This window comes from Typha latifolia, chromosome 4, assembly GCF_019914945.1.
Source record: "Typha latifolia isolate L0001 chromosome 4, TyphaL0001v2, whole genome shotgun sequence".
Classification (NCBI taxonomy): Eukaryota; Viridiplantae; Streptophyta; class Magnoliopsida; order Poales; family Typhaceae; genus Typha; species Typha latifolia.
In genome coordinates, this window is record NC_133089.1 from 9,446,289 (window position 1) to 9,510,121 (window position 63,833).

At 36.8% G+C, this 63,833-nt stretch overlaps 1 protein-coding gene and 1 pseudogene across 1 annotated transcript; one reads left to right on the top strand and one right to left on the bottom strand.

Annotated features, from left to right (window-relative positions):
- Positions 1–5,326: 5,326 nt before the first annotated feature.
- Positions 5,327–40,605, top strand: LOC140785465 (uncharacterized). Its single transcript, XM_073133290.1, has 3 exons — positions 5,327–5,731; positions 16,702–16,843; positions 40,172–40,605. The coding sequence occupies exons 1-3, from the start codon at positions 5,469–5,471 to the stop codon at positions 40,253–40,255; spliced, it is 489 nt and encodes a 162-aa protein (XP_072989391.1). The 5' UTR covers positions 5,327–5,468; the 3' UTR covers positions 40,256–40,605.
- On the bottom strand, positions 19,626–20,475 carry LOC140787522 (uncharacterized; annotated as a pseudogene).
- Positions 40,606–63,833: the final 23,228 nt, after the last annotated feature.

Below are 63,833 nucleotides of genomic sequence, written 5' to 3' on the forward strand. Positions count from 1 at the left end.
CGTCAGTCTCGGGTGTGGCACGTTCGGGGTGGGTTCGGCTAAACCTCAATTGGCCACCCCCAGCACGGACAACCCCTGACCCTAGGGGACAGCCACGGATGAGGGGACGATGCCTCACACCAGCGAAGATTGATGATCGGTGCTCGAAGGGCCTATACTTCTATTGTGACGAGCGCTTCACATCGGGTCACAAATGCTCCAAACAGCCCACGGCCATCATGCTCACGGAGGAGATGATCGAGGATGATCCTATTGAAGATCTTGAAGAGCAGTAAGAGGAAGAAGGTGGCCGCACCGAAGAGGACAACCTACTTGAAGTCCAAGCCAAAATCTCCCTTCACTCTTTTGCCGGCGAGTCGACTCCGAAAACTCTTTGGATCGATAGCTATGATCAAGAAGAATAAAGTCCTAATTCTTATTGATTCAGGAAGCACTCATAATTTTGTGGATTCTTAGATTGTGAGGCGTTTGGGATTGGAGTTGGAGCCTTCCAACGGCTTTGATGTGGTTATCGATGATGGCACCATGTTGAGAACAAAGGGCATATGCCGCAAGGTCCAGCTGCAAATTTAGGGCCATGTCTTCCGAATTGATCTTTATCTGTTGGTTCTACGAGAAGCCAACTTGGTGCTGGGGTGCAATAGCTTCGGAATCTTGAACCGGTCACCTTCAACTTCACTACCATGGCAATGGAGTTCAGTCATGAAGGCCAAGCGATCTAGCTACTAGTTGCATCAAGCATGGAAGCCAAGGGGGCACTGCAGTCGCTAGAGGGGTTGCCGAACCCGAGTGTCGTGGATTCCTCATGCAACTCATCGAACGGGCCAAGGACGTAGACGATCCAGCGCACTTACTCGTTGACTTAAAGGCTGTTTTGTAGGAAATTAAAGATGTATTCCAGCAACCACATGGATTGCCTCCACTTAGGGCGCAAGACCATCACATCGAGATCATGCTCAGGGCGGGTCCAGCAAATGTGAGGCCATACTGTTATCCCTTCATCCAAAAGGAGGCTATAACAAAGATGGTCCAAGAGATGTTGTCCAGCAGGGTGATAAGATCAAGTCGAAGCACCTATTCTTCACCGGTCTTGCTCGTGCGGAGGGACGGATCATGGCAGTTTCATGTGGACTATTGAGCTCTCAATTCTATCATCGTCAAAGACCAGTATCCCATACTAGTGATCGAAGAGTTGCCGGATGAATTGGCGGGTGCATGTTACTTCTCAAAGCTGGATTTGAGGGCGAGATACCATCAAATTAGAGTTGAACCATCCAATGTGCACAAGACGACGTTTAAAACTCATGATGAGCACTACGAGTTCCTCGTTATGCCTTTTGGTCTTACTAATGCTCCCGCCACCTTTCAGAGCTTAATGAATGATATCTTTAGGCCTCATTTGAGGCAATATGTGCTGATATTCTTTGATGTATATTGTTATACAGCCAGTCATGCATGGGAGGAGCACTTGCAACATTTTCAGATGGTACTTGACCTATTGCAACAAAGGGTCAACTACCTAGGCCACATCATATCTAAAGATGGCATGGAAGTTGAGCCGAAGAAGATCCGAAGTATGGTAGAATGGCCGTTGCCCAAGATACTAAGAAGCTATGCGGTTTCCTCGGCTTAACGGGCTACTGTCGTCAGTTTGTGGCGAACTAAGGCAAGGTTGCAGCTCCCCTCACGGCTTTGATGCGGAAAGGTGCATTCATATGGACGGATAAAGCAAGGGAAGCATTTGAAGCCTTGAAGAAGGCGATGATCTCAGCCCCGGTCCTTGCTTTAGCTAATTTTACCAAACCGTTCACCATTAAAATGTATATCATAAGAATATTAGAATAGAAATCTAATAATTATAATTTACAAATCTATCTATTATTCTAATATACATATAAATAAATAAATAAATATAAGTATTACCTATATTTATACCTAATTAATCATTAATTATAAAAATTATCATTTATAAAATTATATTGAAGAATATATAATATTATTAAAATAGTTAATGTCTAAATAATCTATTTGCATTAATTAAGAAGAAAATTACCTAAATAAATAGCATAAATAAATTAATTAATTAATTAATTAATTCTGCCATTAGTGCTGGGCTCGGCCCAACATTGCCTACTACAGTGCTGGGCCGAGCCCAGCACTATGTAGAAAGAAGGAGAAGAAGCCGAGGAAGAAGGAGAAAAAGAAAGAAAGAAAGAAGAAGAAGAAGAAGAAGAAGAAGAAGAAGAAGAAGAAGAAGAAGAAGAAGAAGGGGAGAAGAGGAAGAGAAGAAAGAGAGAAGGTGAGGGAGGGGGTTACGGACCCGGGCTAGCGGGGAGGGCATCGGTCGGTTGGCTGGCCTCTCGGCGCGGCTCGGCTCCGACGAGCCCGAGCTCGGGCAAGAGAGAGAGAGAGAGAGAGAGAGAGAGAGGAAGAAAAGGAAAGAGATAGGGAATGAGGGATCTCATTGGCGGCGGCGGCGGCTTCGGGGAGGTGGTGGCGAGCTAACGTCGGCAACGAGGAGAGGAAGGAGTGCGAGAGAGAGTAGAGTGAGAGAGTGGTCGAGAGAGAGATAGAGAGAGAGATATTTAAAGAGAGAGGGAAGGCGGTGGAGGAGGGGTAGTGGCGGCACTGGGGCCCGCCACGGCCAGCTGGTCGTAGCCGGTTGGCTGCGGCAACAACAATGGACGCGTGGCGCCCCACCACGCAAGCTGCATAAGCAGCTTACATGGGCACAAGGCTGGCCACGTCGTGCCCAAAATTAATTAATTAATTAATATTTTTAAGGTTGGATTGTTACATGAATAATATGTGGTATCTATAATAGTCATTTGCGGGCTTAAATATAATTTTCAAATTATTCGTGGGATTAAGTATAATTTGCAAGCTTAAATGAATGAGAGATATATTTGCAGGCTTAAGTGTAATTTGTAAGCTTAAATAAATATGAGAGATATATTTGCATGCTTAAAATGAATATATAGTGTCTATAATAGTTATTTGCGGGCTTAAGTATAATTTTCAAATTATTTGCATGATTATATGGTGTCTATAATAACAATTTGCTAGCTTAAATGAATATATGAGATATATTTGCTGCCTTGCGTCTTATATAAGCTGGCAAATCAAGTCTGCAAACTAACCACAGAAGTGATTAAGTCCGCAAACTGAACACACTAGAAGTGATTAAGCCCGCAAAACAACATTTGATGGCTTCTTTTGCACGCCAGCTAACTAGCCTTTGCTGTCTTGTAAGCCCACAAATTAGCCAATTTAGTTAACTTTAACCCCGCGAATTTATTTTTAAGCCTGCAAAACAACGTTTTACACTCTTTTTAATAACCGACGAGTTACTTTTATTTTATATATTTTTTTATTAAACCTAGATTAAATGATATTATTAGTAAAAATATTTTAAAAATAATTATATTTTATTTGCTCAAATTATTTACACTATTTTTCTGTAATTTTTTTTTTAGGGTTTTCATTACATGAGGACATAATATTTACAATATAAATATTTGAGTATTTTGAAAGAGAGAAGATATAAGGTTGACAAAACATTAAACTGATAGATGTAAGTCATGTTAAGGGTAAAATTAAATAAAATTAAAATAATAATAAAATTTATATATTATTATTTAATTATTTATTGAGGACTAAACTTGATTAAAGAAAATAAAGTTATTTTAGTGTTCGGTAGTTTAGGGGTCCTTCCCTAAACCCAAAACTCCTATTTGCTTATTAGTGTTAGTTGGACCTATGCTCATCAAGCTAAGCCGATTGTAGTCTAATTAGGTAGTCATTATATAAACTTGTGGTGTGCAGCTAATTAACTTATCTTGGATTAATTAATTATTGAGATCATCTCCTTCTTCCTCTTGTTTGTCTAGACTAAGCTTGGCCCAACCGTAGCACCACCCAAGGTCGACCATTGCTGCCTACTCCTACATTTGGTCGGCACCACTCGACTCGAAGAGACAACTTTACTCCGTTCTATCACCTTCTGTACTATCAAGCCCTAATTTTCCATTGCTGCCACCTCCACCATCATTGTTGCACAACCAAGGTCAACCACCACCACCATCTCAGCCTCCACTCTACCATCCACTCCGATAGATCTGTACCTTCACCCATGACATACCAACCTTCAAAATCCTAAGTCGTTCTAACTCTCGGATCTTAAGACCTCGCTATCTCAAGTATTTGCAGTAATCCCAAGTTTCGCCATGGACATTGGAACTCAAATCCGAAAGTATATTTAGACTGCTCTCAATCTTGGGAATTAAAATATATTTTTTGATCACTAAATTGAATGAGCCCTAACACGAGCCTGAGCCTGAGCCCAAGCCTAAGAGAAATAGAGAGAGAAGAGAAAAGAGAATAAAAGAGAGGAAGGAGAGGACTTACTGCGAGGGATGCTAGGTAGGGGTGAAAATTTATCAGATACAGATCAGATAGTGCTTAAATCCACACTTTGATACATATTTTTGGTATGGATCTAGATCCGGGTTTAGATCCGGATATAGATATTAGATATATAGCAAAATTGAAAATTATATCCTAACTAAATAGATACAGATAATTTTTAAACGAATTATGACATTTCTTTTGGAGATAATTAACAAACAATTTTAAGAGTTAATTTTTTTGTATATAAAATACATATAAGTTTAGCAAAATCATTTTCTCCAAGCAGTATAGAATACATTAATAGTAATAATATCAATATTTACTATTTAAATAAGCAAACTAAAAACTGTAAATCATTCAAAAAAATATGCAGGTAAACAAATATCTGATATCCGTTTTCATATCCAAGTTTTTTTTATCTTTATTCTAATCCGCATCCCTATTTGTCTTAAAAATCTTACTCGTATCCAAATTTGTATCATGGTCGAATAGAAAAATTTTACTTGAATCCGTTAGAATCGGGTTGGATAGTAGGTCGGGTCTAAGTTACGTACTAGGATAAATCATCAAACTCCAAGTCCATTTCTGAATAAGAACTTTGTTTCATTTTTCTATTTGCCTTTCTAACACCACTAATCCTGTCCGAACAAGGTTTTGAAATCTAAATGCTGAAAGTGTTTTTCTTCAAATTTTAACTTGACTTTTTTTTTTTGCATAATCTAATTTTTCATAAGCTATTTGATTTGATCATACATGATTCTTAGATTGCATGTCATAAATATGTAGTATTTTATGTCCACTAATTATTCTAAACTATATAAATTTAGCACTAACAAATCTAATTATTCTAAACTATATAAATTTTCGAACCTTATCAAAACTGCCTACTTAAATAAGTTTAACTTGAAATTAGTTTCCAGCCTAAATTACTAACGAAGTTCTAGTGCTCGATTCATTTACAAACGAGCCGAACTGTATCGAGCTTTGTCAGCCGAGAAAGAGCCGGATTTGATTATTTTGACAACCCTTAGATAGGTTTCCGAGCAGATAAAGAAACAATGACGGCGCTTTTTCTCCTTCCCCTCTCGCTCCCGTTTACCCCTCATTCACGGCTAAGCTTTTCCGGGAAATTCCGCTCTTCCATTCCGTCAGAAATCTCCCGCCGTCTTTCGCGCCGATTACTTGCTATACGCGGCAGCAAGGGTGACAAGAGCAACGAGTCTCTCTTCTTAGACGAAGATGGAGTCGTGGACGACATGGACGGCTACCTTGACTACCTCTCCCTTGAATATGACTCCGTATGGGATACCAAACCCTCATGGTGAGTTTCTAACAATTCTGTGAGACTTTGAAGGAACCGAATGAATCATGGAAGCGATTGAGTTCAATAATGATGATAGTTCAGGGATTAAACTTATATAATATAACTTTTGACCCCATAATCTGTGTCTCATTTCTTGATTTCGTGCTAATTACAGGAAATTGTCTAACCATTTGCTTCTTGATGGACAATCTTCTTTCGTGTTACATGAATTTATAGCTTTCGGTTGTCCTTCTTTTCCTGTAGAACTATATCGTGGTTTTTGTACTTTCTGGAATTGCACACACATGTATATATATATTTCTGGAATTTAACTAATTCTTTTTCAATTTAACATCTATAACATCTATTACATCTTCCTCTTGTGTTTTTCCTTTTCAGTTTCTAATGCAACTCAAAAATTTGAACAAATGTTGGAGAACATGTTATTAAATGTAAGACAAATGAATTTAGCAATACAGATAACAAAAGCAGTAATTCAGGAAATGATCATAAGGTTTTTTTATTGAGATATAAGTAAGATTAAATTCAGTTCAGCTTAAACTAAACAATTCAGCAAGTCTGAAATTTATAATAAAAGATATGACTGGTAGGAATAATATTACTAGGCTTAGGATAATCAAGAGTGCGCTAAAGATGGGTTGGAATCACCCAATGTGAAGGATAGTGTGTTGCCCTGACCCTTGCCTTTGACTTCACATCAGGCAACAATAATTCTCGTTATATTGCTGGAAATCCCTTAAGACAACCACAAATAGATGGAAAGAAAGCAAAGTGATAAGCTATATTAACAAGAAACCCACAATGATTATGAGGGGGCATATAGCGAGGTGGTAAAGCATGGAAACCTGCAATAGCTGTGGGAGGGAGTAGAGTAGAATAAAGAGTAGATGAGAGGTTTATGTGAAGAGGACAAGTATTTAATACCTTCCAAAGATGATCCTCCAGTAGGGGCTGTATGGGGTTTATAAAAGAGGAGGGGAGGCCAAATGTCTGTTTTGGGAGGTTTAAAGGTTAAAAAGTTAATGATACGATTCAGACTTCACCGATGTCGTCTCGAGCATGGATTCACTTTAGGAGTGTCTTTGTTTCTTGTTTTAATGTTTAATTTCCAAGAAAATAAGTTTTTTGTAAGTCGCGTTCGAACGCAGGTGAAGTGAGTTTGAACGCAGTTGTGAATGCGGTTGTGAACGGGTTATAAGAGTGTGCATTCCCGTTTGAACGCACTGTGAACGCCTGCATCGCGTTCGCAAATCCAAAGAAGGGAAACAAGCGTATTCGATCGCGCGTTCGAACGCTTGCATCGCGTTTGCAAATCTAAAGAAGAGCAAACTCGGTGCGTTCGAAAGTGATTGGGCGCGTTCGAACGCGGTTGGCGAAATTGTATTGTTTAGGGTTAATTTTGAGTTATTGGTTAGCCTTTAAAATGATGTGGATGGCAACCAGAGGTCATTATTGATTATTAAAGAATTGAGTTTTGCCTTGCCTTCTTCGTCTTCTTCGCTCTCATTCTCTCAATCCCCGGCGTCGCCGCTTCTAACCTCCTTCGATCGGCCAATCACCATAGAACCTTAGGCGCGACCCTCTCCTTCCCCTTCTTCCAATCTATCCAACACTTGCCCTAACACTTCCATCAACCATAACTTTTCCATCACCACTTTTCACCGGTGCCACCCCACAAATGCCGGTCCACCTCCAACCACCATTATCCTAGGATCTCGTGCCTCCATCCATGGATCCTAAATAGACCACCTTGACGTTCGTCCACTAATCGGATGACATCTCGAGATTCCCACATCCGATTTGTCTGAAACTTGATTTGTTGGAAAACTCTTTTTTGGGGCTACAACTTATCCAAATTTCACATCGATCCGACGACGACATCTTTTGGGATCTTATTTCAAAATTCCATGCCAGATCTAGTCCAGATCAGAGAATTGGAAGAGATTGAACCTTAGCCTAAGGGGAGATCGTATCAGTTAAGAAGTTAGGTTGGTAATTTAAAGAAGTCATTTTTATTTATTTATTTTTTCACTGCCTTGCATTATTAATTGGAGGAATTTATAATTACTTGCTAATTAAGTATAGTTGCTGATTAGAGATTTTGAATTGTGATTCATGTGAATAAACTAGAGTTAGTAATCACTAATCAACAATTACTGTTTTTATCGGCTACTGTTTAGTGTTTTTATTGTTTTTAAATCAGTAATAAGTTAGTACTTAGTAGTTAATGTCTCCCTATTTAATACAATAAGCCAGTAATTTCAGTTTTTCAAATGTGAGTAATTAGTTACCAACGGAGGAAGTAAAAGTGTAAAACAGTAATTACTAATTGGTTTGTGATTACCGTTTTACTGTTTTTACATTTTAGTTTTTATTGGAGGAGCTGTGGAAGTAAAACAGTAACTAGTTACTGTCTTCCTGATTTTATACAATAATTTTTAATTTTTTTAATGTGAGTTAATTGGAGGAAGTAAAAGTATGAAATGTGAATTATATTTGTTTTCTGCCCAATTTTATTTATAGATAGTTAAATATGACTCCTAATTCCTCTCAAACATCATTTGAATTTTTTGTGCCTGTTGGTTCTAATGATCTAGGGTGGCAGTATGGATACCTTTTAAATAAAAATGATGCTAACATGGTGAAATATAAATTTTGCTGGAAGATCACTAAGGGAGGAATTAATAGATTCAAGAAGCATATTATTCATATTAGAGACAATGTTGCGCTTTGTCCAAAAGTAAATGATGAGGCAAAAAGGTTATTAAAGAGTATTTGATATAAAACAAATGGATCGTTAGGATTCTAGGAACGATGATGGTGAAAGAAAGAGAAAAAGAATGGGGTTTTACACCTCCATTCTCAATTAGGGTTAACCCCGATTGAGTAAAAAGTTGGCCTATATATAGACCTTACAAATGACAATAAGCAAATAATACCCTAAACAATTAGCGATGGTAGGCAGCGGAGTTCAGAGAAGATGGCGTTAGCGATGGTGGAGAACGAGGTTGGCAATGTCGGCGTCGGTGGAAAGCGATGGGTGTAGGTGTCAAGAGGGACGGCGTCGCCAGTGAAGAATGAAGTTGTCGGCGGCGCAGAAGGAGGGCGTCGCTGTCGAGAAGCCCTAGTAGTGGCGTCATCGGTGGAAGGCGTTGATGCGGCGTTGCCGTCGTCGGGTGGAGCAAACGGGTCAAGGCAGCGTTGTCGGGTGGAGCAATGGCGTCGAGGCAGCGTCGTTGGGTGGAGCGACGATGTTGGGGCAGCATTGTCAGGGACTTGATGGCGTCGGGGCAGGAGTGATGGGGAATTAGGCTAGGGCTTGATGTGAGGTTGGGAATGAAGATGGCTAACGAGTTGAGATGATAATGACTAACGGGTTGAGGGGTTAGATTAATAGGTTTTTAGCCTATATATAGACCTTACAAATGACAATAAGCAAATAACACCCTAAACAATTGTAAAAAAGCAAATATAACCCTAAACACCATAAATAGCAAATGTATAATAAAAATAATTGACTTAGACTAATTTTCTGGAGGAACTGCACTAATACATGCGCCTGTATAATATGCCATTGATGTCCGCATCAGTATCTAGATGAGAATTAAAAGAGGAGGATAAATCAAGAGAGGTGGTAGAATTAAGGGCAGAAATAAACACATTTGGAGAAAATGAAGATCTAGAAATTTTAGATGTTAAAAGTAAGAGATTGAGGAGTAGAGGTCCTTTGGACAAATACACCTTTTTTGATCTAAGTTATAATTAGAGAGAGGGAGAAGATGGTACGGACAAACATAAAAGATATTTTTGTAAAAGAATAAAGAGATAGAGTGCTAATATACTTAGCTCATTGGGTTTACAAGTGTCGTATATTTCTTTAATGCTATTATTTGATAAATCATTTCATGTATTGATGGAAATAGTTAGTTAATACAGTTCAGGGTTCAAGTCGACATCTATGCATGAGTTACGTGAGCCAATTTTGAAGAGGCAAGTGACTAAAATAAATGATGGTTTGGAGAACCATAGAGTTGCATGGAAGAAAAATGGCTACTCTATTTTAACTGACGCTTGGACAGATTGAAGAGGAAAAAATATAATGAATTTATGTGTCAATTGTGAGTTGAGGGTTAGTTTTCTATGTTTAGTTGATTGTTCTAAAAATTAATATATAGGTGAATATATCTATAATATTATTGTTGAGGGTATTAAGAAAGTGGGAGAAGAAAATGTGCTTCAAGTTGTGATTGATAATGCTGTTGCTAATTTAGCAGCTGCACGATTGATGACAAAAATAATGCAAAGGGAATGGTTGGATAGTGATCATCTAGAGCAAGAGGTGTTTCTAGGTAAAGGTTTAACTTGGGATCAGCAATGAATTGAGCAAGATCAAGGAGGAGCACTAAATCTACTCAAGCTATTACTGGTAGCACTCCTTCCATTTCTTTAGACGAGCAATGAATTGAGTCAGATAACAAAATAGACGACAAGGATGATGTTGAGCTGGAAGTTGATGATGATTTTGATGATAATCTATTAGTAAACGAAACTCCTCTCGTAGATTGTGAAGAAGATTAGAAGAAGACCTTTATGTTATAGTTGTGAACTTGATAATTTTGATTATATGTTATTTATTATGGTCTTAATACTTTTGATCATGTATTTGTAATGATTTTGATGCAAATCTAGTATGAATGCAATGTTTTGGAGAACAATCGACCTAAACAAGTAACTAAAATAAAATATAGTAAGCAATAACTGATAATTAGTTAATTGATTAAAATGATCACTACTAGATGGAAGGAGATAAAACTACTCAGATAAGGTAGTAGCTTCTTCAACTCTCAAATAGGTACGTCGATAGTAGAAAGGCCTAAAATATGGTGTAAGGAAAGACTTTAGAGTTTAGGTTTACTAATAAATAGAATAGTAGTGCTTTTACTTTGAAACCAAGTCTCCTTCACGTCCAGGGACCCAAAGACCAAGTTGTAGCATTTATTCTTCACTAATCTTGTTAGTTAAGCCATTAAAAACTATCCCAAACATTGTGGGTAATTTGGAGGAGGAAGGAGGTTTCTCAACCTCAATGTGTATTCAACTACTCATTATGGAACCACCGATTGCGAAGATTAGACTTCCCGTGAGGTAGCATAGGGAACTTGCTAAAATCAACTCGTTGGACTGCGGTAACCTCAACCGTAATGCTATCACCGTAAAAAATTGATATCCAATTCCAATCATTAAAGAGTTGTTAGACGAATTTGCAGGTGCTTGCTACTTCTTAAAGTTGGATTTGAGAGCGGAATATCACCAAATAAGAGTCGGACCTCCCGACGTGCACAAATATTTAAAAAAAATATTTAAAAAATAAGAGTTGGACATTTCTAAGAAGTTTCAAACATTTAAAACAATATAAAATAAATTCACACTCGTTAGACACTTTCGAACACTCTCGAGACACGTAGTAGCATTATCATTTGTAACTTCTTATCTGTGGTATTGTGCACACCTTGATTCTTTTTTATGAATACAATATGCATACTTGTCTATATACATTATAAGTTAGCAAGATATTTCTTTAGATGTATCAATAATATATATATATATATATATATAATGTTTTCATTTGTTTAGGCAGCGCACCGGCCGCCCCGCCAATCCATTTGGCGCATGCGCAAGGTGGTCTACCACCTTGGCGGGCCACCAGAGCACCAAAAGGCACTAGGCGCTCCCCTTTCTCTTGTTGCTCTCCTCTCACTTAGTAAATCCCTAAATCCCTAACCCCTTTCTCGTCCTCTTTGGCTTTCCCTTCCACCGCCGGCGCAAGCAAGTGATGAGGCATCTAAGGCGGTGGCTTGCGGTAACTTACGGCAGCAGCATAGAATGGACGGCGATTGGCGACATTCCGTTACTTAGTCCTCTTTCCCTCTTTTTCTGTTACTTAGTTACTCTCTCTCAATCTCTCTCTCTCTCACGATCTCACACCCTCTTTCACTCTCTCCCTCTCACTCTCTCACTCCTCTCTCATAGTCTCTCTCTCAATCTCTCATACAGTCCGTAGGGTTTATTTGTTTTTAAATTTCAGTTCTGTCTTGAACTCTTAATAGTTGAACTATTGACTATTATTTCTTAATTTAAATAAATCAGTAATTATCTGCAAATTTGTTGAATTGTTTTAATCGGTTAATCACTTAGTTTATTAATTCATTAATCAGTAATCACTTAATTTGTTGAATGTTGATTAATGATTGCTAATCTATTATTCTTTCGATTGTTAATTATTTTACTTAATTTTCTTTGTTTTTGTTGAATGTTTTTTTTAAGGAAAATGTTTTAATGTAACTACTATTAAATAAATGTTAATAACTTAATTTGTTGATTAATAATGAGTTAACTTTTAGTGTTAATCTTTTGTTGAATTAGCTTAAAAGTGAGTTGATTAATAGTGACTCACTATTAGTGAGTTAACTAGAGGAAGTAATCAGTAATTAGTTAATAGTTACTGATTACTATTTTTACTTTTTAGTTTTTTACTGGAGGAGGTAAAACCATGGTTTCCGGTTTCGGCCAATCCCGATCCCAGCCGAAACCAACCGGTTTGCTGGTTTCAGTAGGGGTTTCGGCCGTTTCGGCAGGGTTTCGACCGTTTCGGCTAAAACCCGATCCGTTTCGGTTGGGATCGGCCATTTCGGCCGATCCCGACCGAAACAGGTGGGAACGGGTCGGATCTGACCCGGGGGACATCAATAATTGATGTCCCCACCCCCACCTGCCTCTCCTTTTTCTCACTCTCTCTTTTCGTTTTTTTGTCTCTTTGTCTCTTTTATTTCTTTCTCTCCTTTCTTTCTTTCTCTCTTTCTCATGGGTCTTTCTCACCGACGACTGAGTAGATCTCCGGTGACCTTGACCTCCGGTGATGTTCTCCGATGAAGATTCGACGACCTCGATCTCCGACGACTTTGGGTGTTTTTTTTTAGTTTTTAATTTTTTTTTCATTGTGCTGCTGCACCTGCAGCAGTGTAGCAGCATAGTAGTAGTGCTGCAGCAGTAGCACCAGTAGTGGTAGCAGCACCTAATGCTGCTGCAGCTGATGCTGCTTATGCAGTTATGCCTCATAAATTTTAAATTATTTTAAATTTTATTTTGATTTTTGTTTATATTTTTTAGTTGCAGAGTTAAAATATCAATGGCTCCAAAAGAGAAGTCATATGACACCGACATTGGATGGCAACATTGCAGCACTATTAGGTAAGATAAAAGACGTTTTAAATGCTACTGGTGTGGAAAGGAAATGAGTAGTGGTGTTAGCCATTTGAAATTACATTTAGCTGGAAGACAAGGAAATATAGCAGCTTGCACTCAAGTGTCCTTAGAAGTTAGAAAGCAGATGTTGGCTCATTTAATTGGCAAAAAGAAAGATAAACAATCTACACAACAAAGAGAGTCAATGGTTCGTGAAAAATTGATGCATAATCCTGTACACATTGATGATGATAGTAATGAGCAAAGTGAGGAGAATGAGGGGGAAAGACAGATGAAGAGGGCAATGAAAGAGAGCAAAAATATGCAGAGAAGAGGAAGAGATGAGAAGAAGCACTGGTGGTAACTTTCAGAGATTTAGATCAGTTAATACACGAGAAGAGGGAGAATATGGGGGCAGCAGTTCTACCCATAGGACTCCTAGTGTTACAGCAGAGTCTGAAAATATTGGACCAATGGATACATATCTTCAGAAAAAAAGTATCGTACAAAGACTTCAATCAAGACAACTCTCAAAGGAATTAAAAATGCTAAGAAACACATTGGTAGGGCTATATCTAAATTTTTCTTCTACAACCTTATTCTTTTCAATGTAGCTGATAGTTCTTACTATCACACTATGGTAGATGCTATACAATCAGTAAAGCCTGGTGTTCCGCCTGCTAGTTCAAATGATATTGCTACTAAATATCTTGACTCAGAGGTAGATGAACTTCATAATTACATGGAGACATTTAAACAGTATTGGGATGAATTTGGTTGTACACTGATGTGTGATGGGTGGAGTACACAAAACAGAAAAATATAATTAATTTCTTAGTGTACTCTAGCATGGGGACAATATTTTTGAAGTCTGTGGATGCTACTGTTCATTTCAAAAATACAGATTATATTTGTCAGTTGATGGATGAGGTGATACATGAAATCGGTGAAAAAAAAGCAGTCCAAGTGGTTACTGATAATGAGACAAATTATAAAGCTGTTAGAAATTTACTGATGATTAAAAGACCTCATTTATATTGGATGCCATGTGCTGCACATTGTATTAATCTGATGTTAGAGGATATTGCAAAAGAACTTGAAATTGACATGTTCATACGTGATGGTCAGAGGTTGACAAATTTTATATATAACCACGGTTGGGTTTTTAATTTACTCAAGCAAATGACCGGTGGTAGGGAGATCATCAGATCCGAGGTCACTAGATTTGCCACTCACTTTTTAGCCTTGGAGAGCATCATGTGCTACAAGGATGATATTATGCGGATGTTTACATCACAATAGTGGTCTATAAAAATTAAGAATATTAAATCTAAATATAAATCTTTAGGTGAAACTTTAAAAAATATGGCTCTTAAAAATGCATTTGGGATAATATTACAATTGCCATCGCAGTATTTGAGCCTCTTGTCCAAGTATTAAAACTTGTAGACAGTGATGACAAATATGAGATGAGTTTCTTATATGAGACAATGAACGTAGCAAAAGAATAAAAAAAAATGTGGGCCAAAGTTATAGGAAGTGGTGAAAGATGATTAATTCTAGATAGAACAAACAACTACATAGAGATATACACGCTGCTGGTAGGTATGCTTTTAAGTTTTAAGTTTTAATTTACTAATTTACTTTTATTTATGAATATTTAAAAAATTGAATGCTTATAAATTTTAAATTTCTACAGGGTATTTTTTTTTTAATCCAAGATTTCAATTCTCTAAAAATGTCAATAATGATAGTGAAGTTTTGTTGGGAGTTAGGAAGGTAATCAGTAAGCTTGAGCTCGATATTCATAAACAAATCCTTTGTGATAAAGAAGTGAGTTATGATTTAATTAAATAATTTTATTATTATTTGTTTCAAGTTTTAACTTTCAATATAATCAGTGTGTAATAAACTAATAATATATTTCTAATTTCATATGGAGAGATATAGATTGAGAGCTGGACAATTCAGTACTGCTAAAGTTGCTGCAACTATATTTCATAACACTCTAGCTGAATGGTTGTCTATCTATGGATGGGAAGAGACACCAAATTTGACGCCAATAGCAAAGAAGATTTTAAGTCAAACTGTGTATTCATCACAGTGTGAAAGAAATTAGACTACTTTCTCCTTAATCCACACAAAAACACGCAACCGATTGATAATGGAAAGATTGGAGAAGTTAGTTTTTTGTCATTATAATATGAGATTGAGGAGAGAAATTTAAGAAAAAAGACAAAATGAACAACTGATTGATTTAAATCATGTTTTTGATAAAGAAGACCCCTCGACTCTAGATCAGAGAAATAGATGATAGGTTATTAGATGACAGAGATAACCTATGGTTAGATGAGATATTGGGAGAGACCACGACGAGGGCAGAGACTGGTACGAGTCGTTCAGCAGCAAGAGATAGTATACCTACTAGTACTAGTCATAGTCTTGATAATACATATGGTGGTGAGATCGTTCCATCTACATTTGTTGAGGAAAGTCAAGGAGGCATAAGGATTGAAGATAGAGAAACTGAGGATATATATACATATCAATGACATCGTCATGAGATGTATTTTGGTCTTTATAATTATGGTACATCAAGTATTTATTATTTGGAACAATCACAAGATCCATATGCTAGTTATTATCCTCAGTATTTTCAGGTACAAGATCCAAATGCTAGTTATTATCTTCCTTAAACGCAAGTCACACAATAAGATTCATACAATATGGCTAGTATGATAGAATTACTTTTTGGAGCATCAGGTCCCAGGCATCAATATTTACAAACTTATGGTGATTATGATGATGAAGACTATAGAAATTTACGAGAACCAGCTCGGTATTCATCAAAGTTTTAAATTTTGAGTATGTTAATACATTTTTTAAGTTTTTAGATTTCATATGTGAGTAATTTTTGTTTTCTTATTTTTTTGTCATTTTTTCTAAATTTTTCTGCATTTTTAAATAATATTTAGAATTTTATATAATTAAAAAATAGTCCGATATGATACGAACAACCGATATGTATCATTTTTCTGGACGGCCGATACCGATCCCGATACTGGAAACCTTGGGTAAAACAGTAATTAATACGATAGCAATATAGGCGGTGACCGCCCGCAACCCACGGCTGCCTTTCAAAACATTGATGTGTTGTATCCTAATTTTTAAAGATCTTCCATATCCCCTTGTCTATATCTTGTCGTATTCATGTCTGTACTTCCTAGGCTGTTACCCTTAATTAGTATGGCACTTGTACCAGGTGGATAAGCTATTTTTGCCCCGCATATTATGATCTTTAAAAGCTTAGTTTCTTCCATGTTCTTTTCTATCAACGTGTTTTCCTTTATAGGTAAAATGCATATAAACTACTATGAGCATGTTATATGAACTTTTACGGGGCATATATATATAGGCCCAATTTATTACTAGGGAGGCATAAAATATTTCAAATGTAACTTCCAGTTAAGAATTGAAAAATATTGTGGTTCTGACTAGTGCTTTTTGTAATTCAGATGCCAAATGTAGTAAAACAAGTTCTTTCATGTTTCAACATGATGCCACGATGCCGCTGATTATTGTTTTTTGCCTTTTGATTCCAATGTCACTCTTTACTTTTGAAAGGATTATCTTATTATCTATTACTTGCTTTTTTGGTTTATGGCTCCTTTTTGGTCTTTACATCAATGATTGGTCTTAACTCTTTTTCTCTTGTTCCATTTTAGGTGTCAACCATGGACTATATTGCTAACAGGAGTTAGTGTGGTTGCATGTAGCTGGATACTTGTTCACTCTGTAGTAACTAGCGCTGCAGTCTTCTCGTTGATAAGTGCATGGTGGTACATTTTTCTGTACCTATATCCTAAGGTTTGGGAACATCCTTGTAATGGTCTAATTGCTTAATTCTTTTTTTTTCTGAAATAGTGTTGGCTGATCATAATGGTTCCGAATGTTCTTTACTAGTTGATGAAATGTTACAAGTCTGTTTGTTGACATGCCACTTAGTTAAATGAGTTGTATACTTCTATCGAGCAAGATGCAGTACGTTTCAAACATTTCAATCAATGTTTATAAAGATTGTAGATGGGCAGTTAGGGTGTCATCTAGTGGCTAGGCGGGCGCTTAGAACTATTTGTATAACACAAAAGATGTGAAAGCTTAATATATTTATATATATCCACAAGAAAACTTGTACCTTGCATAGAGGCAATGGTTGTTGTTGCCACCGGAAGAGTAGTCTTAAGGTAGTAGCAACAACCTTCTAGCTATGACCCTCCCTCGTAACGGTTGTCATTACTAATCCTTACAAAAAGAAGAAAGAGAGGAGAGGGGATGAGAATAGGAAAATCTATGGCAAAAACACCCATTTAATATGAATTAGAAACCCCATAAAACTTGAATGAAAGGTAGGTTTTGGGACCAAGTAGGAATAGTACTTTATACTTAATACTAGAATTATTAACAAGTTTGAAAACTGCCTAATCATTTGGCCTCTAGTACCCGACTAACCACGTAGTTAACCGCCTATGCGAGTGCCTACATTCAAACCGCCTTAAGGACCTGCCTAACACATAGACGGGGCTGCCTTGGTGCCCACCCTACTTAAGGTCTTATCCATTTTTTTACAACATTGATTTAAGCTTTGACATGCACTTGGTCAATTGGTTAACACCCCTACGTGCTAGGGGCACACCTTTGGCATGTGTCTCATATTGGGTCTTTATACATGTTTTTGGTTTGAATATATGTATTAAAGTCTATATTAGAGTGTTTTTAATCTTTAATCAAGTAGAAATATGATTCAATACATAATATGATTGCATACATTAATTAATTGAGAATAACTCAATAATTAAAATCAAAACCTAGTTGAACGTAGTTGATCCAACACATGTTCCTATGTCAAATTTGACGCAATAATCCATTTTTCCGATGTTGAGCTAGTCAAGATGCTTCACCGATAATGGGTGATGAATGTGTGGAAGGGATGGTGGTGTAGGGTTAGGGAAACTGATAGATTTGGGAGAGAGAAGAGGGGGTAGAGAGTTGGTCGATCCTAAGGAGGAAAGGGATCGATATTACAAAAGGGGGAGGGTAGCCGACAACTATGGTAGGCGGCGGATAAGGTTTGAGGGAGCTCGATTAAGGTTTGGGAGGAGAGTAAGGGTGGGAAAGAATGATTGATTCAAAATGATGGATAATTGATTAGATTGCACTCCATAATATTTAAAGAAGGCTAACCAGACTTGACTTGAGTTACATAGCAAGATTTGACTAAACTCGACTAGACTGGTGACCCACAATGTCTAGGACTCAACAATATAACAACTAATTACTAGGTTTGAACTCAATATTCATAAACAAATCCTTTGTGATAAAAAGTGAGTTATGATTTAATTAAATAGTTTTATTATTATTTATCTCAAATTTTAACTTTCAATATTATCAGTTTCTTATTAAATGGATGCAATAATATATTTATGATTTCAAATGGAGAGATATAGATTGAGAGTTGGGCAATGCAGTACTGCCAAAGTTGCTGCAGCTATATCTTATAATACTCAAACTGAATTGTGGTCCATCTATAGATAGGAGGAGGCACCAAATTTGACGCCAATAACAAAGAATATTTTAAATCAAACTATATCTTCATTACAGTGTGAAAGAAATTGAACAATTTATATCTAATCCACACCAAAATATGCAACCGATTAACAATGAAAAAATTGAAGAAGTTAGTTTCTGTCATTATAATATGAGATTGATAGAGAGAAATTTAAGAAGGTAAAAAAATAAAGAATTAATTTTTTAAATCATGTTTTTGATGAATAAGATCTCTTGACTCCATGTATCAGAGAAATAGATGACAATTTGTTAGATGATAGAAATGACCCATGATTAGATAAGATATTAAGAGAGACCACAATAAGGGTAGAGGCTGATACGAGTTGTTCCGCAGCGAGAGATAGTATACCTAATAGTACCAATCATAATTCTAATGATATACCTGGTGGTGAGATCGTCCCATCTACATTTGCTGAGGAAAGTCATGGAGGCATAAGGAATGAAAATAGAGAAACTGAGGATGTATATATTTATCAATGACGTTATGAGAATGTTACTTCCTATGATTATAGTGCATCAAATATTTATTGTTTGGAGTCATCATAAGATTTATATACTAGTTATTATCCTCAATATCTTCAGTATTCTCAAACACAAGATTCATATATTGGTTATTATCCTTCTCAAACACAAATTATATAATAAAATCTATGCAATATAACTAGTATGATGAAATCACTTTTTAGAGCATCACGTTCTAGGCATCATTATTTACAAACTTATGATGATTATGATGATGAAGATTATAGAAATTTACGAGAGCTAGCTCGGTATTAATCAAAGTTTTAAATTTTAAATAAATTAATACATTTTTTTTTTAAGTTTCTAGGTTTCATATGTGAGTAATTTTTATTTTCTAATTTTTCTATCATTTTTTCTAGATTTTTAAAATTTTTTCTGTATTTTTAAATAATATTTAGAATTTTATGTAATTAAAAAATAGTTTGATCCTACGAGGCCGATATGTATCATTTTTTCGAATGGTCGATACCGATTTTGATCCCAATACTAAGAACCTTGGTAGTTACGGTGGTTCGAGGAAAGGTAGCTTTGATACCAATGATATGAGCCGACCTCGAAAGCTAAGGCTAATGGAGGTGGATGAGGTTGAGAGGGCAGTGGTGTTCAGAATTTGAGCCATTGACCACAAAAAATCAGGTACTTCAATTACCGAAGAAAACATCACAATTAACCTGATTAGTGCACAATAGTGTGAACTCCAATGTGTATCACCAGCTTGTGTTAGACTAGTTTCATGGTTTAGGCCATCTTCACTTAGAAATTCATCTTTCTTAAGTGCTTCAATAATCTCAACAATTCGTTTTTCTTGAAGATCATGCCTCTTAAAAGAAGCTCCAACAATACTAGATGCAAAGCCCACCAAGTTAAATATATTGTGACCTTGGTATGATTTTTTGCAACAGTAACTAATGCCAGCTGAAGTTGGTGAGTAAAAGAAATTCTTTGAGAGCTTTCTTCGTGACAAAGAACTTGTGTCAGAAACATGTACAATACTTAAAAATCTTAAAACAACAACCATTTGCTCTTTGCTGGATATATCACGAGATTCATCAATCAAAACAGAAAAAAAGAAATCTCCAAGTTCATTAACAATAGCATTTGATGTTTCAACTTCACATGCATTAACAATATCCTTCTGAGTATCTGGTGCTGTGAGTTTTTGATTTTCAGGAGCATTTTTCAGTGCAAACTTTCTTATACTTTCATTATGATCAACAAGAAAGTTAAGAAGTTCAAGAAAATTTCCTTAAGTTTTGAGTTATCTAATTCATTGGGCCGCGAAAAGCCAACCCTTATCGTAAAAGAATCTGAATGCAATTAATAGATGCACCTATATGAGTCTGATATTCATTTCAAGTACAATCACATTGTCTATTAAGGGCTACATATGACTACTTTGTTTCTCTTTCATTAGACCTATACATTTCTAATTTGTAAAACCTTTAGAAACAAAAGATTTTCTGCCCCTCTTTCCTTGATTGATTATCTGGCATGACAAGATAACAACACAAACAATATGCAACATCTTTTGCAATACTATTTTCCAACCAAGTAGGAAAATCATCAAGCTAGGCTTGATTAAAATGTCATAAGTGATTCCTATTATTCTTTGAGGAAAATTATGATAATGAGGCTCGAGTGGCGGCAGTTGTCGTAGCTTCCGGTGCTGCGTATCGAGCACTAGCTCGAGTTCACCGTCTCCAAGCCCATCTCGATATTGGACTTGGATAAGAAATCCAACATGTCATAAGCTTAGAATTATACGCGAAAAATGGGAATAAAGCATGGGACTTATTCTCGGAATTTAGCTATAGTTGAATAGGGAGTTAAAGAAGGAAGAATTCAAAAGGACATTGAATTTGCTGATGAGAGTTAACGATGTCGGTCTTGGAGATCGCGGCGGCAATGTCATTGTTTTGCATGTTGTGGCGCTTGTTCTCCTCAGCGTGCAGCCACGAGCAGATGAAGGGCTCGTAGGCCTGGGCGAAGGAGATGGGGGCCTCCGCGGAGATCATGCACACAATCGTCGACTTCATGATATTGATTCGCGCCGGCATGCTCGATCTCCTGCTATTGGTATTTTCAAAACACCTGTAATTGCTGGTGGCACTGCTACAGGAGGTGGTGGAAAGACGCTTCTCCACCTTCACCACTGGCTACTAACGTGACGACGCAATCGACTACTTTGCTAATATTATCCTTTAGCGAAGAAGGGGATTGTCGGATCTTGCGATTCCTTTAGTCTCGGGTTTGGAATTGGGTATACCGCCGGTGGTGGTGTCAGCAGAGTTAGAGATGGGGTGATAAAGATGCTGATATACTTATTGGGGTATGATAGTCATTAGGCATTTTCTATCACTGTCATTAGTCGTTTCACTTTGATCTAATGTTTAGGGGGGACATTGTAACAAAAAATAATCGGCCTATGAGAAAATCGGGTATAATTTAAGGAGTATAAGTGTAATTAACCTAATTATAATACAAAAAATACTACAAAGAATTGTGCAATATAATTAGATTGTAAGTCTTAGAGTGCCATTATATTACCAACCATATGCATATTGAAATAATTATATTACCAACCATATGCATATTGATTCTAAATTCAGATCCCAAGATCTCTTGATATATTTTATTAAGCAAAAATACATGCCTCATTGCAAGCAATAATAATGATAAAAAGATCGATGGTATATACTAGAGTTTAAGAGACTTGATAGTTGAAAGTTTGATACCTTCATTGAGTGAACTCTAGTTAGCATAAATTTTATTTAGGTTAATTTTCTATTTTCTCATTTATTTGGCCTATTCTTATGTAAATTTGTAACTTTCATATTTGGGCCTATTTTAGGCTCAATTTAAGGCCATTTTGTAAGTTAGTATTTAGTATTTAGTTAGGTTTTGTTGGAATCTATATTTTAAGGTCTCTTTGACCAATAATCTGACTAGGAATTTAGGTCTTTTTAGGGTTTCTTTACCCTTTACTAGAAAATGGGATGGAGATCTCATGACTATTGATTTGTTTAAAATAAACAAAGAAAAAAGAAGTTCATTTTCTTCTTATTTCTTGTGAAGTGTAGATTGGTCCAGGGCGAGAAGCCTTACCAGAGTAAAATCAGATTATTGTTCTCTATCTCCTTCTCTATCAGTTTTCCTAGAAAAGGGTTTCTTCGGTATAGTAGCAATAATGTAGGATGGATAGCTCAAATACCAAATTAATATAGGTCGGGTATAGGAGAACAAGAGTTCAAGAAGATCAAAGATATGAGGAAATATTAGTATGGACTACTACAGTATATGCAAGCATGACTGCTACACTGCTACAGTGAATGACACACTGCTACAGTGAATGACACACTGCTACAGTACCGAGACAAAAAATCTTTTGATTCAGCAATGAAAAATCTAAGAAAATGTAGAAAGGAAAAGGAGATTGAGAGTAGAAAGGAGAAGGAGATTGAGAGAAGAGAGAGAATAATGAAGGAAAAAATTAGAATAAAGAAGAAAGAATGAAAAAACAATAGATTAAATGAAGAAGATGACTCGCTCTGGCTCATCAGGATGACACCAAAAGGTTTGTCATCACACCAATATGCTTCACCCGAAGGAAGAAGAAAGTTTAATTTCTTTATTTTTTTGGAATAAAACCATAGCCATCGTTACAAAATGATGTGGACTAGGTGCTTGGGGGCATCCAACTAAGGCTACCGTCTAAAGTGAAAGGTGGCTGATCTAGACTAGTTGCACGCACAGGGCTGATCTGGTCTAGGGGCATATCTCGCCTTGTAAATGGTGAGTTCGTGAGCCCTTAGTGATTGAGGGGATGTGAGACAACCCTAGCTAGGGTTTACGCAGGAGTGGTGTAAGGGGAAAGGTGGCTAGGGAGTCGATTTGGCCAGTTTGTCAGTTTCATTGACAAATTTCGTAGTTAATTTATAAATTTTGCAATTAATATTTACGAATTTCACAATTAAATATTAGCAACAAAAAGAAGAACAAAAATTATTCCAATAGTCAATGCGATAGGAATTGGAGTTTTACTAGGAAAGCTTTCATTTATTTATGGGTGTTAGCAATTTACGTCGTAGTTAGTATACTTAATTCGAATTGGTTGGTTTCACTCAAATATAGCTTAATTTGTTTTGCAAATAAATTGCAATATTTAGTTATTGTCACTTTCATTCATGAATTTCATAGTTAATTTTATGGATTTTGCAGTTAAACATTACCAAAAAAAATAAGAACACAGATTATTCTAATGATAGATAGGATAGAATTGGAGTTTCGATAGGGAAACTTCTATTTATTTATGGGCACTAGCACATTTACGTCGTAGTTAGTATACTTAATTCAAATTGGTTGGTTTCTCTCAAAAAGAACTTAATCTATATTGCAAATTAATTGTGTTATCTAGTTAATTGTCACTTTAATTTACAAATTCCATAGTTAATTACGAATTTTACAGTTATATTTACAAATTTCGTAGTTAAATATTAGCAACAAAAAGAAGAACAAAAATTATTCCAATGGTAGATGGGACAGGAAATTGGGTTTTGCTAGGGATGCTTGAATTTATTTATGGCCGTTAGCATATTTGCACCGTAGTTAATCTATATTGCAAATAAGTTGTGATATTTAGTTGTTGCCACTTTCATTTACGAATTTCATAGTTAGTTTACTAATTTCATAGTTATATTACGAATTTTGTAGTTAAACATTAGCAATAAATAGAACAAAAATTATCCAATAATAGATGGATAGAAATTGGAGTTATGCTAGGGAACTTTCTATTATTTATTTATTGGCGTTAAGTACATTTACGTCGTAGTTAGTATACTTAATTTGAATTGGTTAGTTTCTCTCAAAAGGAACTTAATTAGTGTCGCGAATGATTTGTGATATCTAGTTATTGCCAATTTTATTTACTAATTTTGTAGTTAATTTACAAATTTCGCAGTAATATTTATGAATTTTGCAATTAAACATTAGCAATAGAAGAATAAAAATTATTTCAATGGTAGATGGGATAGGAATTGGAGTTTTGCTAGGGAAGCTTTCATTTATTCATGGGCGCTAGTACATTTATGTTGTAGTTAGTATACTTAATTCGAACTGGTTGTTTTTCCTCAAAAAGAACTTTATTTGTTTTGCAAATAAGTTGTGATATCTAGTTATTGTCACTTTATTTATGAATTTCATAGTTTATTTACGAATTTTGCAGCTATATTATCAATTTCACAGTTAAATATCAGGAACAAAAAGAACAAAAATTATTTCAGTGGTAGATGGGATAGGAATTAGAGTTCTGCTTAGGAAGCTTTCATTTATTTATGGGAGTTAGCACATTTACGTTGTAGTTAGTATACTTCATTTGAGTTGTTGTTTTTCCTCAAAAAGAACTTAATTTGTGTTGCAAATAAGTTTTGATATCTAGTTATTGTCACTTCATTTATGAATTTTGTATTTAATTTATGAATTTCGCAGCTATATAATATGTTTTGAAAAGCGGTAAAGGCGGCCGCCCCGCAAAGTAGCAATGCGGCCTGCCAAAGGCGGGCAAGCCGCATTAGTGCTCGGGGCGGGCTGCTTTGGCACCTAGCGGCTCGCTTTGGTGCATGGCGGCCCACTAGACGCGGGTCGGATCGATATACACGGGTCGGGTCGATATACACGGGTCGGGTAGATATACACGGGTCGGATTCTGGCAAACTTTAAAAAAGAAAATAACATCGATCTCCTCAGTCTTCACTCTCACTCGATCCTCCTTTTCTGCCCTAAGCGGCAACACGAGTGGCAGCAAGCAGCAGCAACAGCAAGCGACAAAAGTAGCACGAGTGGCAACGACGATAAGCAGCAGCAGAAGCACGAGCGGCAGCGACGGCAAGCAGCAACAGTAGCACGAGCGGCAGTGATAGCACGAGCGGCAACGGCAGCAGCGACAAGCGATAGCACGAGCTCATCTGCATCTGTTGCCCCTTCTCGCTCTTTCGCTGCAACTTTCTCTCTCTCCGGCGATGAGATGCTGAGCTATCTCTCGCTCTCTACTTCCCTCTTTTTCAAGCTTTTTTCCTATATTTCCAATTTTACCCCTACTATAAATGGATGACAGACTGGCATTTGAAGTAGTATTGAAGGGTAGTGTGGGGATTTTTTTAATTTTCTAGTTTTTTTAGGATCTTAGTGATTGTTAAATGAGAAAAAAGGATTAGTTATGATTCTATTTTGGCTACTTGTAATCTTAGTATTAATTTTTAGTTATATTAGAATATATTATATATCATATATAATTATTTTTAATTTTTATATATTAAAATACTACACCGCCTTGGCGTCCGCCTTCTGCCTAGGCACTAGGTGGTGGGGTGACCGCCCGCAATTCACGACCACCTTTCAATACACTGGCTATATTATTAATTTCACAGTTAAATATTAGTAACAAAAAGAATAAAAATTATTTCAATGGTAGATTGGATACGAATTGGAATTTTGCTAGGAAAGCTTTTTATCTATTTATGGGCGTTAGCACATTTACATCGTAGTTAGTATACTTAATTCGAATTTGTTGGTTTCTCAAAAAGAAATTAATCTATGTTGTAGATAAGTTGTGATATCTAGTTATTGTTACTTTCATTTATGAATTTCGTAGTTAATATTACAAATTTTGTAGTTAAATATTAGCAAAGATTAAAAAAAATGAATTATTTGGTTTCCTCGAAAAAGGAACTTAATCTATGTTGCTAAAATAACCAATAACTATAATCAATCTTTCAAAAAAATCGAATTGCTTAATTCAAATTTCTTGGTTTCCTCTAAAATGAACTTAATTTATATGACAAATAACTTGTAGCTATGGATATTGCAAATTAGCAAGATATTAGTGATTATGAAAACTCCAAAAGTTTGAATAGAGTTGTATTTCTCTTACTTCTCATCCTCATTCCTTTTATAACTGTAATTTGTAGTTTATTTATAGTTAATCTGTAAAAAAATTTACCCCTCTTCTACTTATTTTTCTATATCTTACTCTTTCACTATCTTATTTTTTTTGTATGAGAGGCTTGTATAGAATTATTTCTAGTACAAATTGGTAGTTAATTTTTCTATATCTCACTCTTTCACCACCTTATATTTCTATATCTTACTTCTCCCTCATTTCTTTATTTTTATGATTGCAATTCGTAGTTTATTTACAAAATTAGAAGTTAATTTACAAAACTTTTCACTTTACTTTTATTCTACTTATTCTTCTATATCTCACTCTTCCAACACCTTATTTTTCTTATATGAGAGGCTTTATATAATTATTTTTAGTGAAAAAAGTAAAAGAAGACAAAGATGATTAGTAAATATAACTGCAAAATTCAAAAATTAATTGCAAAATTAGTAATTTACTGGGAAATTCATAAATTAACTACAAAATTGGTATATTAAATGCAAAGTTTGTAAATTAACCAACTAGATACCATAATTGATTTGTATCACTGATTAAATTCTTTTTAGAGGAAATCAACCAATTCAAATGAAATATACTAACTACAATGTAGATATGCGAACGCTTATAAATAAATCTAAGGTTCCTTAAAGCTTCAATTCCTATTTCATCCACCATTGAAATAACCAAGATAGAAGAAGAAAAAGAAAAAGAAGAGATTGAGAGATGAAAGAAGAAGCAGCAGCATAAGAAAAAGTAAAAGAAGAAGAAGCAACTAGAAAAAGAAGGGTTATTTCTCTCTTACAGTGTCCTATCAGCATTTAATGAGGTACGAAATGACAGAAAGGCAAATTTGGAAGAAAAAAGAAGAGAAAAGCCTGACTTGCGAAGAAAAACAAAAACAAGCTTAAGTGACAAAAATAAAAACCAAGTGTGTTTTTGGTGCAAATTTTCCTCTATATATGTATCTTACTAAATGCATCTAGTATAATATCAATGCATCTAAATATATGGGTGCATGACAATTATGTGAGCGCTAATGATAGGGAGAAAAGAGTGATGAGTGGTGTCAAGGATGTGGCAACTAGTGTAATGGACCTTCACAAACTTCAAAAGAAAGAAATAAAAAGATAAGAACTAATGGCTTTTATTTGTAAGTTTGAAATGCCACAAACAAATACTATTAGCGTAGTTCGCCACACCCAAGAAGGAGAAGAAGGTGAGTGATAAGAATTGATAGATTTGCTACTAAACCAAGGTTTACATAAGAATTTCGTAACTCTTGAGCAAGAAAAATTTCTAAACTCACTTTATATGTATTCCACTTTCAAAACAAGCCTTTTCTAAAGGTGAAACATATTACATTTCCCGAAAGCTAATAATTGGTTACTAAATAACATTAAAGATTAGCACAACTTACTAATGCAAAAAGAACAAGAAAAAGACAAAGAAAAGTGTGCTGGAAGTAAATGACCACTAAACTTCATTAAATAGCCAGCACACTTACTATGTCGAAGGAACTAAAGAGACACTAAAAAAGATGTGCGAAAATTAAAACTTAACTTACATTCTTCTAGTCCTGAAATGGGCTAAATCAAGTACGAACGTAACCTAAGTTAATTACTGTCACAGATGAGCAAAATGGTCCCTTTAGGCTTGAGCTCCACTTCGTTCTTTGTTGAGTCTTCTGTGCCACTCATTTTCTCAACAGATATTGCTCAAGAATAGCTTGAAAAGCTTGGGACTTAGAAAGAATAATTGGCCCATAACTAGGAGCCATTGACCCAACATGAGGCACATTACAATGAGAGAATGAAAGAAAGATGAGAGAGAGAAGAAAAAGAAAAGAGAAGAAGAAGAAGAACCAGGAGGAGAAGGATGACATGGTCACCGATCATTGCCTCTAGATTACCTCTAGTTGCTAGTCATCACCTCTAGCTGCCGCACGCCTCTAGGCCCAACTACCAAACCACCATCTCCTACCCCTTTGCAGGGCGGCCAGTCCTCTGCCTTGCCATGGTAACTGCATTGGCCACTTTTCAGAACATTGACTTGCAGGGTTTACACTCTTGTATAACTCAATAAATGAAGCTATAAATAGGCCTATAGGAAGTCCTTATGATCTATAGAAAGTGTTCATAAAAGTATATTGGTAATTTCCAAATTTGGATGAAACAATTTTTGAGAAAAGAATGTTGTTGCTAAAGTAATGAATACTCTTGTATGGATCATTTGTGTCGGCTGGCGCATCTAATGTTGATGCGGTATTAGGCATGTGACATGGGGGCATAGCAAAGATACAACCATGCTGATAAATATTTAGTGAAATTGAGAAAAAATAAGGAAAGTTTGGGAAAATCACATAACTGCAATATAATTCTAGTAAGATTCATGTCAATCTACTACATATTTGATGATCTCAACTTGAATTTTGTGGTTATTGGTTGAAATTTCATCCATGAATACAAAATATTGTGTTCCCTCAAATTTGGCGGATCATCAAATTGGATTCAAATTGTACATGATTCAGCTAGATTTACCTTCTAGGTGTTGATCTACTTTGAGTTAGCACAAGTTTTTGTCAAATTCAAAATAAAACATGTTTGCAATTTATTATAGCATCAAGATACTTTTGTTCCTTCATGACAATTTAGACTCCTTTCTACACAAATTGCATTTATTATGTCAATATCCTTGGCCAGATGTCCTCAATTTAGCTATTGAAAACTATCTTAGACACTAATTTTAGTCCCTACACGTTTTAGAACTTGGAAAGGTCCTGCACTACGAGTGTGCAACTTCTGAACAACTCCTGAAGGGAACCGTTTGGGTCTAACACGAATCATAACATGATGTCCTACATTAAACTCCTTGCACAAGCACATGTATTTTATACTGAAGATTACTCGCCTCAATTCGCTTAGTAATCTTCTGATGCAAAGAATGAACATGATGTGCAAATGCTTCAGCAAACTCAGAGACTCTACCATGAGATGACATGGGCAATAGATTTAAAGGTTTGCGTGCTTAAAAACTATGAACAACTTCAAATGGATTCATGCCTATGGATCTATCGATGAATTTATTATATGCAAATTGGGCTACAAAAAAAATAACATCCTAATTTCTGTTATGATTACCCATAAGACATCGCAAAAGAATTTCACGACTACGATTGATGACCTCAGTTTGATTGTCGGTTTGGGGATGATAAGCTGTAGAGAATTTCTAACTTGGTGCCAACCATGTGTGATGCAGAATAACGTCTTGATTGTAAAGTTGAGAAGAAAAAATAGGAAGAAATAATCAAACCCGTGAAATCTTTGACAAACACTCAATAGGCAAAAGTTCTCAAAACATTCATTAACCGATAAAAGATGATTACAAGCTTTTATATAGGCAAAATAAAGTAAAAGACAAAAGACGAAAATAGCCCAAGAAGGTGACTAGTCACAACCCTCGTTAAGCCAAAAGGCCACGGTTGCAGCCCTTTTGTGCTTACGAGAATAAACGTGACGAAAAGTGGTGTCCTCACCAATGTGCTATAAGGTTTTCTAAAAAGAGCTCATAAAGCAAATATCTTGGTCATATACAATAGTTTTTGGAAGACCATATAACTCAACTATATAGGCAAAATACAATTTTGCCATATGTGAAGCATCATAGGTCTTAGTACAAAAACTGAAATGATCCTTCCTAGAGAAGCGATCTACGACCACAAAAATTGAGTCATGTTTTCCAAAGGTGTGAGGTAATCCAAGGACAAAATCTATACTTCCGTCCTGCCACGGATGATCAGGCATAGGTAACAGGGTGTAAAGTCCAGTGTTTTGTTTTCTATGCTTTGCCAATTGACAAGTCCTACATTGGCCAACTAATACGTCACATTTGAGACTTGGCCAGTAGAATTGGCGCTCAACTTCTTAGATAGTCTTATCACATCCAAAATGACCCGACAACCACCAGTATTTATTTCCCAAACTAGGAAGTCACATACGGATGCACGAGGAACATAGAGCTTGTTAGCCTTAAACAAGTAACTGTTCTGGAAGGAATAACTGTCCAGAGCTATGTTTGGGTCATTCAGCAAAATGAGAACAGTTTTTCCAAAGTCCAGGCAAGACATATATTCTTCCTTTATTTTGTCAAATCTAGTAACTTTAATGCTAATGGCAAATAGAAGGCTAACTCGTTTGCTAAGCGCATCAACCACCTTATTCTCAACCCTAGTCCTATGCTTGTGTATAAAAGTGTACTCCTGTAAAAACTCGATCTAATGAGCATGTATCAAATTTAGTTTCTTCAGAGAATTTAGGAATCGAAGAGCTTCGTGATCAAAATATAGGTTAAATTGCGAGAGTAAATAATGGTGCTAATAGAGCAAACCATGAATAATCGCATAAAATTCCTTATCGTAACTGGAGTACTTTTGTTTGGCCTCATTTAGTTTCTTGCTGAAATAGGCAACAAGATGACGTTCCTAGCTAAGAACACTGCCAATCCCGATGCATGAGACATCGCATTCCACCTCAAAGGCTTTAGAAAAGTTCGGAAGATTGTCATTCTTTTCTTAATTTCTTCTAAAGTCTTATTTGTTGACTTGCTCCAGTGAAAATCTTTTTTCTTGAAACAAGCAATGGTTGGGGACATGATAGTGCTAAACCCTTGAATGAAGCATCGATAAAAAGTAGCGAGGCTATGAAAGCTACGCACATCATGAATGTTTCGTGGTTTCAGGAATCAATGATTGCCTTGATCTTTTTAGGGTCGGTGTGGACTCCTTCAGATGTAAATACAAAATTACAAACCCTAAGAAGATGAATTGATCCACAAGAAAGAACATTTTTTTTCTATTGCCATAGAGTTGAGCAACATGAAGCACAAGATAGACTTGACGCAAATGGTTCAAATGAAGCTCTTTCAACCGACTATAAATTAAAATATCATCTAAGTGGACCACAAGAAATTTTTCCATGAATGGTCGAAGCACTTGTGTCATAACACGGATGAAAGTGCTAGGGCATTAGATAAACCAAAAGGCATCACCAACTATTCATACAACCTGTCTTTCATCTTAAAAGCGGTATTTCATTTATTGCTAGGGCGAATTCAAACTTGATGATAACCACTTTTGAGATCGATTTTGGAGAAAATTGAAGCTCCCGCTATCATGTCTAGCATGTCATCAGCCGGGGGATGGGAAAATGATATTTGATCGTTATTCTATTGATGGCTCAACTATCGACACACATACACTAAAACTCATCTTTCTGTGGTGTGAACAAGGTAGGAACAACACAAGAACTTAAGCTCTTGTGAATGAAACCCTTTATAAGAAGTTCATTCACTTGACGTTGCAGTTCAACATGTTCTTTAGGGCTCATTCGATAGTGTGGCAAGTTTGGGAAAGAAGCCCTAGGGACCAAGTCAATTGCATGTTGGATATCACGCAAAAGAGGCAATTGATCTAAAAGATTATTCGAGAACACATCTTAAAACTCATTTAGCATAGGAGCAGCTTCTTCAGATGACGGTATGAGGGTAAGGCTCCGAACTTCACGAGCTACCAAGGCAAACACAATAGAGCATTGCTTTGCTTCCTTCTCAAATTCTTTAGAATTTATTATGTGCAAACCCTTTTTATTAGGAGCATTTTTCTTGTTATCTTTGTGAATTATTCAAGGTTCCAAAAATCGGTATCGGGATCAAGATCGGTTGTCCAGAAAAACGATACGTATCGGCCGCCTGTATCGGATCGAACTATTTTAATTAAATAAAATTCTAAATATTATTAAAAATGTTGAGAAATTTCTAAAAATTTAGAAAAAATTATAAAAAAATAAGAAATAATAATTACTCACATATAAAGCCTGAAAAATAAAAATCTCTCTTCCCCCCTCTCTTCTTTCCTATCCCTCTAACTGTTAGTCTGAAATATCCATTCTCTCTCATACTTTTTTTTCCTATCTTTCTCTCTCTTTCTCACCCTCTTTTTTTTTATCTTTCCCTCTCCCTCACTCTCTCTTCCTTTTTCTCTCTCTCTCTCTCTCACCCTTTTTTTATAAATCTCTCTCTCTCTCGACAAAGAACAAAATGTCACACAGAAGCTTGTCTCTTCTTCTTTGCTGGAGGTGTGTCTGGCTGAAACCGGCGGAGTCCCGGCTGGTTTCGGCCTGGATTGGGATCGGCTATAGCCGATCCCGATCCGTTTCAGCCGATCCCACTCTGGATCGGCCGAAACTGGAATTCTTGGAATTATTTTTGGATGCATATCATTTATCTTTATTTTCTTGCCTTCAAAAGTGAAAGAGCACGAGTTGGAATGCCCAAAGATGGTTACATCATGATCAAATAACCAAGGGCGGCCTAAAATAATATCCTACGTCAATTGGCACAATATCACACTACATATCTTATAAAAAAGGAAAGTGATAGGAACTTGGTATGTGAGAACCGGAAAAAAAAAATTTTGAGAGAGGAGGGTGCACGTGCTCTACACGTGCAACCCCCTCCCCTCTCCCTCTCCGGCACGCGACGAGGTGCAACAGAAAATTTGCCAAATCCAAATCTAATTCAGATTTGGATCTTTGCCCTATAAATTAAATCCTAATTTCTCTCCCCTTAATCCCCCTTAGCCTCATCTCTTCTTCCTCTCCTCTTTCGCTTTCTTTTTTCTCACCGTCGGAGTGCCGCCGTGGAATCGGCCTGTCGGAGTGCCGCCGGAGCCATCGAAGGCCACCACGTGACTTCTTGGTAAGCTCTCTCCCACCCCTCAAATTTAATTAAAGTTTAATAAGGTAAATTAGAAATACCTAAATTTGGGTTTCTCGGCTTCATCGGCAAATCAGGCCAACCGGCGGCTTTGGGTCGTAACTGCTTCGTCTCCGGAAGCTGCGTGCTCTAACCCTGATGTCGATGATATCTTCTAGGAAGCCCTCGTGGCTCGGGTTGTAGTTGGCCATGGGTAGGAAGTCTTCCACTGTTGGTCGTCGTGGTCGACCTTCCCTCCAGTGCAAGTCGTCAAGGTCTCTAGGGAAGCTCCGACGAGGTCAATAAGTTGCCAGCGACAATGGTCGTCGGCGATGCTCTCTCTCCCTTCCCTTTTCTCCTCTCTTCTTTCTCCCTCACCGATCTCTTTGGGGAAGAAAAAGGTTGGTCTCGGGTTCGGGTTTGGGTTGCAGACCTGACCCAACTCGACCTCTAGCCTTAAGTCATGGGCTGCAGGCCGACCTGCAGCCCAGTTCCTTGTTGGCTTTGGGTTGGGCCTTGGCCCAGCCCAACTAGCATGAGGTGGAAGGGTGGGCTGTGGACTAGCTACAGCCTAATCCAATCCAATGGATTTTGTTCAGCCCATTATAGTCATTTATTTGGTTTTAAAAAATTCAAAAACTTAATTAGGGATAAAAATTAAATTATGGTTACTTTTGTATTGTTTAAAGGTGGTGATTTTCAGCACGCGGACTAGAGACTAAAAATTTCAATTATCTAATTTAGACTCAGGTGAGTGGGTTCACTCACATATTTATTCTTATTATATTTCATACCTTTGTCAGATCATGTGATTTTGTGTGCAAAAATTATTTATTTCATCCTTACGTGCAAATTTTAATTGTTATATTTTCTGTGTGCATTTAATCATTATACTCAGTGCATCGCCATACCTTGTCCAAATATTAAATTTTAGTGAAAAAAAATGAGACTAATATTGGTACGACTTAGAGAACAGTCCCGGTATAAATCGCTTACGGTTTTTCGTGGTGATTCAAATCTATCTGGAAGTCCAGGGGAAAGTTATAAATCATATCACTGCGGTGACTTTCTTAGGTGACTCTGGCGGGGTTAGGGAACAGTCATAGGATAAATGAGAAACTTCTTAGGTGACTCTAATTTCTTTCAACGGTTAGTGGAAAAGACAGAGTGACAAAGTGTGTTGATCACATAGTGATACCATCTGATGACCCTAACCGGATCAGTATGAAGAAAAGCCCCGAGCGTCATCTCGAGGTGACTTCTAGTTGATGTGGATCCATAGGGTATAGACCCATTGAGACATATGACAATATACATATTGGAAAGATGTTAATATGTTAAAACTATGCAAAGTTACAAGTTTTGACTCGCTATTATTATTATTGTCATTATTTAAAGAGCATGACTATTGCAAATTGTTATGGATATTGTGGATTTAGTTTAATTTTATTCAACATTAATATAATTTAGAATTTATTTAGTTTTTGAGTGGATTCCACTCACTGAGCTATAGTCGTTGGCTCATAGATTTGTTTTTTTTATTATTATATTTATCTATCTCAGGTAATAGTCAGCGGGGTGACTGAGCGAGACGTACCCGAACTCCACATCCACTTAGGATCCACCTATTTACTTTTTTGCTCTTTTGCATTTTATGCTTTAGATTAGAAATTAAATTTATTTCGTTTAGAGATTCAAAAACAATGACATTATTTTATAATTATTGCAATTAGTTTAAATTTAATAAAGAAGATCTTAATTTATTTATTTTTGCCATCGTACACTTAGGAAGTATTAATAAAGCTTCGTGTATCTCAAGCATATTGAGGTGCATGGCCGGTCATGATTCCTATTTCGGGTCGTGACATGGTATCCCTTATTTATAATTATTGAGGTATCATTGACCCAAGATACATTATAAGGGTTCGGATGAGGTGTGGATTTTAATGCTAAGTGAGATACAATGCTAGAAAAGACGGCATTAATGTAGCTTCCATTGTTGATGATCATCTTGCAATCTTTGGTCTTGCATTTGATGTAAGTGTGGAATATTGCATTTCTTTGCCAATTATTAGTCTCTCGGGGTTGCGTCAAAGCGCAACGAACGACGGCAACAGTATGGTTTTCGTAACCACAGTCATCATCACTATCTTAGACGTCATTGGGGTCGGGTGCATAAACTTGCTCATCAAGCTTGTCTTTCCCTATAATGTCATCCTGTTTCCCAAGGTAAAACCTTTCGAGGCAGTTTGAGGCTACATGACAAACCTGTCTACATTTGTAACATCAATGGTGTCATTGACAGATGTAGTTTCATTGAGGAGCCCTTTTCCTTTATCAGGTTGGGCAAGCGCGGCAGTTTAGGTAGTTTTGAAAGGTACCATTGTCGTTTGAGCTTTTCTAGTAGGTGCGTAATTGGGAGGTGTGCGCCCAATTGGTCGCCTAGGCAAATATTGCATACTAACCATCTCGTAGATTAACGCAAGAGTGTAAGCCTAATCCAAGGAGGTAACCTCTTGGAAAACTAACTCTCTTCGGATGCCGTCGTTAAGCCACGCCTAAACGTCTCAGCATCATCCTCTCATCCTCCACAAAATTACACCTCAACATATACTCCTTAAATTGAGACATAATTACTTAGACCTATTTTCTTATCTAAAATTTTTCCATTGATCCAAAAAATCACCAAGATAAGAGTGGTAAGTACTTTTCTTTTAATTTTTCTTTCATTTCATGCCAATAAATGATTAGAGGTTGATTTCATCGCACTAAGATTTGCTTTATACTTTGCCAAAACAATTTGGTTCTACCGGCTAGTTTCATTTGGGCAAATCTAACTCTTCGATTTTTCGGCAGATCATATCACTCAAAAAAGTGGCTTATCTCACGGAGCTAGTCAATAAACATAGCAGGATCTAAACAACCGTCAAAAGTGGGGGCATCAACAATAATGTTGTTTATAAATTGATCTTCTTAATTTTGAAATTTTTTAAAGGCAGCATTGCCTTTAAACCCTCTGTTATTGTGAAGATCAAATGCATCTTCACGATAATTTTGCCTAGGGTAGTTCTTTTTCATGACCTCTCTCGTGGTGAGAATAGTATATAAGGCTTGTCGATGGGTGTCGACATTAGGAGCGGCACGCCTAGCACCCGTGCTAGATGAATTGACGTCATTTTTGTTCTCATGTTGTTCACAGCCTATATCAATAGCCTCAAGGCGGGCATTGAAGTTGTCCAATCTAGTCCTAAAATTTTCAATAGACTCTCGGCAAAATCTACAAAAATCTTTCATAGCATTGGGTTCCATAACAGACTGGGATGTGTTAGAGATTACCTTACCACTAAAAAGGTTCATGCAATGTGTCTTCACTACTGAGGGAATAAATGCAATAAATGAATAATGAGATGCAAACTAAGAGATCACAGCAAACAATGAGAGTAATAGATAGAATAATCTACAACCACTTATGAAGTTTTCAATAAAAGCTAGCCAGATTCAGAAGAAAGTTGTAAATCAGTTGTACACGCTCCCAAGATTGAAATGGTGACTTTAGATATGTCAAGATTTTCTCTCTAACCTAGCTAGCTCTACCATTAATATTAATTGTTTTGATTTAAAGAATCAATATAAGTAGGTGGATAATAGCAAGCTCAAGCATTTGTATTAATGAAACAGATATAGGGTTACAATCCACACTAAAAAAAGATGGTTGCTATTTAAAGATCAACAAATAACACTTAAGAAAGAATGGATGTTATTGAATTTCGCAAATCGATTGAAAGGTGGCAGCGGTCTGACAGCAGTAGCAGCGGCGATGGCTACAGTGCTAGCAGTGGTAGTGGCTGTGGCGGTAGTAGCAGCAGTGGCAGACAACACTGGTTGCGGTGGTGGCAGTGGAGGGAGCTGCAGTGGTGGCAACAGTGGTGGTTGTCCCTGCCGCTAGTACCACAGGGCACGACGGGGCCAAGGAGGATGGTGGCGTAGGCGACAGAGTCTGCAGGGAGCAAATGGCGGCGGTGGTGCAGCAATGAAGGTGGTGGTGCGGCGGTGAAGGCGGTGGTGCGATGGTGAGGCAGTGGAGGTCAGAGGGCGCGACGGGGTGGGAGGGCTGAGGAAGACGATCGGCTGTCGCGGTGGAGGGCGGCGGCGTCGTCCGTGGAGATCAGCGGCAGGTCGTTGAATGGAGCAATGTTGGTGAAGATGATGGTGTGGAGGTAAGTGAAGGTGGAGGCTAGGGCTAGAGAGGATGAAGATGAGGAGATTTGGAGGTGGGATCGACTAGGAGAAGAATTGGTGGGGGATGGGTTAAATTAAATGGGTGTGGATTATGGGTAAGTGGGTCGGCCTTTTGGGCAAGAATCCAATCCACTATGGCTAAAAGAAAAGAAGATGATCTATTAATAAAACTTATTTTTGATGATTTTCTAACTTAACGTGGAGATTTAGCAATGGTAATGGTTCCTTTTGTCAAAGGTGATCTCGTGTAACTCGGATCCGGATACTGATGTTGACAGGCGACGGATTTTGTGGCGCTTTGGTGTTCGTAGAGCGATTCATCTGACAAATAAAAGATGTGGCGCAGCATAGAATCTAGGGGATGAAGCATCCATATACCGGTAAACGATTGGCTCTGATACTAAAGCTAATGCAGGACAACTTCTCGATTGTAAATTTGAGAAGAAGTAGGAAAAATAATTAAACCTAGGAAATCCACTAACCAAGGTGTCGAAATCTACCAACGTTGGAATCCACCAACAAACTGGTATGTGAAAACTCTCAAAATATCCATTACCCTATAAAAAGAGGATTATATAAGCTTTTATATAAGCAAAGCATGACGAATAGTGGTGTCCACACCATGTGCTCTTTGAATTTGATACTATCATCAAAGTTTTGTGTTGTTTCATATTGTTGCACATTCCTGTATTTCTTATATCACTATTTATGAATTAAAGTGCTGCACAAAAGTTTGTGTGCCTGAGATGTAAGTGCCAACAACATGCTAGCACCAAAGAGTCATCCTGCTGTGCTATTTATGGTAGGAGGGGCGATGGCGGTAAGGAAATTGAGGGAGAAGAGAGAGAAGTCCGTTATTGCTTGGTTGAGGGAGGAACAAGGGACTAAGAAAGGTTGGATTGGGCTCAGGTCCAACACTGGCTGAAAGTCGACCTTTATTTTCCTCTTCCTAACAGAAAATTAAACCTAGCTGGTTGCTTCTCCCATCTTTCTTCTGCTCTTCTTTTTTGTTTCTTTATCTTTGTTTGTGGGTGTGATGCCACTCAGGAGCAGCATGAGTCTTCTGCTCAGCATGATTCATGCAAAGAGGATCCTGATACACTGTCATGCTGATAGGATTGTGCCATGCCTCGGTGTTATAATCTTAGTGCATGATACAATTTATCAATGAACTTCGTTAGCAATCAAGTTTCCCTTTACTTTGTTCCTCACCAACTGCCCTTTCTAGTATCTGCTGATGAAAAGAATCCTGGAGAGGAATGAATAAAGTGGATTACTGAAGGTTGTTACTCCATTACTAGGCATAGGACATCTTTTAATGGCCGACCTAATTTTCCTGATATCAGCAATAGTGAGGTCATGAATCACTTTTCAAGAATTTTCTGTTGGAGACAGCAGAGAATTATTTGTCCTCCTAGGAAGTGAAATTTGGAACTTCATAATGGCCTGATTTAGGAGGCTTTGCCCTCTTCATTGGATCTTTTAGACCTGTTGAAATTTTGTTTAGTTTTAATTTCTTTCTTGCTGAAATAATATTGGTACTTGTTCTGACGTATCTAATGTTAGCATGCATGTTTCCATACTCAAACTACTTCAATTATTTTTCCTAGCCGCAGTATGTTAATCTGCAGGTAGAAGAAGATCAAATTATTCTTCCATTCCTTACATTAGTTTCGTTCATTCCATTCCTGGAGAAAATATTTCAACAAGTCCTAATTAGATAATAATAATCAAAATTTTCTTATAGAACATCTGATCTACATATAGCTTGTAACATATTCAAATATAAAATTCCAAATTTTACTGAAATTTGGGGTACTGCTACAGATTTTAATGTGATTTTCGTAGGGCAAGGTGGGCCTAGATTATGGATATATATCTTCCATATTGCTGAGTTGAAAGAACTGAATAAGATTCTTCTGTTTGATTCATGTGAAATACAATAGGAGTTTCAGATAGGTCCATTAGGGCATTGTATTGTTTGCAGTTTTCTTACAAACAATTCATGGTGGCACTGCTATGTCCTCTATCATTACAGTACTATGTCAGGTTGGAAAGTCCTCATGATCATCTCTGAGAATGCAACTGCTTTTTGTAGAACATTTATTTATATGTAGCATCATGGTTCATAGTTTCAGTCGATCTTGATTTGGGTTGGCTGAAATAGATAGGATCAGCCATAGCCGATCTCGATCTCAACCGAAACTAGTCCACGATTGGTTTTGCTGGGATATCTACTGGAGCAGCAAAATATTGATTGGCCAGGTCGTATCTACCCGAAACAAACCCTCCTTGTGTCTACCACCTACTCTCTCTCTCTCTATCCCCCTCCCTCCCTCCCCAGAGTGTGTGTATGTGAGGGAGTGAGACTTCATAGATATGGGGAGGAGACTGGGAAGGACTTTTCAATTTGTGAGAGATAGTAAGTGGGAGAGTAAGAGAGTTTTTTTTTTAGATTTTATATGTGAGTTATTTATTTTCTCTAATTTTCTATTATTTTCATATAAAAATTATAATTTTTCTGTATTTTTAAATTTTTTATGTAATTAAAAAGTAGTTTGATATCGAAAACTGACGAACATTGTACTGCATCTATTTCATGGCTATTTCTATTGATATCCTGTATTATACATGGACAAAGTTGGACTCGGAACTTAGTATGTTAATTTAATTTCCTGACTGCATATATTTCTAATTAAATAACGTTCTTGTTATGGAGCTTCTCTTGTGAAAGGAAATTAAAAGTAGTAATGTGCAGTCTTCTTGTCCACTTGTAAAGAAGAATTAGATTCCTGTAATTCAGAATAACATTATTTTAATATGATCTCCATCACTTAGCATTTCTTAGAGCATATATGTTTTACTTTTTTATTTGGTGATTCATGTCTTTTACAAAGGAAAAGTAGTTACAAGGAAAACCATGAAGTCTTTTTTTTTTCTTTTCAAAAAAAGGAGGAAAACTATAAATTCTTGCTTAATAGATCTGTTTGCTTAGTTTTAAATGCTTACGTGGAGTAGAAAAAGTTGAGCAAAGTAGGAGTTAAGCTATCTGATTATCTTTCTTTGTTTTTTATTAGTATTTTCCAACTAATGTGCAAACTAAACTCACGCATTTTCTGATTCCCCAGGCATATTCCAATATGATAGCTGAGAGAAGGAAAAATGTGAGTAGTGGTATTGAAGATACATACGGGATTAAACAAAGCCAATGATCAGGATCATTAAAGATCTTCAAGTTTGTATGCGTCTATAAAATCTTTGCAGAGATTCATGAAAGATCTGTGGGAGCTTCATGTTATCGAATATTTTGTATGGGTTTCCTCAAGATTGCCTCGCAGAGCAGTTGGTAACTCCCTATATTAAAAAAGTTCTTACCCGAAAAGGAGGGAGTGAAGTTTCTTACAAGACTCTTAGGATTTATATACTGGGCTTTATGGTCTATTACATAGTTATGCTTTGTACCTTTGTTCGCTTCTATATATAGTTATTTGTTTAATTTTCCTAGAATGCGTTATTTTTAACTTTAAATGTTGAAAGATATAGAAAGTTCAGCTTAGAGAAATTATTTTTGCAGATTCACTTATAATCTGGAGATGTCAAGAGGATGTCCTTTGCTTTGCTACATTGATACCATCGGGCAAGTCGAACTGACTTGTACCGTGGCCACCTATAAGTAGCTAGGTGCATACCATATTTGCTTTATAGAATAAATTGTTCTTTGACCTAGCTCTCTTTTATCTGCTATCTCGTTGTCTCCACCAACAAACAGCAGCCACAATCTCGGCTGCACAGCCTCTAACCCCCTCGACTAGTCAATCACCTAAATCCCTTAGTGTAACACCCCTGCACGGTATGGGCATGTGCACCCTCACACGCTCACACGGCATGCGCGACGCACGCGACAGGTTAGGCGGGGCTCGTCATGCATAGATACACTCTTGTGCTTATATAATTATGACATTATTAAATAAAATCTACAAACATATTCATATTTATATAATCTATTACCAAGTAAATTATTTACTAATTAAATAAATCTGTTAACATATGAACATCCAAGTCCATAATAATATATATTAGATCACTACATAATATAGTAGGGTCTATACAGGCTATGTCAAACCATCAAGATGTAACTAAAATAATTGGTACATAAGTATACTATAATTTGACATATATTATGCAAGTCATCATTAGATACAATAAAGTACAAATATAACAAATCACGATACAACTCAATTTTTATACAAATTATCATCTATGTCGTCACGCACTTATAGCTCGCCTCATCATCCTAAAATATTTTTTCAAGATATCTCAAGTTGTTATCACGTATCACATATTTGAAGGGTTAGAAAAAAAATAAAGAGAGTCATAAGCAAAAGGCTCAGTGAATAAATTTTATCCCAAATCAGTGATGCTAAATAGAGAGTAAATCATATACTGGATAATATGAATCATATAGGAGCATCATATCATGAATGAGTATATAAATGTATCCTCAATAATATATAAATGAGGATAAGACGTTTGGGATAAGACTACTCATATCTGATTAGAAGATATAAAACATATATCACTCATGTCCGCCAACTGAGAGTCAACACATCGCTAATCGGATCCACGGGGTCTCATAGGGTCAAGCACTCACACCTGCTCAAGTGGAGAAGCGAAGGGCCAAAGGCCTTTGCTTTTGTTGTGATGAGAATTTCGTTCCTAGACATCGTTGCGCCAAATCGATGGGATTGGTGATACTAATAGATGGATTGGAGGAAGCTGTGGATGAGGTTGTAGTTGAAGATGATGGTGTGGCTAAAGAGCAAGGAGTAGCGGAGGAGAAGCCCGTGGAAGAAATTATGGCCGAAATCTCTCTCCACGCCTATTCCGGGACAGTCGCACCAAAGACCTTGTGGGTGAACGGTGTAGTCAAAAAGACCAAGGTGAGAATCCTGATTGACATTGGGTCCACTCACAACTTCATCGACGAGAGGCTTCTTCGGAAGATTGGGCTTGAGTTGGAACCCACGGACGGGTTCAATGTGACGATCGGAGATGGCACCACATTGCAGGCTGATTTTATTTGCGGAGGCGTGGAGTTGAAGGTGCAAGGCCAAACTTTCACATTAGATATTTATCCGTTGGCCTTGCAGGGTGCCAACATCGTCTTGGGGACTCAATGGCTTCAAAGATTGGGGCCCATGACATTTGATTTTATAAACCTCACACTTATATTTCGGAGGAATGGTCGGAGAGTACTACTGGATGGAAATCAGCTACGGCAAGGGCTAGCGTTGCAACCGCTGTTTAGGCTTCCATGTGTAGGGGACCAAGCTCTACTCATGCAAATGGCTATTGTTGAACCAGAACATCCACCACCCAATGGAATACTCGCTGACATGAAGGAACTGCTGTAGGAATTCAGCGACCTCTTCGAGGAGCCCCGAGGATTGTTGCCGACTCGTCACTATGACCACCGAATCCAAATTATCCCAGGGGCTGAACCAGCCAATGTTTGGCCGTATCGGTACCCATATGTCCAAAATGAGGAGATCAGCAAATTGTAGTCGAGATGTTAGAGCAAGGGATCATCCAGCCGAGTAGAAGCACCTACTCATCGCCGGTGCTGATTGTTCGAAAGAAAGACGAGAGTTGGCGATTTTGCGTCGACTACCGAGCCTTGAATACAATCACCGTCAAAGACCGGTACCCAATACCGATAATCAAGGAGATGCTGGATGAATTCACAAGGTCAGCTTACTTCAACAAGCTTGACTTAAGAGCGGGGTACCATCAAATTCACGTCGACCCGAAAGATGTACACAAAACGGTGTTTCGGACTCACGATGGCCACTACGAGTTTTGAGTCATACCGTTTGAGCTCACCAACGTGCTGGCGACCTTCCAAGGGCTGATGAATGACCTTCTTCGTCTGCTCTTGCATCGGTATGTGCTCGTCTTCTTTGATGATATTATAGTGTACAGCAAGAGTTGGAGCGAACATTTGCGGCATGTGCGTGAGGTGTTGAATATCTTGCGGCTGAACCAATTGAAAGTCAAGATGAGCAAGTCCCTTTGGGGTGAGCCACGAGTGTAATACTTGGGTCACATAATCTTAGCGAGAGGAGTAGAAGCCGATCCAAGCAAGATCAAACACATGGTGGACTGGCCCGATTCCCACTAATCCGCGGGAATTGAGGGGATTCCTTAGGTTGACGGGGTACTATCGGCGATTTGTTGCCAATTACGGTAAGATGGCTGCGCCGCTGACATCTTTACTCAGAAAAGAAGGGTTTCACTCGACGAGCAAGGCGACGGAGGCTTTCAAAGAATTGAGGCGGACATGTTTACCACGCCGGTTTTGGCTTTATCGGATTTCAGCAAGCCCTTCGTAGTGGAATGCGACGCCTCAAGTGCAGGCATTGGAGCTATTTTGATACAGGAGGGTAGGCCCGTGGCATATATGAGCAAGGCATTGTCGAACCAGTCACGATAATTATCCACCTATGAGCATGAAATGCTAGCAATTTTGCATGCCATCACTAAATGGCAACCTTATTTGATTGGCCAACGGTTTACTATCCGCACGGACCAGCGTAGCTTACCCTACTTCATGAAGCAATGTGTGCACACCCTGACACAGCAACGATAGATCATAAAACTCCTTGGATATGACTATGAGCTAGTCTACAAAAAGGGGATCGAGACCGAGCCGTCGATGCCCTTTCGCGCCAACCGGACGCAATCGAGCTCACTTCCTTTTCAGCACCAACCTTCCCTTTCTTTTCAGATCTGCGGAGAGCTAGTGCAGAGGATCGAGATCTGGTCTGACTCATGGAGAAGCTGAGAGAGAACTCGTCGAGCCACCCCGAGCATGAGGAGTGTGACGAGTTGGTGCTCTAGCGCGGGTGGATCAAGATACCTGCGGACGAGGGGCTACGGAGACTATTGGTGGCACACTTCCATGATGCCCCTACAGCAGGCCACGAAGGGGTTTTACACACCTACAAGCAGCTGGCCCAAAGATGTACATAGACAACAATGAAGTTAGATGTGAAGAAATATGTGTGCGAATGCCAAATCTGCCAACGAGTAAAGTCAGAGACGCTCAAACCAAGCAAGCTGTTGCAATCGCTGCCTATACTAGAGCATATTTGGGAGGACATCTCCATGGACTTCATCGAGGAGCTGTCAAAGGTTCGAGGCCAGTCAGTGATGTTCGTTGTGGTGGATAGGTTGAGCAAATACGCTCATTTTATAGCATTGACTTACCCATTTTCAGCGAAGAAGGTTGCTGAAATTTTTGTTCGAGAAGTGGCGCGCTTGCATGGGATGCTAAGGATGATCTTGTCAAACCGAGATCGCATCTTCATCAGCAAGTTTTGGTCCGAGTTTTTTAGATTGCAAGGGACTCGAGTCAACCTTAGTTCAGTTTATCACCCCGAGACGGATGGCCAAATTGAGGTGGTGAGCCGCGAACTCTAGCAATACTTGCATTGCTTTGTGGTGGACCGACCAAGGGATTGGGTCAAATTCCTCCCATGGGCCGAGTGGTCTTACAATATGGCTCATCACTCTAGCATCGGCATAACACCCTTTGAGGCAGTTTATGGGCGCACTTCCCCTATCTTGCGTGCCTATGATAGACTCGCGGTGTCGGATCGGACTGAGCTTGTCTTGGAATTTGCGGACCGAGATGAAACCTTGAGACGACTCAAGATTCACCTAGCATCAACTCAAAATCGCATGAAGCAAACTCGTGACAAGGGCCAACACTGAGTTTGAGGTGGGTCAATTGGTGTTCGTTCAAGTCCAGTAGCTTAACGGTTGGACCTACCTGAAGGAACCCCGGTCCATCCAGTCTTCCACGTGTCGGCATTGAAGGCCCAGATCAGGCCTAATCATGTGGGTTCGGCCTTATCCGAACTAATGGAGGAAGATAGCCCAGTTGAACCGGTCCAGGTCTTAAGCCGTAGGAGACGACGCCATGGATCTAGATACAAAAGTGTTGATCGGGGCTAAGGCAAGCCCACTAACGAGTCTACTTGGGAGCTCGAGTCAGATATCATGGATCGCTTTCCCAATTTCACACCTTGAGGACAAGGTGGTGGAAGCATGGTGGATTGATACGATTCGGACTTCACCGATGTCGTCCTGAGCATGGATATATCTTACGTGTGTCTTTTCTTATTGTGTTAGTGTTTTATTCAGAGAAAAAATAAGATTTTTGTAGGTTGTGTTCGAACACGGGTGGGTGCGTTTGAACGCACTTGCAAATTCATACAGGCGTTCACAAATACAGAGAACGGGAATTGTGCGTTCGAACACTCACGTGCGAACGCCTACATACGTTCGCATCGATAGATAACGCAATTTGTGCGTTCGAACGCGTTCAACCGTGTTTGAATGCGGACGGCAAAAATCTATTGTTTCTAAGGTTAATAATTATTATTTTTGACTTGTTTGGTTATCCTCTTAAGGTGTGGATGGCAACCAAAAAGGAGATGATGAATGAATTGAGTTTTGTCCTAATCTTCTTCCTCTCCTTCTCTCTCATTCCCTCATCCCACGGCTCCGCCGCCTCTAGCCTTCCTCGACCGAGGCTACTCACCCTAGTCCCTTAGAGGTGGCCCACTCCTCCCCTTCTTTAAATCTCTCTACCTTCGGCCTAACCCTTTCCACCATCCATAATTCCTCCCCTATCACCTTCCTTGCCAATCCCACCCATTACTTCTGGCCTACCACCTCCATATTCCACCTAGGATTCTGTGCCTCCATTCATGGATCCAAAATCACATTCCGGTCTGAATCTTGCGGATCAGATTCCCTAATGGTCGCCCACTTATCCGAAGATATCTCCAGATCCCGTCGATCCACCTGAAATTAGATTCATTAGAAAGCTCTTTTCCAGAGTTACAACCTATCAAACTTTCACATTGATCCAACGGTTATATTTGTAGGAATCCTTTTTTAAAATTCCATGCAGGATCTTGCCCATATTTGATAATGAGATAGATCAAACCTAATTGAGGGGAGATTGTATCATATTTCTATTAAATTAATAGATAGTTTTGTAAATTATAATTATTAGATTTATGTATTAATATTCATAATATATACATTTTAAATTTTAACAATTTATTATATAATGTTGTATGTAGAAAAAGATACTAGTCTTATTAATTAATTATTTATTTATTTATTTATTTTGTATAATTAAGTAAAGACTATATAATTTATGATTAATCAAGATAGAGTAAGAACTATAAAATTTATTATAAAATAGATCTTGTCTATACTTATATCTTATTTATAAATATTTAGCTTTTATTTTGTAATTATATATTTAGAATATTTATATAAAAAGAAACAAATCTTTCTCCTTATATTATAACTAGCATTTTACGATAATAATATAATTATAGTATTTGAATCATACCTATGATGTGGATCTAGTTATGTACAGAATAAAAGAAGTGATTTTAAACCTAATAAACTTTTATATTCTATTTGAAGTAATTCTAATTGGATAAACGACTAACTAATGTTACTTAAATATTTTTAGACTTTGAACCCCTTATTTGAGACCCCATGGACCCTACTAGAAATGGGTTGATTCTCGTGACCGATGTGAGAGATACGTGGTTCTGTCTTCTGATCAAAAGTGAAGTCTTATACCCTAGACGCCTTTCTTAAATTAAGATATATTATATTATTATATATATGTATGTTTTGGCCTCCAACATGATTATATGAGCTTATCTCGATATAATTGCAGTTGAGCATATTTTATCATTCATTTGATTAGACTGATCCAGGATATGAGTATACTAGTGATATATAAAGATGATTGGAGATGATTATATTGTTATGACATTATGCTGGGATGATCTTTAGCATGAGTATGCATCTGATAGACTAGCATGAGTATATATGTGATAGATGTATGATTCAAGATTGCACCGCATTATACCTCTTTTGACTCATCATCCACCTAAATTTCTAATATGCATGACTTACTATAGTACTAGATAAATGCATATGATTTGTTAGTTAGAAGGAAAATATGAAATCTGATTGATAGGATAGTTAATAGAAAGCATGAGAATACCCGAGTGGGCGCGAGAGTTAGGGCGTGCCTAGAGATGATTGATTGCTTGATATAGTCGCGATCCTATTGGCATTACGTCCGAGGTTAGTAGTCTGTGTGCGTAGCAGGCATTTGGACACATGTCGTTTGTCAAGGCATATATTGCGAGTTATCCTCATGTAGTTTCTTTCATCTAGTTGGATACCCGGGTTTGGATGATGATGATACTCTTAATGATTGGCAGGGTATGATTATATGATTAAGATACCCTTAACGGTTGGTAATGTATGCTCTGAGCCTTTGAACTAGATTATGAGATCAGTACCGAATGTTGGACTGTGCATAGTGGTCTAGTATGATAATGACATTTAGAGATGACATTGATGATTGAGATGACAAATGCATATAATTTCACTATCATTGATATACCTGATTTTCAAGTGGTTATTATGCGTCATATGTGAGTGCATTTAGTATCATAATATGGTCATGGTCGGTATGCATCATATGTGTCATATTGAGAGAGTTATGATGGTAGTATGATATAGAGATTTGTTTATTCATTGTCGAGAATTATATACTTTTATCAATTATGACATAGTATCTACCTTTCATTTATATATTATTGAGGACACAATCATATACTCATTCATGACATAATGCTCTTTTTAATTCATATTATTCAGTACATGATTTACTCTCTGTTTGACATCACTGATTTGGGATAAGGTCTATTCACTAAGCATTTTGCTCATGACTCTTTTTTTTTTTTTTTCTAACCCCCCTCAAATATGTGGTACGTGATAGCGACTTGAGATATCCTGAGAAGATATTTTAGAATGATGAGGTGAGCTATAAGTGCAAGACGGAATAGATGATAATTTGTATAGAAATTGAGTTGTATCGTTATTTGTTATATTTGTACTTTTGTACCAAACGATGATTTGTATAATACATGTCAGACTATAGTACACACATGTATCAGTTGTTTTAATTGTATCTTGATAGTTTGTCGTGGCCTGTGTGGGTCCTGCTAGATTATGCAGTGGTCTATTGTATATTATTGTGGACTTAGATATTCTTATGTTAATAGGTTTATTTGGTTAATAGTATGATTTATTTGATGATGAATTATATGAGCATGAATATGTTAGCAGATTTTATTTGCTGATGTCATGATAATATATGCACAAGAGTGTATCTGTGCGTGACGGGCCCCGCCAAGCCTATCTCGTGCGCCGCGCATGCCGTGTGGTGTGGGTGTGTGGGCGTGTATGTGCTCGTGCCGAGCGGGGAGCGTTATAACTGCTACCCTTGTCTATCACCTTTTGACCACCACCGCAACTTTGAATATATACAGTTTTGCCTCGTTCTGACTAAATATTTGAAACAAATCAACTATAATTTTGAAGGAGATCAAGTTAAAAAAAAAAAAAATTCAATCAGATCCAACCACAAATCATCCAAATTGCCTTTTGTAGTTTTGTATCAATTTGTTTAGTCTAAAAACAATGTTTTGGCTTCAAAAGAATTAAGCAATTAGTCAACAAACCAATCTAAGTAAAGTCCACAAGTCGAATAAAAAAGTATGTATCATAAAAAATTGTGTTTGAAGTATTTTCCAATCCACACATAGTAAATCTAAAACTCCAATAATTCATATGACTCCAAAAGATGAAAGCATAAACAAACTGAGTCATAAATCTCACAAAAAAAAAACATCGAAAAATCTCACTTGAGGACTTCCTATTTCAAGGTTGCATTGATCTTGGTTGAGTGCGTACTGGCTCGGTCAAATTTGAAGTTTACTAAGATGACCATTCGATAGTGTAGAATTCAAATCGATGGAATCCAATCGAAGCAGCGCGAAGCAAATCTGACTCTTCACCTTTGCTCTAATAGGATCATCCGTTGGATGCTTAAAAATACACTCAAGCAAACTTGTGGGAGGCTATCAATGTAAGTCTCTTTCTTTTCTTGACTCATTTTAGTATGAGACTAAAATAGTTCAAGATCTCCTAGATAGATAGCACCTATTCCAAGGCATGATTACACTTGGGGCATGGTGGCTCTAACAACACCTTCCTCGGTTTGTTTATCGGTGAGTTGATAGGTAGTTTATATTATCAGCCTTATAAATCTTATATAGATAATAAATCCTTGGAGCCTCAACTTTTAGAAATCATATTTTGTAGCGATTTTAATTAAACATATTAGAGAGGCATAGGTGGTGTGTTAGACCAAAATTGGTTGTCACTCAATCACGAACCTGCTTTTAGTTCCCAAAATAAGGTATACTAATCCAACGGTGGCAAAAATTGACCTAACCTAATAACCCAACTGTTAATCGGGTTTGGTCTTAAACAGGTCAATCCGCCTAACTCGATTATTAATCGGGTCATGTTCGGGTTTATACCTCTGACCAACTTGACCTGTTTAACCCGTTTAAATAAACGGGTCGAGTCAACCCACATATATATATATATATAAAGTTTTTCTAACCCTCACACCCAACACATGTCACATGTGACTAAATCCCCCCTCCCCAACTCCAAGAGGCAAGCGTCATCGCCCCTTACCCATGCCATTGCCCGATCACACTACGCCGTCGACCATCACCCCTTACCTTTCACTCCTCACGTCGGCGTCCCTTACCCTAAGCTCCTCATGTCATCGCCCCTTACCCCTTACTCCAAACTCCTCACTCCTCACAACATTGCCCCTTACCCCTCACTCCTCACACCGAGTAACGTCGCCACTGGATCTCCCGAGTCCTCCAATCCTCACTCCTCACTCTTCACGTCGCCGAATCTCCTCATGCCACCGAGTAACATCATCGAATCTCACTCCTCACTAGGGGTGTCAAAATAAATGAGCGGCTCGGGCTCGGGCTCGGGATCGGCTCGACTAAAGCTTGGGCTTGACTTGACTCGGTTCAAGCTGAGCCGAGCCTAAGCTCAAAATTGAGGCTCGATTTAAATTTCGTGCTGAGCCTAAACTAAAGCCAGCTCACTCAGGCTCGGCTTGACAGGCTCTTTTACAATATACCCTCATTCCCACTAATAACCATCACGTCTGTAACAACCGAATCTTATAAAAAAATAAAAATAATAAAATAATAAAAAATTATGGGCACGACACGACCGGCCACACTGTGGCCGGCCACGTGCCCATGCAAGCTGCGCATGCAGCTTGCGTCATGGGGGCGCCACGTGCCCGCTGCCGCTGCTGTAGCCAACGGGCTACGGCCAGCTGGCCGCGACGGGCCCCGGCCCCGGCGCCGCCGCAACCCCCTCCACCGCCTCCTCTCTCTCTCTCTTTAAAAATTTCTCTCTATCTATTTATCTCTCTCGGTCTCTCTCTCACTCCACTCTCTCTCCACTATCTTTCGCACTCCTCGGTGCCGACGTCGGCCCGCCACCACCTTCCCGAAGCCGTCGCCACCAGTGGGAAGCTCTCTCTCTCCCTCTCTCTCTCTCTCTCTCTCTCTCTCTCTCTCTTGCCCGAGCTCGTCGGAGCTGAGCCGCCGGCAAGCGGCCGATGCCCTCCCCGCCGGCCTGGGTCCGTAAGCTCCTCCCTCACCTTCTCTCTTTCTTCTCTTCCTCCTCTTTTCTTCTTCTTCTTCTTCTTCTTCTTCTTCTTCGTCTTTCTTCTTCTTATTTCTTATTTCTATTTCTTCTTCCTTCTTTTCCCTCAGCTCCCCTCCCCCTCTCCTTCTCCTCCCTTCTTCTTCTTCTCCTCCTCCTCCTCCTCCTCCTCCTCCTCCTCCTCCTCCTCCTCCTCCTCCTTCTTCTTCTTCTTCTTCCTCCTCAGCTTCTACTTCTTCTTTTTTCTTCTCTACATAGTGCTCGGCTCGGCCCAGCACTGTAGCAGGCAGTGCTGGGCCGAGCCCAGCACTTATGGCAGATTTAATTTATTAATTTATTAATTATTTTATTTATGTTATTTATTTAGGTATTTTTCTTCTTAATTAATGCAAATAGATTATTTAGACATTAACTATTTTAATAATATTATATATTCTTCAATATAATTTTATTAATGATAATTTTATAATTAATGATTAATTAGGTATAAATATAGGTAAATACTTATATTTAATTATTTATTTATATATCTATTAGATTAATATATAGATTTGTAAATTATAATTATTAGATTTATATTCTAATAATTTTAAGTATATATTTTAAGTATTTCTATTAATTTTATGATTATTCTGCAACAAATAAAATACTAAGCTTATTTAGTTATTTATTTATTATTTTATCGAGTAAAGACTGCATTGTCCCTAATTAATCAAGATAGTGTATGAATTATAAAATTAATTATAATTGGATCTTATCTATATTTATTTAGCCTTTTATTTTATTTTATAATTATATATTTAGAAATACTCTCATATAAAAGGTAACATGCCTCTTCTCCTTATGTTATAACTAACATTTTATAATAATACTAGAATTATAATATTTGAATCGTATCTATATTATAGACCTACTTATGTAATCAAAAATAAAGAAAAGTGATTCTAAACCTAATAAACCTTTATATTATAGCTAAATTAATTCTAATTAGATAAACGGCTAACATCATACTACTTAAATATTTGAGACCCCGTGGACCTTGCTAGCGATGAGTGTCACTCGGTTATCTGACGGACGTGAGAGATACGTGGTTTGTGTCTTCTGATCAAACTGAGTAGTCTTATCCCCTAGATGCCTTTCTCAAATTAGGATATATTATATCTTATGTACACGCATGTTTTGGCCTCTAGCATGATTATATGATTTTATCTAGACATGATTTCAATCAAGCATATTTTATCATACATTTGATTAGGCTGATCTGAGATATGAGTACATTAGTGATATATAGAGATGATTATACTGTTATGGTTTTTATGTCGGGATGATCTCTATCATGAGTATGCATATGATAGACTAGCAAAAGTATACATGGTTAGAGTCGGCATTACATCATTTTTCTCTCGGCTTCTTTACTACCTAAATTCCTGAGTTGCATGATCTGTTGTCGTACTGGATATATGCATATGATTTATCATGTATAGGAAATCATAAAAGTACATGTGTATGTGATGTGATGTGATATGATGTGATGGCTGAAACGGTATCTGGTCCGGACTGGTACTAGAGATACTCTTAGCGTATGGCAGAGTATGGTGATGGTTGATGGTTGTACTCTTAGCGTATGACAGGGTACAACTATCATTGATATACCCTTAGCGTATGTCAAGGTATGATTACTTTTTCTGAGATACCCTTAGTGTATGCAGGGTATGATTTATCTATAGAGATACCCTTAGCGTATGACAGGGTATGATTCATCTACAGAGATACTCTTAGCGTATGACAGGGTATGATTCATCTACAGAGATACTCTTAGCGTATGACAGGGTATGATTCATCTACAGAGATACTCTTAGCGTATGACAGGGTATGCTCTGAGCTTGTGACATGATGTGTATCGAGTTTGGGACCGGGTACCGTAGTCCAGCATGGTGGATGATATTCAGAGTTGAGACGGCTGATTGTGATAGTGAGAAATATGTGGATTATATCTGGCTCTGACATATATGATTATCTAGTAGTTGGCAAGCATCATGCATCATCATTGATGTGACCAGTTTCATTATTGTTATATATGATATGTCGTTATATTCGATGATGTTATATGGTAATTTCATCATGTGATATATTTTTGGTTGAGGATATAATATGCTCATTCATGAGAATTAATTTCATTCATATATATGTCATTGAGGATACATATATACATGTTCATACATGGCATCATGCTACTTTCTTATTCATATTATTCAGTACATGATTTACTCTCTATTTGACATCACTAATTTGGGGTAAGGTCTATTCACTAAGCCTTTTGCTCATGACTCTCTTTATTTCTTCTCTAACCCCCTCAGATACGTGGTATGTGATAGCGACTTGAGATATCTTGAGAAGATATTTTAGAACGATGATGAGGTGAGCTATAGATGCGAGACGGCATAGATGATAGTTTATATAGGAATTGAGTTGTACTAGTATTTGATATTTGTACTCTGTTGTATTAGACGATGAATTGTATAATACAAGTCGAATCATAGTGTACTCTTATATTAGTCGTTTTAGTTGTATCTTGATGGTTTATTGTGGCCTATGTGGGTCTTGTCAGATTATATAGTGGTTTAATGTATATTATTGTGGACTAAGATATTCATATGTTAGCAGGTTTATTTGGTTAATAATATGATTTAATTGGTGATGGGTTATGTGATCATGGATATGTTAGTAGGTAGTATTTGATGATGTCATGATTGTATGTGTACAGGAGAGTATCTGCGCATGACGGGCCCCGCTCATCCTATCACGTGCGCTGCGCGTGCCGTGTAGGCGCATGGCCGTGCACGTGCCCGTGCCGGGCGAGGGCGTTACAACGTCACCCATCACCCTCACCACACCCCCACCCTCACCCACCAGGCCACCACCCGTGCCCTCACCTATCACCCTCACCCTCACCCAACCCACCCTTACCTTCACCCCACCCTCACCCATCAGGCCTCCTCCTCTCCGTCGGCCTCCATGACAAGCTACCGCCACCTCCTCATCCTCCTCTTCCATCGACTATCTTCTCCAACCTCTTTCGGCGATCTCCATCGACATTGGGCGGTTCAGCGGGGCCTCCTCTTCTTCCTCCTTTTCGTCGGCTTCCTCCTCTTCCTCCATTGGCAAGTCGCCTCCTCTCTGTCGGCTTCCTCTATCGGTCTCCTACTCCTCCTTCAGCAAGCCGTCGTCCATGCTACCACCACGTCTTCATCCTCTAATCAAGCTCGAGCCGAGCCGAGCGAAGCCTAAACAACATAATAGGGCTCAAAATTAATTTCGAGCCAAGCCTGACCTAGAGTTGACTTGCTCAGGCTCGGCTCATTTACACCCCTACTCCTCACGACGATCACGCTGTCGGATCTCCTGCTCACTCACGCCATTGAATCTCCTCACACCGCCAAAACTCCTCACGCCGCCATATCTCACTCCTCACGCCGATCACGCCATCGGATCTCCTCATGCCGACGAGTAATATTGCCTCATGTCGTTGGATGTTCTCAAGTATGAAGAAATTCTTGCACACATATTGTTGTTATTTACTATTTAGCGACATGCTTGCACACATATTTTGTTAGCATTGCTATTATAGGATTCTACTTGCATCCATTTCACAATATTCACAACTCACCTTATAGACAATATTTAGTGACATGATGTTATTTATAGGAGTTATAGTTTGTTGTTCTTTTCACCATATTTTGAACCATTATAAGCTTATAACATTAACTTCTGTTGCTATAAGATTAATTAAGTTAATGTGGGAGACAAGGTGTTGATTAGTTAATTTTAATTATAAATATGTGCACATGAATATATTTTTACTGCGATATTTTAGATCTATTTAATTGGTTTGTTAGATTTGCTTAATTACTAATTTACTATAATGTTTTACTATATCTTATGATATCATGATATGTTCCAATCTCTGTTTTAAGAAGAATTGATGAATATTATTTCCCTCATAATTTTTTAATTGGTTTGAAGTATTTAATTACTGATTATTATTTAATTACTTATTTTATTGCATTATTTTTTAATTTCTTGTTAGATCTGTTTAGTCAAGTCCATGTCACTTGATTTTAGTTTAATTTAATTTAGTTTCCTACTTTGCTTCCATGTCATAATATTATTTTTCTTGCTCTCATTTTAGTTATGGTTGATAATAGTGTGGAGATATTCGCTAAAGATGGAGAAAATATTAAGATTACTCCTCCTAGAGTAGATAGACAAAATTCTATTAGTAAAATAAAAAGAAAACAAACATCTAGTGTTTGGGAAGTGCTCGCGGAGCTACCAAAATGAGAATATGGGTTAAAGAGAGCCAAATGTAAATTGTGTAGTGCTGTATACATATCAAATAGTAAGTACGGGACTAAGAAATATGTAACGTATACTTATATGTCCAAAATTGAAAACTAAAGATATAGGCTAATTACTCCTTGCCAAATCAAAATGATCAATGTTTTTATAAGTTTCTAAGTTTGATCAAAAAAAATATTGTGAATTGATAACCATGACAATTGTTAAGCATGAATTACCTTTTTCAATTTGATGATTATGAAGGAGTTAGAATGTTGCATAGTTAATTATGTGATGAGGTCAAATATATTAGTAGAAATACAGCTAAGGTAGATGCTTTGAAAATATACAGAAGGGAGAAGGATAAACTCAAAAATTGATTACATTCTATTCCTAGTGTAACAACCCAACCTTAAAAAAAAAGTTTCTATTGCATGGCACGACGTGGCCAGCCTCGTGCCATGCAGTGGCAGGAGGGGAGCGCGCGACACGCCCTAGGAGCCGGCCCGGCCAACCTAGCCGAGGCAGCTGGCGCGGTGGGCCCCATCGTCGTCGTGGTCTCCTTTCCCACCGCCTCTCTTTCTCCCTCTATATCTCTCTTTCTCTCGCTCTCTCTCTCTCGGTTCTCTCTCTCTCACTCTCGGTTCTCTCTCTCTCTCCCTCTCTCTCTCTCTCTCTAGCTCTCTTTCTCTTGCCCTTGGGCTCAGACTCGCCAGAGCCGAGCCGCCGGCGAGAAACCGGCCGTTGAATGGCCACCAACGGCCGGTGCCCTCCCCGCCGGCCCGAGTCTGCAACCCCCTCCCTCACCTTCTCTCTTTCTTCTATTCCTCTTCTTCTTCTTCTTCTTCTTCTTCTTCTTCTTCTTCTTCTTCTTCTTCTTCCTCGGCTTCTTCTCCTTCTTTCTGCACAATACTGGGCCGAGCCTAGCACTGATGGCAGAATTAATTAATTAATTATTTATTTATTTTATTTATGTTATTTATTTAGGTATTTTCCTTCTTAATTAATGCAAATAGATTATTTAGACATTAACTATTTTAATAATATTATATATTCTTCAATATAATTTTATTAATTATAATTTTTATAATTAATGATTAATTAGGTATAAATATAGATAATACTTATATTTATTTATTTATATGTCTATTAGATTAATAGATAGATTTGTAAATTATAATTATTAGATTTATATTCTAATACCCTCATCATATATATTTTAAGTAATTCTATTAATTTATTATATATTATTATTCTGTAACAAATAAAATACTAGGCTTATTTAGTTATTTATTTATTATTTTATCGAGTAAAGACTGTATTGTCCCTAATTAATCAAGATAGTGTATGAATTATAAAATTAATTATAATTAGACCTTGTCTATACTTATAGTTATTTAGCCTTTTATTTTATTTTATTTTATAATTATATATTTAGAAATACTCTTATATAAAAGGAAACAGACCTCTTCTCCTTATGTTATAACTAATATTTTATGATAATAATATAATTATAATATTTGAATCGTATCTATAATATAGACCTAGTTATGTAATTAAAAAATAAAAGAGAAGTGATTCTAAACCTAATAAATAGTTATATTTTACTTGAATTAATTCTAATTAGATAAACGGCTAACTTCATAGTACTTAAATATTTTTAGACCCCGAATCCCCTTATGTGAGACCCTATGAACCTTGACGATGAGTTGATGTTTGACTGACGGACGTGAGAGATGCGTGGTTCATGTCTTCTGATCAGACTGTGAGTAGTCTTATCTCTTAGACGCTTTTCTCAAATTATGTTATATTATATATTATGTATATGCATGTTTTGGCCTCTAGCATGATTATATGACTTTATCTAGAGATGATTACAGTCGAGCATATTTTATCATGTATCTGATTAGGTTGATCTGGGATATGAGCACATTGGTGATATATAGAGATAATGAGAGATGATTATACTGTTATGGTTTTATGTCGGGATGATCTCTATCATGAATATGCATGTAATAAATTAGCATGAGTATGCATGTGTTGACTACATGATCGGACACTATATTACACTATTTTGCTCTTGATTCCTATTCCACCTAAATTCCTGTTATGCATTGACTTGTTATCGTATTGGATGTATACATATGATCTATTATTTAGAAGGAAAGCATGAAATGTGATTGATAGGATAGTTAATAAAAAATGTGAGGATACCCGAGTGGGCGCGAGAATTAGGACGTGCTTGGTGGATGATTGATCGCTCGACATAGTCGCAATCCTGTTGGCCTTACGTCTGAGGTCGTTAGTCTGTGTGCACAGCAGACATTCGGACACATGCCGTTGGCCAGGACATATGTGGTGAGTTATCCTCACGAGATTTCTATTGGCTAGAAGGGTGCTCGGTATGGATGGATGTTGATACCCTTAGCGGATGGTAGGGTATGGTTATATTTGTGATACTCCTTGCGGATGGCAGAGTATAGCTTTGAGCATTCAGGCATGATGTTGAGACCGTACCGGGTGTTGACTATGCATAGTGGTCTAGTATGATGATGACATATAGAGCTGACATTGATGATTAAGATGTTGAGAAATACATATGATTTTATTATCATTTGATTACCTGATTATTGAGTAGTCAATATACATCATATATTATTGCATTTGATATCATAGCATCGTCATGGTTGGCATGCATCATGTGTCATATTTGAGAGAGAGTTATGATGATAGTATAACATGGAGATTTGTTTATTCATTGTCGAGGATTATACAATTTATTAGTCATAACATGTTATCTATTTTTTATTTATGTATTATTGAGGAACATTCATATACTCATTCATGACATGATGCTCTTTCTGATTCATATTATCCAGTACATGATTTACTTTCTGTTTGGCATCACTGATTCGGGGTAAGGTCTATTCACTGAGCATTTTGCTTATGACTCTCTTATTTCTTTTCTAACCTCTCAGATATGTGGTACGTGATAGCGATTTGAGATATCTTGAGAAGATATTTTAGAGCAATGATGAGGTGAGTTATAGATGCGAGATGGTTTGTTGTATCAGTATTTGATATTTGTATTTTTTGTATCAGACGATGATTTGTATAATACAGGTCGAATCATAGTGTACTCTTGTATTAATTGTTTTAGTTGTATCTTGATGGTTTGTTGTAGCCTGTGTGGGTCTTGCTAGATTATATAGTGGTATAGTGTATATTATTGTGGACTTGGATATTCTTATGTTAACAGGTTTATTTGGTTATTAGTATGATTTATTTCGTGATGGATTATGTGATCACGGATAGGTTAGTAGGTTTTATTTGATGATGTCATGATTATATATGCACAGGAGTATCTGTGCGTGACGGGCCTCGCCTGTCCTATCGCGTGCGCCGCGCGTGTCGTGTGGGCGCGTGGGCGTGCACATGCCCGTGCCGGGCGGGGGCGTTACAATTTAGGTGGTATCAGAGCTTATGTTTCAGGATGATCTGGCAAATCATCAAGTATAGTAGTTGTTGGTTTATTTTAGGATTACGCTAGTAATTGATCTTTACGAGTGGGATATTAATTGGTTGAGATAGAGATCTTGGTTGTGATGTTGAGATTATTAAGTTTTGATATTTGACGATATTGGCATAAATAATTTGAGATATTGGTATACTAAAAATTTATCTAACCGACTAATGAATAGGAAGAGATATTATTAAAATCATGCATTGATGTTATTGATGTTGAGGTGTTATAGGTTGTGGAGCATAATATTGGATATATAGACTTGTTCATATGTTGCAATAAAGTGTAGAAATTTGTAGATATGTGGAGATAGGTATTTTCTGTACAAGGTTTATTATCAGTAGATTTGAGGTTATTCTAAGCAGATATAGCATATTTTTGGATTTTTAATTTTTTATGGATATATTTGATATTAGGAGATTCATGTAAAGAGATATATGCGCAGAGGGACTATTTTAATTTTTATGAGGGTTATAATTATGGATTGTAGATGGATGAGTAAGACATATGATGATTTTGTATAACGAAAAAGATATTAAGTGATGTGATATAGATGATTGTAGATTAGGAATTTTTGGGATGACTAGTATGATAAATTATGTTTGCAGGATACTTATGTTAGTATGTATAAAATTTTGATTATACCGACGAAATGGATGATTTAATAGGGATATGTTTGTCCAATAGTATTACTAGATGATTAACGTATAGTTTAAATCTTTAAGTGGATGATTACTAAAGAGGGTAATGAGCATAGGAAATATGACATGGGTACAATTATTGGATTATGAATCATTTCAGTAGTTGAGACGTAATGTATATAGTTCTGGATGACACGATAGTAGGTTTAGTTTAGTAGATGCTAAGTATGTGAATATGATTAGGTAATGTTAATGATGTTATAAAAAGATTTTTGATGATGCTATAAGATTAAATTGTTCAGTATATGTGGTGGACTTTATATAAAGGATGTGATAGAATATTAAGTTGAGACTCTTGATGAAATATGAGGTTTATGTGATTTAATTAGAAATGAGATATGATTTTAATCATAAATGTTAAATTGAGATATTATGTGCTTTGATAGGTTAGTTGTTTTAATGATACCAATCGGAGAGATAATTTGATAAAGTCATTAATAGAGCTTATAGATATGACTATTTATTATGACTGATAGATGATGTGAAAGTTGATCTACTTGCTTCATAGGACGGTAATGAAAGGAATACAGAGGGATATGATATTTTATATACAGTGTATTGATGGATGTTTATTATACTGCTAGATGATAAACAGATAATGATGTATATGAAAGTGATTATATCAGCATTTGTTTAACCGTTGGCGTACATGTTCAATCATTATTAGAGGTTATTGTGCGAGCCTTTTAGAACGATAAGATTGATCTTAATAATTGTAAAGACTTATAAGTTTGCATTTGAGTCTTAAGATAAAGATATTTGATTGGGAGATAATGATTTCATGATTGATTCCATTATAGTTTGTGAAAATTTGATATTTTAATGAATTACAAAGTTAAGGTTGTGAGTTGATCTAAAGTAAAATGGAAGATATACTAGTAAGGTTGTAATTTATATTTTTGGATGTCTTTTGATCTATATGAATCAATTAGTGTCAGTTATTTTATTAGCAGATCATAATAGCATTACCAATTCGGGAGATTAATCTTAGTAGCCTTAGTTCATGTAAAATAATTTTGTGGATTTGTCTAATATATGTTTATGTATTGTTAAATATCAAGTATGATTGATTAGTAAATATTTGTGTGGCAATGGATTAATATTATAAATTGAATATTATATCTATCGAGATATTGAAGAGATTATTGGATTACTTAGTAGAACTCAGTAGATAGTCTTTGGACCTGAGTATTAATATCATTAAGTGTTATTTTGGTGGATATACTAGTAGTGATAGTAATTAAATAGATAATGATCAAACTGGAACTATGTGAATCGAGGAATGAATAGTTCGGATACAGAAATGATTGATAGAAAGATTATTATACAATTTATCATGTATGTTTCTTCAGATAGTTTGAATTTAATCTTTCAGATATTGCAGATTAAGAAGGAAGATAATGTGGAAAATTAGAAAGGTGTATAAATTCGTTTGAGGTTGCATTAGGATTAACATTGATAGGTTGGATTTGATGAACTATATATTATTTTGAAGAATGCATTATGAATACAAGTTGATATTGTAGTCTTATATGAATAGGTGTGATCTCTTATATTGATTTATTTCATAATTTCTATAATGGTTTAAGCATATGAGCAATGCATTTTGAAATAAGAGAATTTATGCTATCGCCTAAATTTTATGAGGATATTGGATGATGCTGAGTATGTTTAGATTAGTGACATTATTTGTCTAGAAAGAGAATCATGAGTTAAGTATTTCGAATGTTTTTGAAATAACTTATATTTATCGTTCTACCTGGTATTAATGATAATATTGAGGGATAATCCATTGAGTATGTTTGGGATCGGAGTATACATTCAGAGATTGGAGATAATTTATTAAATAGGTTGTATCATATTATCATAGGTGATTATGGCATTACGTTGTTATATGGTTGCAGTTAGTAGAATAAGTGATAGTTTTGGACAAGTTGAGGTATTTTGGAGTAGAATATGACACTTGTTGTATTATTGAATCATTGTACGTTCTTTCTTGCAGATCAGTAGTATTATAGAGGTCTATGGATATAGTATGCCTAGATTTAAGAAATTTTTATTTTATATATGGGAGATTTTTGGGGTTTGTAATGTTAGGGAGTAAGTTAGTGAACGAAGTATGAGTTATAAATCTAAAAAGTGAAATTGCACCAGTTGTCGATTTGATTAGAAGGTAGTAGAACTAGATATGTTGATTCTTTTACAATACCAGTGTGATTTAAATTTTGGGGTCAAAATTTTTATAAGGGAGAAAGGAAAATATAACAACCTAACCTTTAAAAAAAGTTTCTATTGCATGGCACAACGTGGCCAGCCACGCTGTGGCCGGCCTCGTGCCATGTAGTGGCAGGAGGGGAGCGCGCCACGCGCCCCAAGCGTTGGCCAGGGCCAACCTGGCCGGGCAGCTGGCATGGTGGGCCCCGCCGCCGCCGTCATGGTCTCCTTTCCCACCGCCTCTCTTTCTCCCTATATATCTCTCTCTCGCTCTCTCTCGCTCTCTCTCTCTCTCGCTCGCTCTCTCTCTCTCTCTTTCTCTCTCCCTCTCGCCCTCGCTCTCACTCTTGCCGACCCCACACATTGGAATAGCTTTGTCTGATAAAATTTATATATTGTTAACCAAGTGGGGTATAGAGAAAAAATTATTTTCTATAACACTTGATAATGTATCTACAAATGATTTGTTTGTTGAATTGTTGAGGAGCTAATTTACGTTGAATGTGCTCATATTTTTTGACTTAATAGTGCAAGAATGTCTAAAAGAAATAAATGATTATGTATTCAAAATCAGAGAGAGCATCAAATATGTCAAGGGGTCATAAATCAGAAAATAGAGATTTGCTGAATATGTTAAACAAGTTTCTTTGAATAATATTAAATGATTGAGACAGGATGTGCCTACAAGATGTAATTCAACTTATCTAATACTTGAAAAGTGCTATATCTATCGTCATGTATTTCTTTATTTACAATTGAGTGATTCAAATTACAAGTATTGTCTATCACAAGAAGAATAGGGTAAAGCTGAAAAGATTTGTATGTTTTTGAAATTGTTTTATGATATTACATCTATATTTTCTGTATCTACATATCCTACAACAAATTTATACTTTTCAAAGGTGGTTCTAATCCAATTGAATATAATAGAAGGCATGCAAAACTCATATAATTTTCTTAGTCTTATGGCCACACAGTTGAATGTAAAATTTGAGAAATATTAGAAATAATACAATATTATTTTAGCGATAGCTATCATTCTAGATCCACGATTAATAGTATATTTTGTGGAATTCTTATATAACAAACTCTATGGCTTTTCTTATGAGATGATAAAGGTCCTAGAGAAGTTGTTCGCTCTTTTTTATTACTATGTTCAGAGCACTTCTAAAGTTTCTAATGTGATATCTTCAGCTACTTTACATAAAGTTTCAAATGATACTAAAGATAACAACTCTATGATAAATATAATTTAGTAGCATTAGTATGTTCTTATTATTATATTTTTTTTAATATTCTTTACATATTTAGAATAATAATTTTTTTATGTAGGAGTTTGATTCATTTAAGAATTTTGAGTTTGTGACTAAATCACAAAAATCACAATTAGAATTATATCTAGAAGAGTCTCGAATTGATTGAAATTCTAAATTAGATTTTCTTAATTATTAGAAATCTAATCAATTTTGATATTCAGATCTTTCTCTCATGGGATGCGATATATTAAGTATTATTATCTCCACGGTTGCTTCTGAATCTTCTTTTAGTGTTAGTGGTAGAGTACTTGATCAATATAGAAGTGATTTAAAGCTTGAGACTATGGAAGCTTTAATTTATACTCGAGATTGGTTGTTTCATACTAGAGGTAAGTATATTAATTGTTTTTTTATATAAATATTCAAAAAGTTTAGTCTACTAATTATTTTATCATATTATGATAGACAATTTGGTAGCATCAGAGGAGCTAATAGAAGATATTACAAATTTGGACTCAATAACTAATGCAAGTGAAGTTGTAGAATCTAGTGAATGCTCAAATACACAAATCTAAATCTAGTGAATTCTCATTGACTAATGCAAGTGAAGTTTTTTCTTTATATCTTATATTTTAATTGTTTACGTTCTCTTTTGTTCTTTTTAATAGGGCCGTGATCCTTGGAGAATAAAATTGAGGGATTAATGTTAGTGTTTGCTTATTTTAAATTATTTGTAATTTATAATGGATTGTAAACTTTAAAATTTATCTTAATTGTCATGGGATTGTTATATTTGAGAGTTAGAACTAAAACATGTATGAATTTGCTAAATTATGTTCTATATAATTTATTGAGCTTAAGAGTTGGAACTTTATTCTAAACTCTAAATTTTGTTGTATGGACTTTTGTTATGAATAATTATTAGAATTGTATTTCCGATGTTGTATGAGCTTTGAGTTGAAAATATATATTATTTTGTTTTTATGAATGTATGATACACTATTTTAGAGTTGGAACTTTGTTTTAAACTCCATTGTATGCACTTTTGTTATGGTGAATTGTTAGGATTATAATTTTGATGTTG

What these genes read in the sequence shown, in the direction of transcription:
- LOC140785465 (XM_073133290.1), top strand. Translation starts at nt 5,469, where the DNA reads ATGACGGCGCTTTTTCTCCTTCCCCTCTCGCTCCCGTTTACCCCTCAT. An exon ending in TGGGATACCAAACCCTCATG is followed by an intron (nt 5,732 to 16,701) that starts GTGAGTTTCTAA and finishes GTTCCATTTTAG; the next exon opens with GTGTCAACCATGGACTATAT. An exon ending in TTCTGTACCTATATCCTAAG is followed by an intron (nt 16,844 to 40,171) that starts GTTTGGGAACAT and finishes CTGATTCCCCAG; the next exon opens with GCATATTCCAATATGATAGC.